Source organism: Onthophagus taurus, chromosome 8 (assembly GCF_036711975.1).
Source record: "Onthophagus taurus isolate NC chromosome 8, IU_Otau_3.0, whole genome shotgun sequence".
NCBI lineage: Eukaryota > Metazoa > Arthropoda > Insecta > Coleoptera > Scarabaeidae > Onthophagus > Onthophagus taurus.
The window spans coordinates 7,749,278-7,821,366 of record NC_091973.1 but is presented as its reverse complement, the minus strand read 5'-3'; the positions used below and the strand labels follow the sequence as shown (position 1 = coordinate 7,821,366).

General features: G+C 32.6%; 6 protein-coding genes and 1 long non-coding RNA gene across 11 annotated transcripts in view; 3 read left to right on the top strand and 4 right to left on the bottom strand.

The window, feature by feature from the left end:
* The window catches only part of LOC111419533 (vitellogenin-like), a 5,291-nt gene extending 3,006 nt beyond the window's left edge, over window positions 1–2,285 (bottom strand). Inside the window, 2 exon segments of the mRNA XM_071198594.1 lie at window positions 1,329–1,476; window positions 1,614–2,285. Of these exon segments, the coding sequence (XP_071054695.1) occupies window positions 1,329–1,476; window positions 1,614–2,270 (805 nt within the window). The 5' untranslated portion in view covers window positions 2,271–2,285.
* Window positions 2,286–3,198: 913 nt separating this feature from the next.
* On the top strand, window positions 3,199–8,756 carry LOC111419580 (vitellogenin-like). Its single transcript, XM_071198563.1, has 3 exons — window positions 3,199–3,290; window positions 3,346–7,641; window positions 7,704–8,756. The coding sequence occupies exons 1-3, from the start codon at window positions 3,260–3,262 to the stop codon at window positions 8,666–8,668; spliced, it is 5,292 nt and encodes a 1,763-aa protein (XP_071054664.1). The 5' UTR covers window positions 3,199–3,259; the 3' UTR covers window positions 8,669–8,756.
* Window positions 8,757–36,094: 27,338 nt separating this feature from the next.
* On the top strand, window positions 36,095–38,118 carry LOC111419510 (activin beta chain dawdle). The gene is made up of 4 exons (XM_023052330.2): window positions 36,095–36,595; window positions 36,742–36,975; window positions 37,133–37,527; window positions 37,656–38,118. Exons 1-4 carry the CDS (start codon window positions 36,187–36,189, stop codon window positions 37,821–37,823), a joined length of 1,206 nt encoding a protein of 401 aa, XP_022908098.2. The 5' UTR covers window positions 36,095–36,186; the 3' UTR covers window positions 37,824–38,118.
* On the bottom strand, window positions 38,113–51,568 carry LOC111419519 (Ring finger protein 11). Of its 2 annotated transcripts, none has more exons than XM_023052339.2 (3): window positions 51,514–51,568; window positions 51,168–51,454; window positions 38,113–40,181 (listed from the first exon to the last, which is right to left on the bottom strand). In XM_023052339.2, exons 2-3 carry the CDS (start codon window positions 51,273–51,275, stop codon window positions 39,843–39,845), a joined length of 447 nt encoding a protein of 148 aa, XP_022908107.1. In that variant the 5' UTR covers window positions 51,276–51,454; window positions 51,514–51,568; the 3' UTR covers window positions 38,113–39,842. The 2 variants fall into 2 exon arrangements, with proteins under 2 accessions (XP_022908107.1, XP_022908115.1); XM_023052347.2 differs by having other exon boundaries at window positions 51,519–51,549.
* On the bottom strand, window positions 41,100–51,161 carry LOC139430918 (uncharacterized). Its single transcript, XR_011641272.1, has 2 exons — window positions 49,671–51,161; window positions 41,100–49,613 (listed from the first exon to the last, which is right to left on the bottom strand). It is a non-coding gene; the product is annotated as an uncharacterized lncRNA (long non-coding RNA).
* Window positions 51,569–57,044: 5,476 nt separating the features above from the next.
* Window positions 57,045–67,086, bottom strand: LOC111419488 (Thymine DNA glycosylase). 3 transcript variants are annotated; one of them, XM_023052311.2, is made up of 6 exons: window positions 66,946–67,086; window positions 66,673–66,885; window positions 66,351–66,602; window positions 66,141–66,300; window positions 65,285–65,647; window positions 57,045–61,639 (listed from the first exon to the last, which is right to left on the bottom strand). In XM_023052311.2, the coding sequence occupies exons 2-6, from the start codon at window positions 66,849–66,851 to the stop codon at window positions 60,377–60,379; spliced, it is 2,217 nt and encodes a 738-aa protein (XP_022908079.1). In that variant the 5' UTR covers window positions 66,852–66,885; window positions 66,946–67,086; the 3' UTR covers window positions 57,045–60,376. The 3 variants fall into 3 exon arrangements, with proteins under 3 accessions (XP_022908079.1, XP_022908072.1, XP_022908087.1); XM_023052304.2 differs by having other exon boundaries at window positions 66,673–67,086; XM_023052319.2 differs by having other exon boundaries at window positions 66,141–66,285; window positions 66,673–67,086.
* A 4,454-nt stretch (window positions 67,087–71,540) lies between these two features.
* The window catches only part of LOC111419567 (Neuroglian), a 12,212-nt gene continuing 11,663 nt past the window's right edge, over window positions 71,541–72,089 (top strand). For both annotated transcript variants that reach the window (XM_023052397.2, XM_023052401.2), the window contains exon 1: window positions 71,541–71,937. The gene's annotated coding sequence lies outside the window, so the exon portion shown is untranslated. The remainder of the gene's footprint in view (window positions 71,938–72,089) is intronic.

The window sequence follows — 72,089 nt, the reverse complement described above, 5'->3', positions numbered from 1 at the left end:
CAGTTATTAATACAGATATCGCAAAAGGTCGATGGAATTCGATGGGGAATCGTTTGTACCCGTTTGTACCATTTTTGTTTTCGTTTGTACCTCAACCGATTGCAGAATACAGCGACTTTACAACTATTCGGACGAGTTCGTATAGCAAAAAAAGATGTGACTTTTACAAACACATGTTTGTTTGAGTCGCTTGCACAATCCGTGTTGGCAGGATACCGAGAATGGGTCTGTTATCATGAATATATTTCCGCTTCAAAAAATGAATTTTATGATTTCATAAAAAACATTTTCAATTTATGGCGAAACCTATAAAAATCGATCGGAGTTATTGAGCAATATATTTGGTTTGCACAGCAATCAAATTGATTGTCACTTCAATATCAGTGATTTGATTGCTCAAAAATTGCTAATTGACGAACCATTATACCAAATCAGTCAGCAATGTAATGACTGCAATAACTACATTGTTCATAATGTTCCCATTGTTGACATAAACACCGAACTTTTCAACCAGCAGGATATACAGGCTCTTGAAAGTGCCATCAATGAAAAGATATCTGATTCGCACCACAAAAGCTGCGTTCAATGTATATGTAACAACGTAACGTCACATGTCACGGGCGGCAATCATCTTTTCATTGACATTGAATGTTTACAGTTGGTACGGCTTGCAGAAAATATGGGTTATACTAACTGGCCAGGGGTATTCTGCATTTCAGATATTCCTTGTACATTAATGTTTGGCGAGTTAACTTATCATCTAAAATCCGTAATAGAATATGTTGGTAATTGATGCGGCGTATGTGGGACACTATATCGCGTACATTCACCGAATAAATGGGCGATGGGAGGTCCACAATGATTTATGTGCTGATAAAAAAAACCGTTTTAGCCACAGCAAGAAAATTACAACAGAAAAGAAAACTCGCATTATTAATTTACTTAAAAAAATATAAAATGTCATATTAATAAAAATAAAAGTTTCAATAACAACTCCTATTAATAACGGAGATACACACTTTCAGCGGTATTCTGAAAGATCAAAAAATCGCTGTATTTTGGAACCGGTTGAGGTACAAACGAAATCGAAAGTGGTACAAACGGGTACCAACGATTCTTTACCGAATGGTATTAATAAAATTAGAATATCAAAAAGTGGGGTTCCGGCAATTTTTCAAATTTTTTTTATATCTAGGTCCTGAGGTACAAACGAAATTAAAGGTGGTAGAAACGAGAAGAAACGATTCTCTATCGAATGGTACTAATAAAACCAAAATATCGTAAACTCGGGTTCCAGGTTCACAGAGCTGAGCTTTCCAGCTTTCAACTTTTTTGTCCGCTGTGTTCTTTGGTGTAGAGTTCTTCAGCAACCTTATTCATTTCTTCCCTGTTCATTTGTCTGCAAAGACGAACCAAGATGACGAATTTAGAGATGGTGACCCTCTTGGGGAGTTGGATTGGATTGGATTTGATAAACTAGGAAGGATGGATTTGGGCTTTGGAAACTTAGTCTTTATTGCCCAGTTACTGCGTATATTTATAAATATTTCAGGATATGATTCCCTTACAGAAAGGGGATGGACAACACAGAAGAAACAAAGGATAGACCATCACCACATAAACACAATTTGTATTCCGTAAACAGTGCCACGGCGGGAATCGAACCTGTGACCCCCAGACTGGCCAGTCGAGTGCTTAACACCACGGCTACCCAGCTGGGTCTTGGGGAGTTCATTGGGGTGTTGGAGATCTTGTCCAATTTCTTGTGCCAATTTCTTAGCTTCTTCGGCAATGTTGACTTTGTCGGAGTATTTGATGAATTTGCCGTGGTATCCGCTGGAGTAGAAAGACATGGCGGAAGATGGTTGATCTAATTCTTGTTTGCTTTGGTCGAGGTGGTATTGTCCATGAGATTTTCTGGAGCGGAGTTGGTTCAATCTTTGGTAACCTGGTCTGTTGTAGGTACTTTCTTCATCAGCAACATGGTATGGTTTGTGGGCGGATTCAACTTGGTTGTTTCCGTGGGAGTTGTCGTATCTGTACAAAAGGCCGGCTTCGACGGGTTCGGAGGGGCTATTGAAACATTTACCGGGTTGCATGTTCTTAAGAACCAAAGACACTCTGCTAGCAATAATTCCAGATTTGCCATTATTGAACAAGGGGCTGAAGGAGACAACGTTGGAGGTATTTGAGGTCTTGATGACGTAGTCTTTGAGATCACCATAGATGACAGCGTTGGAAACGGAGGTGCTGTTCATGAAATTGCCCATAGAATCGGTGTTACACAACTAAACTCGATCAAGATTATAAACCTTATTAAGTTCCAAGCTAACAACATTACAAAATCACGAATAGAATAAATTAAGCATTTCCTAATTCAACGTGTGAAATAGTAATTACCTACACATGAGTGACGTCACGAACGGACCGTCGAGTTGTGCACCTGTTCCCGGGATGTAATTTTTTAACCAAATTAAATGACATTTTACGCCATTACTAACGCCATCTATTAGGTAAAATTACAAATTTAAATGAATCAATTAAATAAGAGATGTCAGCACTTATTATTTTAAAATGGCATATGAAGTAATTTCTAAAAAAATCTTGTAAAGTATATTAAAAAAATAATTTTTGTTTGTGGCAAATACAATCAATAATGAGCCAATAAATTTTTGAGTTCATACCCCTCGGTAATACGAGCAAGATATGAGAACCAGAAAAGATAATAATAATCGTTTGTTGTTAAAGATGAATGTTATTCACATGATTGCAAGGTTTTTAAACTTTTAACAGTAAAACGCAATAAAACTTCTTCGAAATACATGAGATAAATCGGCATGAAATGTTTAATTAAAAACCATAACTCTATAACGAAACGATAAATATTGTGTATTATAAAAATAGTAAATTATCTAAATAAAAATTAAATTTAAATGTTACAAAAATATTTTTTGTTGTCAACGGCCCAAAACATATTCTGGAAAATTCCCAAAATATTAACATAAAATATTTAATATTAATTCGCGTCAATTTCAAACTAACCTGCTATAGTCAGCATTGGGCTATCTCGTTAGTAACAGAGTTGAGCCGATAACTAGATTTTTACAACAAAACGTAATAGTATGCGTTTTCAAATCATGAATGAACTCCGTTATCAATCAAAATTTGCACCTAAAAATTGCTGACATGAAGAATTAATTGTATAAAAGCCTGAATAATTTCATCAATCGGCACACTCAAACGAAGAGTTGTCTTGAAGATGTTGGCCAAGTTACTCCTAGTTTTTCTCGGTAAGACAAAATTTTCCTTAATTTTTCTTAAAATTAATTTTTTTGCTATTTATAGTCAGTTACGCTAGTGCTTCGCACTATGCCTGGAAACCAAACACCGAATACACCTACAGGGTTGCCGGTCGCACCCTCAGCGGTTTACCGGACCACGACCCCACGATGACTGGAATTCTCTTAAAATCCGAACTTAAAATCGTTCCTAAGACACCCGAAGTCCTCACCGCCAGACTCCAGCAATCCCAATACAGCAGAATCCAAATGAAATTCAGGGACAGCTGGGAAGAACCGGTTCCAGAATCCGAATGCCAATACAAACCTTTGGCAATCTCCGAAGAGCCGTTCGAAATCCACCTCCAAGATGGCATCATCAAGGACGTCGTTGTTTCCAAGTCGTTGAAGAACTGGGAAGCTAACATGATCAAATCATTTGTCTCCCAATTACAATTGAACGTTAACGCTAAACATCCGATCGACAGCGAAATCACCATCTTACCGCACAAAAAGAACCCAGTTGGAGCTTACAAAGTTATGGAAAAGACCGTTACTGGTGAATTCGAAACCATATACACCATGAAACCGGAACCAGACAACGTATGGCCCGTCCTTGCCCATGAATCTCAAGAAGACTCTAACGAAAACATCCTCATCTCAAAATCCAAAAACTTCACCAACCACGGTGCTTTCGTCGGCTACCACTTCGGTTTCGGCGAAATGGAAACTTCAGAACCCAACACCGATTCTATGGGCAATTTCATGAACAGGACCTCCGTTTCCCACGCTGTCATCTATGGTGATCTCGAAGACTACGTCATCAAAGCCTCAAACACCTCCAACGTTGTCTCCTTCAGCCCCTTGTTCAATAACGGCGAATCTGGAATTATTGCCAGCAGAGTATCTTTGGTTCTTAAGAACATGCAACCCGGTAAATGTTTCAATAGCCCCTCCGAACCCGTCGAAGCCGGCCTTTTGTACAGATACGACAACTCCCACGGAAACAACCAAGTTGAATCCGCCCACAAACCATACCATGTTGCCGATGAAGAAAGTACCTACAACAGACCAGGTTACCAAAGATTGAACCAACTCCGCTCCAGAAAATCTCATGGACAATACCATCTCGACCAAAGCAAACAAGAATTAGATCAACCATCTTCCGCCATGTCTTTCTACTCCAGCGGATACCACGGCAAATCCATCAAATACTCCGACAAAATCAACATTGCCGAAGAAGCTAAGAAATTGGCACAAGAAATTGGACAAGATCTCCAACACCCCAATGAACTCCCCAAGAGGGCCACCATCTCTAAATTCGTCATCTTGGTTCGTCTTTGCAGACAAATGAACAGGGAAGAAATGAATAAGGTTGCTGAAGAACTCTACACCAAAGAACACAGCGGACAAAAAGTTGAAAGCTGGAAAGCTCTCCGTGACGCCATCGCTCAATCTGGAAACGGACCCGCCCTTCTCACCATCCGTCAATGGATCAAGGATCAAAAAGTTGGAAATTACGAAGCTGCTCAACTTGTCTCAAGAATGGCCGTAGCTGCTCGCCACCCAACCGCCAAATACCTCAGAACCTTCCAAAAATTGGCCGAAGAATCCGTCGAACGTCAACAACACACTCTTAATAACACCTCTGTGGTCGCATACGCTGATTTGTTACACAAAGTTTGCGTCGACAAAGAAAGATCTTACCAACAATATCCTTTCCACGCTTACGGAAGCTTCTACACCAATGAATGCCAAAACATCGCCCAAGAATACATCAGGTATTTGGAACAACGCCTCCACAAAGCGGTCGCTCACTCCGAAAGCCAAGACATTCTCATCTTCTCCATCGCTCTCGGCCGTGTTGGACACAGAGACATCTACAGGGCTTTAGAAAAATACATTAGACAAACCCCGGAGAAACGCCATCAACTTCCAGAAGAACAACGTGTTACCGAATTCCAAAGATTCGTTATGGTTAGCGCTTTGAGAAGATTCGCCGAAATGTACCCTGAAGCCGCAAGAGATCTTTTGAAGAGCCTCTACTTCAGCTCCTCCGAACAACAAGAAGTTCGCGCATTAGCCGCTTACCTTATGGCTTACACCGAACCCGAAGTCTCCATCTTAGCTGCCATGGCTCAAAACACCCACATCGACAACGACGAATACGTCAACTCAGCCGTTCAATCCACCATCCGCAAACTTGTCGATATGGAGTACGAACCAGCCATCCAAGCCGAAAGGTTCTTAAACGACGAAGAATATGGCGCGGAATACCCACAAAACGGAATCCACAGATACGTTCGTGAACAAATGGATGCTGAATTGAGACACTCCTACAGAACCTATTCTTCCGGCGATCACATGCTCCCCAACGGAGCCCATGGCGAACTTCAAGTCATCCTTGGTGATGCCGAATTCACCTTAGGAGCTTACGATTTCTTGGTCTCCAGCTTAGAAGAAACCCTCGAACAAGTTGAACAACAAACTGAATTCCACCATGATCAAGTCCACAAGAAACAATCCCAAAGCAGAGATGAAGCTCACTCCACCAACAAGATCTACGAAGCTTTAGGAATTAACATCGAAGAACGTGAACAATTGGAAGGTTTAATTCATGTCAGACTTGCCGACGCTTTCCGTCACTTCCCAGTCAATAACTACACCGTTGACAGCATCACTGAAGTCGCCCGTCACTGGCAAGAAGAATTGAGGAAGGGTCAAAAATTCAGCTTCTCCAAATGGACCATCAACCACGAAGCCGTTTTATCTGCTCCAACCGAATTGGGTCTCCCATACTCTTTGACCGCCGCCACCCCAAGCCTTTTGAGTTTGGACGGAAAGATTCAAGCTGAAACTACACCAGAATTCTGCAACGGAGAAACCCTCCGCGCACCAGAACACATCAAGGCTAACGCTGAAGTACGTGCCCTCTACGGTAACGAAATGCAAGGCAGCATCCGTTTCTACACTCCATTCGAACACCACGACTACGTTAGTGGATACAACAAGAAAATGCAAGTTCATGTACCAGTTTCCGCTAAAGTTGAAGTTGATCTTAAGGACAACAAAATCTTCACCGACATCAAACCCTTGGAAGCTGAACAAGACATCAAAATCTTCCATCACAGCACCCACCCATACTGCGCTAACCATGATATCTTGTCTATTCAACCAGTTGAAACCCACCAAGGTTACACCGTCTTGCATGAACAAAAACCACAAGCGCAAGTCTTAGATTTCGGAAGAAAACACACTGGCATGCAATTCCAACTCCGTTATGAAACCGACCAAGAACGCTTCAACTTGAACAGATTCCTCCACCGTGTTCAACGCAGAGGAGCCGTCGAAAGCGCCATGCATCTCTTATTCAACGATGAAATCAAATACTCCAAAACCGAATTGTGGTACAGAGGCAGCGAATGTGCTAACCGCGAAGTAAAAATGCAAATTAGATACGGTCAAAGACACCATGATAAACAAGGATCCGCTCCATCAATCGAAGACATCTTGAACCTTCCATCCGAACAACAAAGCCGCCTCCAACAAGCTATGGAAAAAGCTGGCGCTGGCATCCACAGTGTCCACGTTATGGCTGGTGATATCCAAATCCAATTCGTTGGTCAACAAGAAGCTACCATCCACGCTGGTGTCGCTGACGCCAGAGGACCAGTAGACAAACACTCCCGTGTCATTGCCTACGTTCACGCCGAATCCAAGCATGCCGAAAGCAAACCATGGCACCTTGCTCTCCTTCACAACGGTGAATCACCAAACACCAACGGATTAGATTACGAATACGCTCTCAAGATGAACCCTAAGGTCAAAGCTCACACCAAGCTTTCTCTTGGACCTAAAGGTGAACAAAGCCGCTTTGAAATTGATGCTGAATTCCAAAAATCGCACGAACGTGTTGAACATTTGCAAAAGCAACCTGAACATCATAGATGTCTTGAAGAAATTAAAGAAGGCAATCGCATCATGCCATCTTGCGCTAACATGACCGCCCGAGCCAATCTTCTTGACGATATCTCCATCAGAATCAAACATGAAGGTCTTTCCCAACATTGCAGGCATATCATCCAACAAATCGCATCTCTCGTCCGTCCATGCAGAGCCATCGAATGCGATTTCGAGCAACATCGCGAACAAGAAGATAGAGAAATCAGAATCAACGTTCGTTTCACTCCAAACTTAGAGCACGCCAACTACACTCTCGATGGAACCTTAGCTAGCAGATTCAGACAATCCTGCGAACGCATCCCAGTTAACGGATGGCAAAGACAACTCTTCGTTCTTCACCCAGTTTTCCCAGTCACTACCAGATTATCTGCCGAAGCTTTCAGTATCGACACCTACAGACGTATGTTTTAAATCTAGAGTAAAATCGAATTCAATGTCTAATTTTTTTATTTTTTATTGCAGCAATTTGTGTTGTCGACAAAACCAGGGCTGCTACCTTTGACGGAAAAGAATACGACGCTGAATTATCCGAGAGCTGGGCAGTTATGCTTCATTACCTCCCACAATTCTCCAACCAAAGCCATCACTCCGATTTGAAATACCGCAAACAACACCAAATCCGCGAACACGCAGTGTTGGTCCGCCAAGAAAACCAAGGCAAAGCTGTTAAGATCACTCTTCGCTCCCCTAGCACCGAACAAAAATTAGTTGAAGTTGAAATGAGACCAACTGGTCAATCCAGCCCCAAGGTCAAGGTCCTCGTTGACAAAAAGGAAGTTCATTGCAGCGAACAACAATCTCAAGATTTCTACAACAGAGCAATCAGAGTTTACTCACTCCCCAACGATGAAGTTAAAGTTGAAGTCAGCGGAAGATATTACGTCATCGCCGATGGCAAACGCGTCAAACTTACTGCCACATCTTCCCTCTTCGCCAACTCCACCAGAGGTCTTTGCGGAAACTTCAACGGAATGGAATCAGATGATTTCCTCCTTCCCAACGGAGAAGTCAGTGTTGAAAAACCACAAAGCTTTGTAGCCGCTTACACCATTGGATCTCACCAAAACCAACAACAACATGTCCAAAGAGAAAATTGTTACGTCAGAATCCCAACCTTTGAAAGGATCCAAGAATTAAGCCAACAACAAGTTGATGAACACGAATCTTCCTCTTGCACCGGACACCGCACTCTTTATTTCAGAAAGAACAACAAAGATTGTTTCACCGTCCGTGCTTACCCAGCTTGCAAACCAGGATGCCACCCACAAGAAGAAGTCAGCAAGAAGGTCGATATCATCTGTTTAGATGAAAGCTCTGCCACCCAACAATGGAGACGCAAAGCTGAAGCCGGTGATTACTTAAACTTCCAACATCGTCAACCAAACGATCACATGGAAACCAAAATCCACAGTCATTGTCAACAATAAGAGGAGTTAAAAATGATATTAAGAGCTTTTATATGTATTTAATTTTTTGTAGATAGTTGAAGCATTCCAAAAATAATAAAAAAAATTTAAAAATATAAATAATTTGTTTTATTAAATAAATTTTATTAATTTAATTAAATAACACATTAACATTAGTAATTAAATTCTCAATTATTTTTTGAGATATGAGTTTTTTAAATTTAATATTTATAAATTTAGTCATATAAAGAAATTATATTTAACTCATTAAATATGAATTAAATTTGGTTTAAAATGGATTTTATTTCATGGCGATATCTCAATTCGTTCTTGAGATACAACATTTTAAATCGCAATTTTATCAAATTAACCTCAATAATTACAGGGTTGAATTAAAAATATCGTATCGGCGTGATTTATAGGAACAAAGAAAATATTTTTGGCGAGTTTAAACTAGATTAAATTTGCTATAAAATGGTTGCTAAATCATCGTGATATCTCAATTATTTTTTGAAATATGATTTTTTTTATTTAATATTTATTAATTTGTCATAGGGGGATGAATTAAAAAAATCATTAAGTGGAAAATTGTAGAAATAAAGAAATTATTTTTAACTCATTAAATATGAATTAAATTTGCTTTAAAATGGATTTTATTTCATGGCGATATCTCAATTCGTTCTTGAGATATAGTATTTTAAATCGCAATTTTATCAAATTAACCTCAATAATTGCAGGGTTGAATTAAAAAAATCGTATCGGCGGGATTTATAGTAACAAAGAAAATATTTTTGGTGAGTTTAAACTAGATTAAATTTGCTATAAAATGGTTGTTAAATCATCGTGTTATCTCAATTATTTTTTGAAATATGATTTTTTTTATTTAATATTTATTAATTTGTCATAGGTGGATGAATTAAAAAAATGATTAAATGGAAAATTGTAGAAATAAAGAAATTATTTTTGACTCAATAAATATGAATTAAATTTGCTTTAAAATGAATTTTATTTCATGGCGATATCTCAATTCGTTCTTGAGATACAACATTTTAAATCGCAATTTTATCAAATTAACCTCAATAATTGCAAGGTTGAATTAAAAAAATCGTATCGGCGGGATTTATAGGAACACAGAAAATATTTTTGGTGATTTTAAACTAGATTAAATTTGCTTTAAAATGGTTGTTAAATCATCGTGATATCTCAATTATTTTTTGAAATATGATTTTTTTTATTTAATATTTATTAATTTGTCATAGGTGGATGAATTAAAAAAATTATAAAGTCGAAAATTGTAGAAATAAAGAAATAATTTTTAACTCATTAAATATGAATTAAATTTGCTTTAAAATGGATTTTATTTCATGGCGATATCTCAATTCGTTCTTGAGATACAACATTTTAAATCGCAATTTTATCAAATTAACCTCAATAATTACAGGGTTGAATTAAAAAGATCGTATCGGCGAGATTTATAGGAACAAAGAAAATATTTTTGGTGAGTTTAAACTAGATTAAATTTGCTTTAAAATGGTTGTTAAATCATCGTGATATCTCAATTATTTTTTTTATTTAATATTTATTAATTTGTCATAGGTGGATGAATTAAAAAAATCATTAAGTGGAAAATTGTAGAAATAAAGAAATTATTTTTAACTCGTTAAATATGAATTAAATTTGCTTTAAAATGGATTTTATTTCATATCGATATCTCAATTCGTTCTTGAGATACAACATTTTAAATCGCAATTTTATTAAAATAACCTCAATAATTAAAGGGGTGAATTAAAAAAATCGTATCGGCGAGATTTATAGTAACAAATAAAATATTTTTGGTGAGTTTAAACTAGATTAAATTTGCTATAAAATGGTTGTTAAATCATCGTGATATCTCAATTATTTTTTGAAATATGATTTTTTTTATTTAATATTTATGAATTTGTCATAGATGGATGAATTAAAAAAATCATTAAGTGGAAAATTGTAAAAATAAAGAAATTATTTTTAACTCATTAAATATGAATTAAATTTGCTTTAAAATGGATTTTATTTCATGGCGATATCTCAATTCGTCCTTGAGATACAACATTTTAAATCGCAATTTTATCAAATTAACCCCAATAATTACAGGGTTGAATTAAAAAAACGTATCGGCGGGATTTATAGGAACAAAGAAAATATTTTTGGTGAGTTTAAACTAGATTAAATTTGCTACAAAATGGTTGTTAAATCATCGTGATATCTCAATTATTTTTTGAAATATGATTTTTTTATTTAATATTTATTAATTTGTCATAGGTGGATGAATTAAAAAAATCATTAATTGGAAAATTGTAGAAATAAAGAAATAATTTTTAACTCATTAAATATGAATTAAATTTGCTTTAAAATGGATTTTATTTCATGGCGATATCTCAATTCGTTCTTGAGATACAACATTTTAAATCGCAATTTTATCAAATTAACCTCAATAATTACAGGGTTGAATTAAAAAGATCGTATCGGCGAGATTTATAGGAACAAAGAAAATATTTTTGGTGAGTTTAAACTAGATTAAATTTGCTTTAAAATGGTTGTTAAATCATCGTGATATCTCAATTATTTTTTTTATTTAATATTTATTAATTTGTCATAGGTGGATGAATTAAAAAAATCATTAAGTGGAAAATTGTAGAAATAAAGAAATTATTTTTAACTCGTTAAATATGAATTAAATTTGCTTTAAAATGGATTTTATTTCATATCGATATCTCAATTCGTTCTTGAGATACAACATTTTAAATCGCAATTTTATTAAAATAACCTCAATAATTAAAGGGGTGAATTAAAAAAATCGTATCGGCGAGATTTATAGTAACAAATAAAATATTTTTGGTGAGTTTAAACTAGATTAAATTTGCTATAAAATGGTTGTTAAATCATCGTGATATCTCAATTATTTTTTGAAATATGATTTTTTTTATTTAATATTTATGAATTTGTCATAGATGGATGAATTAAAAAAATCATTAAGTGGAAAATTGTAGAAATAAAGAAATTATTTTTAACTCATTAAATATGAATTAAATTTGCTTTAAAATGGATTTTATTTCATGGCGATATCTCAATTCGTTCTTGAGATACAACATTTTAAATCGCAATTTTATCAAATTAACCTCAATAATTACAGGGTTGAATTAAAAAAATCGTATCGGCGGGATTTATAGGAACACAGAAAATATTTTTGGTGAGTTTAAACTAGATTAAATTTGCTATAAAATGGTTGTTAAATCATCGTGATATCTCAGTTATTTTTTTTATTTAATATTTATTAATTTGTCATAGGTGGATGAATTAAAAAAATCATTAAGTGGAAAATTGTAGAAATAAAGAAATTATTTTTAACTCATTAAATATGTATTAAATTTGCTTTAAAATGGATTTTATTTCATGGCGATATCTCAATTCGTTCTTGAGATACAATGTTTTAAATCGCAATTTTATCAAATTAACCTCAATAATTACAGGGTTGAATTAAAAAAATCGTATCGGCGAGATTTATAAGAACAAAGAAAATATTTTTGGTGAGTCTAAACTAGGTTTAATTTGCTATAAAATGGTTGTTAAATCATCGTGATATCTCAATTATTTTTTGAAATATGATTTTTTTATTTAATATTTATTAATTTGTCATAGGTGGATGAATTAAAAAAATGATTAAGTGGAAAATTGTAAAAATAAAGAAATTATTTTTAACTCATTAAATATGAATTAAATTTGCTTTAAAATGGATTTTATTTCATGGCGATATCTCAATTCGTCCTTGAGATACAACATTTTAAATCGCAATTTTATCAAATTAACCCCAATAATTACAGGGTTGAATTAAAAAAACGTATCGGCGGGATTTATAGGAACAAAGAAAATATTTTTGGTGAGTTTAAACTAGATTAAATTTGCTACAAAATGGTTGTTAAATCATCGTGATATCTCAATTATTTTTTGAAATATGATTTTTTTATTTAATATTTATTAATTTGTCATAGGTGGATGAATTAAAAAAATCATTAATTGGAAAATTGTAGAAATAAAGAAATTATTTTTAACTCGTTAAATATGAATTAAATTTGCTTTAAAATGGATTTTATTTCATAGCGATATCTCAATTGGTTCTTGAGATACAACATTTTAAATCGCAATTTTATTAAATTAACCTCAATAATTACAGGGTTGAATTAAAAAAATCGTATCGGCGAGATTTATAGTAATAAAGAAAATATTTTTGGTGAGTTTAAACTAGATCAAATTTGCTTTAAAATGGTTGTTAAATCATCGTGATATCTCAATTATTTTTTTTATTTAATATTTATTAATTTGTCATAGGTGGATGAATTAAAAAAATCATTAAGTGGAAAATTGTAGAAACAAAGAAATTATTTTTAACTCGTTAAATATGAATTAAATTTGCTTTAAAATGGATTTTATTTCATGGCGATATCTCAATGCGTTCTTGAGATACAATGTTTTAAATCGCAATTTTATCAAATTAACCTCAATAATTAGAGGGTTGAATTAAAAAAGTCGTATCGGTGAGATTTATAGGAACAAAGAAAATATTTTTGGTGAGTTTAAACTAGATTAAATTTGCTATAAAATGGTTGTTAAATCATCGTGATATCTCAATGATTTTTTGAAATATGATTTTTTTTATTTAATATTTATTAATTTGTCATAGGTGGATGAATTAAAAAAATCATTAACTGGAAAATTGTAGAAATAAAGAAATTATTTTTAACTCATTAAATATGAATTAAATTTGCTTTAAAATGGATTTTATTTCATGGCGATATCTCAATTCGTTCTTGAGATACAATATTTTAAATCGCAATTTTATTAAATTAGCCTCAATAATTGCAGGGTTGAATTAAAAAAGTCGTATCGGTGAGATTTATAGGAACAAAGAAAATACTTTTGGTGAGTTTAAACTAGATTAAATTTGCTATAAAATGGTTGTTAAATCATCGTGATATCTCAATGATTTTTTGAATTATGATTTTTTTTATTTAATATTTATTAATTTGTCATAGGTGGATGAATTAAAAAAATCATTAAGTGGAAAATTGTAGAAATAAAGATATTATTTTTAACTCATTAAATATGAATTAAATTTGCTTTAAAATGGATTTTATTTCATGGCGATATCTCAATTCGTTCTTGAGATACAACATTTTAAATCGCAATTTTATCAAATTAACCTCAATAATTACAGGGTTGAATTTAAAAAATCGTATCGGCGTGATTTATAGGAACAAAGAAAACATTTTTGGTGAGTTTAAACCAGATTAAATTTGCTTTAAAATGGTTGTTAAATCATCGTGATATCTCAATTATTTTTTTTATTTAATATTTATTAATTTGTCATAGGTGGATGAATTAAAAAAATCATTAAGTGGAAAATTGTAGAAATAAAGAAATTATTTTTAACTCGTTAAATATGAATTAAATTTGCTTTAAAATGGATTTTATTTCATGGCGATATCTCAATTCGTTCTTGAGATATAAGATTTTAAATCGCAATTTTATCAAATTAACCTCAATAATTGCAGGGTTGAATTAAAAAAATCGTGTCGGTGAGATTTATAAGAACAAAGAAAATATTTTTGGTGAGTTTAAACTAGATTAAATTTGCTATAAAATGGTTGTTAAATCATCGTGATATCTCAATTATTTTTTGAAATATGATTTTTTTTATTTAATATTTATTAATTTGTCATAGGTGGATGAATTAAAAAAATGATTAAGTGGAAATTTGTAGAAATGAAGAAATAATTTTTTACTCCTCAAATATGAATTAAATTTGCTTTAAAATGGATTTTATTTCATGGTGATATCTCAATTCGTTCTTGAGATACAACATTTTAAATCGCAATTTTATCAAATTAACCTCAATAATTACAGGGTTGAATTAAAAATATCGTATCGGCGTGATTTATAGGAACAAAGAAAATATTTTTGGTGAGTTTAAACTAGATTAAATTTGCTTTAAAATGGTTGCTAAATCATCGTGATATCTCAATTATTTTTTGAAATATGATTTTTTTTATTTAATATTTATTAATTTGTCATAGGTGGATGAATTAAAAAAATGATTAAGTGGAAATTTGTAGAAATAAAGAAATAATTTTTTACTCAGCAAATATGAATTAAATTTGCTTTAAAATGGATTTTATTTCATGGCGATATCTCAATTGGTTCTTGAGATACAACATTTTAAATCGCAATTTTATTAAATTAACCTCAATAATTACAGGGTTGAATTAAAAAAATCGTATCGGCGGGATTTATAGGAACAAAGAAAATATTTTTGGTGAGTTTAAACTAGATTAAATTTGCTTTAAAATGGTTGTTAAATCATCGTGATATCTCAATTATTTTTTTATTTAATGTTTATTAATTTGTCATAGGTGGATGAATTAAAAAATGATTAAGTGGAAATTTGTAGAAATAAAGAGATTATTTTTAACTCATTAAATATAAATTAAATTTGCTTTAAAATGGATTTTATTTCATGGCGATATCTCAATTCGTTCTTGAGATACAACATTTTAAATCGAAATTTTATTAAATTAGCCTCAATAATTGCAGGGTTGAATTAAAAAAATCGTATCGGCGAGATTTATAGTAATAAAGAAAATATTTTTGGTGAGTTTAAACTAGATTAAATTTGCTATAAAATTGTTGTTAAATCATCGTGATATCTCAATTATTTTTTGAAATATGATTTTTTTTATTTAATATTTATTATTTTGTCATAGGTGGATGAATTAAAAAAATGATTAAGTGGAAAATTGTAGAAATAAAGAAATTATTTTTAACTCGTTAAATATGAATTAAATTTGCTTTAAAATGGATTTTATTTCAGGGTGATATCTCAATTCGTTCTTGAGATATAACATTTTAAATCGCAATTTTATCAAATTAACCTCAATAATTACAGGGTTGAATTAAAAAAATCGTATCGGCGGGATTTATAGGAACAAAGAAAATATTTTTGGTGAGTTTAAACTAGATTAAATTTGCTTTAAAATGGTTGTTAAATCATCGTGATATCTCAATTATTTTTTGAAATATGATTTTTTTTATTTAATATTTATTAATTTGTCATAGGTGGATGAATTAAAAAAATGATTAAGTGGAAAATTGTAGAAATAAAGAAATTATTTGTAACTTATTAAATATGAATTAAATTTGCTTTAAAATGGATTTTATTTCATGGCGATATCTCAATTCGTTCTTGAGATACAACATTTTAAATCGTAATATTATCAAATTAACCTCAATAATTACAGGGTTGAATTAAAAAAATTGTATCGGCGAGATTTATAGGAACAAAGAAAATATTTTTGGTGAGTTTAAACTAGATTAAATTTGCTTTAAAATGGTTGTTAAATCATCGTGATATCTCAATTATTTTTTTTATTTAATATTTATTAATTTGTCACAGTTGGATGAATTAAAAAAATCATTAAGTGGAAAATTGTAGAAATAAAGAAATTATTTTTAACTCATTAAATATGAATTAAATTTGCTTTAAAATGGATTTTATTTCAAGGCGATATCTCAATTCGTTCTTGAGATACAATGTTTTAAATCGCAATTTTATCAAATTAACCCCAATAATTACAGGGTTGAATTAAAAAAATCGTATCGGCGAGATTTATAGGAACAAAGAAAATATTTTTGGTGAGTTTAAACTAGATTAAATTTGCTATGAAATGGTTGTTAAATCATCATGATATCTCAATTATTTTTTGAAATATGATTTTTTTTATTTAATATTTATTAATTTGTCATAGGTGGATGAATTAAAAAAATCATTAAGTGGAAAATTGTAGAAATAAAGAAATTATTTTTAACTCATTAAATATGAATTAAATTTGCTTTAAAATGGATTTTATTTCATGGCGATATCTCAATTCGTTCTTGAGATACAACATTTTAAATCGCAATTTTATCAAATTAACCTCAATAATTGCAGGGTTGAATTAAAAAAATCGTATCGGCGAGATTTATAGGAACAAAGAAAATATTTTTGGTGAGTTTAAACTAGATTAAATTTGCTATAAAATGGTTGTTAAATCATCGTGATATCTCAGTTATTTTTTTTATTTAATATTTATTAATTTGTCATAGGTGGATGAATTAAAAAAATCATTAAGTGGAAAATTGTAGAAATAAAGAAATTATTTTTAACTCATTAAATATGAAATAAATTTGCTTTAAAATGGATTTTATTTCATGGCGATATCTCAATTCGTTCTTGAGATACAATGTTTTAAATCGCAATTTTATCAAATTAACCTCAATAATTACAGGGTTGAATTAAAAAAATCGTATCGGCGAGATTTATAAGATCAAAGAAAATATTTTTGGTGAGTTTAAACTAGATTAAATTTGCTATAAAATGGTTGCTAAATCATTGTGATATCTCAATTATTTTTTGAAATATGATTTTTTTTATTTAATATTTATTAATTTGCCATAGGTGGATGAATTAAAAAAATCATTAAGTGGAAAATTGTAGAAATAAAGAAATTATTTTTAACTCGTTAAATATGAATTAAATTTGCTTTAAAATGGATTTTATTTCATGGCGATATCTCAATTCGTTCTTGAGATACAACATTTTAAATCGCAATTTTATCAAATTAACCCCAATAATTACAGGGTTGAATTAAAAAAATCGTATCGGCGAGATTTATAGGAACAAAGAAAATATTTTTGGTGAGTTTAAACTAGATTAAATTTGCTTTAAAATGGTTGTTAAATCATCGTGATATCTCAATTATTTTTTGAAATATGATTTTTTTATTTAATATTTATTAATTTGTCATAGGTGGATGAATTAAAAAAATCATTAAGTGGAAAAGTGTAGAAATAAAGAAATTATTTTTAACTCATTAAATATGAATTAAATTTGCTTTAAAATGGATTTTATTTCATGGCGATATCTCAATTCGTTCTTGAGATATAATATTTTAAATCGCAATTTTATTAAATTAACCTCAATAATTAGAGGGTTGAATTAAAAAAATCGTATCGGCGGGATTTATAGTAACAAAGAAAATATTTTTGATAAGTTTAAACTGGATTAAATTTGCTATAAAATGGTTGTTAAATCATCGTGATATCTCAATTATTTTTTGAAATATGATTTTTTTTATTTAATATTTATTAATTTGTCATAGGTGGATGAATTAAAAAAATGATTAAGTGGATATTTGTAGATATAAAGAAATATTTTTAATTAATTAAATTTGCTTTAAAATGGATTTTATTTCATGGCGATATCTCAATTCGTTCTTGAGATACAACATTTTAAATCGCAATTTTATCAAATTAACCTCAATAATTACAGGGTTGAATTAAAAAGATCGTATCGGCGAGATTTATAGGAACAAAGAAAATATTTTTGGTGAGTTTAAACTAGATTAAATTTGCTTTAAAATGGTTGTTAAATCATCGTGATATCTCAATTATTTTTTTTATTTAATATTTATTAATTTGTCATAGGTGGATGAATTAAAAAAATCATTAAGTGGAAAATTGTAGAAATAAAGAAATTATTTTTAACTCGTTAAATATGAATTAAATTTGCTTTAAAATGGATTTTATTTCATATCGATATCTCAATTCGTTCTTGAGATACAACATTTTAAATCGCAATTTTATTAAAATAACCTCAATAATTAAAGGGGTGAATTAAAAAAATCGTATCGGCGAGATTTATAGTAACAAATAAAATATTTTTGGTGAGTTTAAACTAGATTAAATTTGCTATAAAATGGTTGTTAAATCATCGTGATATCTCAATTATTTTTTGAAATATGATTTTTTTTATTTAATATTTATGAATTTGTCATAGATGGATGAATTAAAAAAATCATTAAGTGGAAAATTGTAGAAATAAAGAAATTATTTTTAACTCATTAAATATGAATTAAATTTGCTTTAAAATGGATTTTATTTCATGGCGATATCTCAATTCGTTCTTGAGATATAGTATTTTAAATCGCAATTTTATCAAATTAACCTCAATAATTGCAGGGTTGAATTAAAAAAATCGTATCGGCGGGATTTATAGTAACAAAGAAAATATTTTTGGCGAGTTTAAACTAGATTAAATTTGCTATAAAATGGTTGCTAAATCATCGTGATATCTCAATTATTTTTTGAAATATGATTTCTTTTATTTAATATTTATTAATTTGTCATAGGTGGATGAATTAAAAAAATGATTAAATGGAAAATTGTAGAAATAAAGAAATTATTTTTAACTCATTAAATATGAATTAAATTTGCTTTAAAATGGATTTTATTTCATGGCGATATCTCAATTCGTTCTTGAGTTACAACATTTTAAATCGCAATTTTATTAAATTAACCTCAATAATTGCAAGGTTGAATTAAAAAAATCGTATCGGCGGGATTTATAGGAACACAGAAAATATTTTTGGTGAGTTTAAACTAGATTAAATTTGCTTTAAAATGGTTGTTAAATCATCGTGATATCTCAATTATTTTTTTTATTTAATATTTATTAATTTGTCATAGGTGGATAAATTAAAAAAATCAGTAAGTGGAAAATTGTAGAAATAAAGAAATTATTTTTAACTCATTAAATATGAATTAAATTTGCTTTAAAATGGATTTTATTTCATGGCGATATCTCAATTCGTTCTTGAGATACAACATTTTAAATCGCAATTTTATCAAATTAACCCCAATAATTACAGGGTTGAATTAAAAAAATCGTATCGGCGAGATTTATAGGAACAAAGAAAATATTTTTGGTAAGTTTAAACTAGATTAAATTTGCTATGAAATGGTTGTTAAATCATCATGATATCTCAATTATTTTTTGAAATATGATTTTTTTTATTTAATATTTATTAATTTGTCATAGGTGGATGAATTAAAAAAATCATTAAGTGGAAAATTGTAGAAATAAAGAAATTATTTTTAACTCATTAAATATGTATTAAATTTGCTTTAAAATGGATTTTATTTCATGGCGATATCTCAATTCGTTCTTGAGATACAATGTTTTAAATCGCAATTTTATCAAATTAACCTCAATAATTACAGGGTTGAATTAAAAAAATCGTATCGGCGAGATTTATAAGAACAAAGAAAATATTTTTGGTGAGTCTAAACTAGGTTTAATTTGCTATAAAATGGTTGTTAAATCATCGTGATATCTCAATTATTTTTTGAAATATGATTTTTTTTATTTAATATTTATTAATTTGTCATAGGTGGATGAATTAAAAAATCATTAAATGGATATTTGTAGATATAAAGAAATATTTTTAATTAATTAAATTTGCTTTAAAATGGATTTTATTTCATGGTGATATCTCAATTCGTTCTTGAGATACAACATTTTAAATCGCAATTTTATTAAATTAACCTCAATAATTACAGGGTTGAATTAAAAAAAATCGTATCGGCGGGATTTATAGGAACAAAGAAAATATTTTTGGTGAGTTTAAACTAGATTAAATTTGCTATAAAATGGTTATTAAATCATCGTGATATCTCAATTATTTTTTGAAATATGATTTTTTTTATTTAATATTTATTAATTTGTCATAGGTGGATGAATTAAAAAAATCATTAAGTGGAAAATTGTAGAAATAAAGAAATTATTTTTAACTCATTAAATATGAATTAAATTTGCTTTAAAATGGATTTTATTTCATGGCGATATCTCAATTCGTTCTTGAGATACAACATTTTAAATCGCAATTTTATCAAATTAACCTCAATAATTACAGGGTTGAATTAAAAAAATCGTATCGGCGGGATTTATAGGAACACAGAAAATATTTTTGGTGAGTTTAAACTAGATTAAATTTGCTATAAAATGGTTGTTAAATCATCGTGATATCTCAGTTATTTTTTTTATTTAATATTTATTAATTTGTCATAGGTGGATGAATTAAAAAAATCATTAAGTGGAAAATTGTAGAAATAAAGAAATTATTTTTAACTCATTAAATATGTATTAAATTTGCTTTAAAATGGATTTTATTTCATGGCGATATCTCAATTCGTTCTTGAGATACAATGTTTTAAATCGCAATTTTATCAAATTAACCTCAATAATTACAGGGTTGAATTAAAAAAATCGTATCGGCGAGATTTATAAGAACAAAGAAAATATTTTTGGTGAGTCTAAACTAGGTTTAATTTGCTATAAAATGGTTGTTAAATCATCGTGATATCTCAATTATTTTTTGAAATATGATTTTTTTATTTAATATTTATTAATTTGTCATAGGTGGATGAATTAAAAAAATGATTAAGTGGAAAATTGTAAAAATAAAGAAATTATTTTTAACTCATTAAATTTGCTTTAAAATGGATTTTATTTCATGGCGATATCTCAATTCGTCCTTGAGATACAACATTTTAAATCGCAATTTTATCAAATTAACCCCAATAATTACAGGGTTGAATTAAAAAAACGTATCGGCGGGATTTATAGGAACAAAGAAAATATTTTTGGTGAGTTTAAACTAGATTAAATTTGCTATAAAATGGTTGTTAAATCATCGTGTTATCTCAATTATTTTTTGAAATATGATTTTTTTTATTTAACATTTATTAATTTGTCATAGGTGGATGAATTAAAAAAATGATTAAGTGGAAATTTGTAGAAATAGAGAAATCATTTTTAACTCGTTAAATATGAATTAAATTTGCTTTAAAACGGACTTTATTTCATGGCGATATCTCAATTCGTTCTTGAGATACAACATTTTAAACCGCAATTTTATCAAATTAACCTCAATAATTACAGGGTTGAATTAAAAAAATCGTATCGGCGAGATTTATAAGAACAAAGAAAATATTTTTGGTGAGTTTAAACTAGATTAAATTTGCTATAAAATGGTTGTCAAATCATCGTGATATCTCAATTATTTTTTGAAATATGATTTTTTTTATTTAATATTTATTAATTTGTCATAGGTGGATGAATTAAAAAAATCATTAATTGGAAAATTGTAGAAATAAAGAAATTATTTTTAACTCGTTAAATATGAATTAAATTTGCTTTAAAATGGATTTTATTTCATAGCGATATCTCAATTGGTTCTTGAGATACAACATTTTAAATCGCAATTTTATTAAATTAACCTCAATAATTACAGGGTTGAATTAAAAAAATGGTATCAGTGGGATTTATAGGAACAAAGAAAATATTTTTGGTGAGTTTAAACTAGATTAAATTTGCTTTAAAATGGTTGTTAAATCATCGTGATTTCTCAATTATTTTTTGAAATATGATTTTTTTTATTTAATATTTATTAATTTGTCATAGGTGGATGAATTAAAAAAATGATTAAGTGGAAATTTGTAGAAATGAAGAAATAATTTTTTACTCCTCAAATATGAATTAAATTTGCTTTAAAATGGATTTTATTTCATGGTGATATCTCAATTCGTTCTTGAGATACAACATTTTAAATCGCAGTTTTATCAAATTAACCTCAATAATTACAGGGTTGAATTAAAAATATCGTATCGGCGTGATTTATAGGAACAAAGAAAATATTTTTGGTGAGTTTAAACTAGATTAAATTTGCTATAAAATGGTTGTTAAATCATCGTGATATCTCAATTATTTTTTGAAATATGATTTCTTTTATTTAATATTTATTAATTTGTCATAGGTGGATGAATTAAAAAAATCATTAAGTGGAAAATTGTAGAAATAAAGAAATTATTTTTAACTCGTTAAATATGAATTAAATTTGGTTTAAAATGGATTTTATTTCATGGCGATATCTCAATTCGTTCTTGAGATACAACATTTTAAATCGCAATTTTATCAAATTAACGAGATTTATAGCGAGATTTATAGGAACAAAGAAAATATTTTTGGTGAGTTTAAACTAGATTAAATTTGCTATAAAATGGTTGTTAAATCATCGTGATATCTCAATTATTTTTTTTATTTAATATTTATTAATTTGTCATAGGTGGATGAATTAAAAAAATGATTAAGTGGATATTTGTAGATATAAAGAAATATTTTTAATTAATTAAATTTGCTTTAAAATGGATTTTATTTCATGACGATATCTCAATTCGTTGTTGAGATAGAACATTTTAAATCGCAATTTTATCAAATTAACCTCAATAATTGCAGGGTTGAATTAAAAAAATCGTATCGGCGGGATTTATAGGAACACAGAAAATATTTTTGGTGAGTTTAAACTAGATTAAATTTGCTATAAAATGGTTGTTAAATTATCGTGATATCTCAATGATTTTTTGAAATATGATTTTTTTATTTAATATTTATTAATTTGTCATAGGTGGATGAATTAAAAAAATCATTAAGTGGAAAATTGTAGAAATAAAGAAATAATTTTTAACTCATTAAATATGAATTAAATTTGCTTTAAAACGGATTTTATTTCATGGCGATATCTCAATTCGTTCTTGAGATACAACATTTTAAATCGCAATTTTATCAAATTAACCTCAATAATTACAGGGTTGAATTAAAAAAACCGTATCGGCGGGATTTATAGGAACACAGAAAATATTTTTGGTGAGTTTAAACTAGATTAAATTTGCTATAAAATGGTTTTTAAATCATCGTGATATCTCAATTATTTGTTTAAATACGATTTTTTTTATTTAATATTTATTAATTTGTCATAGGTGGATGAATTAAAAAAATGATTAAATGGAAAATTGTAGAAATAAAGAAATTATTTTTAACTCATTAAATATGAATTAAATTTGCTTCAAAATGAATTTTATTTCATGGGGATATCTCAATTCGTTCTTGAGATACAACATTTTAAATCGAGATTTTATTAAATTAGCCTCAATAATTGCAGGGTTGAATTAAAAAAATCGTATCGGCGAGATTTATAGTAATAAAGAAAATATTTTTGGTGATATTAAACTAGATTAAATTTGCTTTAAAATGGTTGTTAAATCATCGTGATATCTCAATTATTTTTTTTATTTAATATTTATTAATTTGTCATAGGTGGATGAATTAAAAAAATGATTAAGTGGAAATTTGTAGAAATAAAGAAATTATTTTTAACTCGTTAAATATGAATTAAATTTGCTTTAAAATGGATTTTATTTCATGGCGATATCTCAATTCGTTCTTGAGATACAACATTTTAAATCGCAATTTTATCAAATTAACCTCAATAATTACAGGGTTGAATTAAAAAAATCGTATCGGCGAGATTTATAAGAACAAAGAAAATATTTTTGGTGAGTTTAAACTAGATTAAATTTGCTATAAAATGGTTGTTAAATCATCGTGATATCTTAATTATTTTTTGAAATATGATTTTTTTTATTTAATATTTATTAATTTGTCATAGGTGGATGAATTAAAAAAATTATTAAGTCGAAAATTGTAGAAATAAAGAAATAATTTTTAACTCATTAAATATGAATTAAATTTGCTTTAAAATGGATTTTATTTCATGGCGATATCTCAATTCGTTCTTGAGATACAACATTTTAAATCGCAATTTTATCAAATCAACCTCAATAATTGCAGGGTTGAATTAAAAAAATCGTATCGGCGTGATTTATACGAACAAAGAAAATATTTTTGGTGAGTTTAAACTAGATTAAATTTGCTATAAAATGGTTGTTAAATCATCGTGATATCTCAATTATTTTTTGAAATATGATTTTTTTTATTTAATATTTATTAATTTGTCATAGGTGGATGAATTAAAAAAATCATTAAGTGGAAAATTGTAGAAATAAAGAAATTATTTTTAACTCGTTAAATATGAATTAAATTTGCTTTAAAATGGATTTTATTTCATGGCGATATCTCAATTCGTTCTTGAGATACAACATTTTAAATCGCAATTTTATCAAATTAACCTCAATAATTAGAGGATTGAATTAAAAAAATCGTATCGGCGAGATTTATAGGAACAAAGAAAATATTTTTGATGAGTTTAAACTAGATTAAATTTGCTTTAAAATGGTTGTTAAATCATCGTGATATCTCAATTATTTTTTTTATTTAATATTTATTAATTTGTCACAGTTGGATGAATTAAAAAAATCATTAAGTGGAAAATTGTAGAAATAGAGAAATTATTTTTAACTCGTTAAATATGAATTAAATTTGCTTTAAAATGGATTTTATTTCATGGTGATATCTCAATTCGTTCTTGAGATACAACATTTTAAATCGCAATTTTATCAAATTAACCTCAATAATTGCAGGGTTGAATTAAAAAAATCGTATCGGCGAGATTTATAATAACAAAGAAAATATTTTTGGTGAGTTTAAACTAGATTAAATTTGCTATAAAATGGTTGTTAAATCATCGTGATATCTCAATTATTTTTTGAAATATGATTTTTTTAATTTAATATTTATTAATTTGTCGTAGGTGGATGAATTAAAAAAATCATTAAGTGGAAAATTGTAGAAACAAAGAAATTATTTTTAACTCATTAAATACGAATTAAATTTGCTTTAAAATGGATTTTATTTCATGGCGATATCTCAATTCGTTCTTGAGATACAACATTTTAAATCGCAATTTTATCAAATTAACCTCAATAATTACAGGGTTGAATTAAAAAAATCGTATCGGCGAGATTTATAGGAACAAAGAAAATATTTTTGGTGAGTTTAAACTAGATTAAATTTGCTTTAAAATGGTTGTTAAATCATCGCGATATCTCAATTATTTTTTTAAATTTAATATTTATTAATGAGTAATAATTATAATTTATATTTCATTTTTGAAGTATTTTAGTGTTGAAATTAAGTAATGATGGATTATATTTTTAGAAGAAGAAAAATATAAAAGAATGAAGTAATCAAAACAGGGAAAAACACGAAATGGCAAATATTATCAAATCAATTATTGGATATTTTGAATGGAATTTTTGTGTGTTTTTAAAAACAAATTCTTTTTCAGCAAGCATTTTCATGGATGCCTTCGGAACTGAACGTGTGCGAAATTAAAAATTCTGTCGTGTGTAACGTGTCAAACGGCAGGCCGAAGTCAACAGGTCAAGGAAAACGTTGTATGTAACCTATCTGGAACTTTGGTATCTTTGCTTTTGGCATTTTTTTTGCTTAACAGATAAGGATAAAGTTATTTTAAACATCCGCATTATTCACGTGCCGGAATCAAAGTTTTTTGTGGATCCGACTTCCAGGTGCATCCAACTACACAAATCATTTGAAGCAGCATCGTTTCAAACCTAACCTGTATGAAGATAAAAAAAATTTAGCTTTGATAAAATTTCTAATAATCTTGCATCATTTTATTTACAAACGTTACATAACAATAATAATCTTTGACATTATTAGTTTGAGTTAAGTATGAGAATAACTTTATTTTCCAACATTTCTAATTGATTTCAATTTAAAGCAAGGGGCAAAATACGATGGTTAATGTTATTTGTTTTGTAAATAAGGCCCGCGTGAAAAAAAAATGGAATTCACGATATCTTGTTTACGCAAGAAATAACACTAATTATAGATATGTTATTAATTCGAAAACAGGAAACTTATAAATAAAATCGAATTCCCTTTTCACGGATATAAAACCCTAATTCATTTCTAAGTAGAATTGCCTTTGACATAACTAAGTAGATCCGGTTACGCTTATCTTTTCAACTCCCACACAATTTATCGCAAGAGATCGTTCCTCAAGTCCAAATTTCAAAACGATTACTAATAAACATGACAACTTCTCATCGGTTCGGTTTTGAAACACAACCATGTGATAAAAAAGTGTTAAAGAAATCACTCTTAATCAGAACAATTAAAAAAAAAAAACAACGAATATCACAATTTGCGCGATGTAAACGACCTTTACGGGTTCAAACAATCGCTAGATAACTAGAAAATCGAATTGTTTCCATCTTATATCGTTTAAAAAAAAAATGGCTCGCATCAAAATGACGCAAATTTTTTTGAGATAACGCAACGACATTGGACCCCAGAATCATCTTTCATGCAGGTGTCGAAAACGATGGAATTTTAATTCCGATAAGAATTTTTTGCAAAAAAAACGAGGTTGAGGTTACCACGAGCTTTTTTTATATTTTTTTTAACTTTATCAAAACTAACGAGGCGATTAATATTAAAAAAATAATAATAAATATCCATCCAAAGTTCACAAGAAACTATTTCGATTTTATTGCGGATGCTATCTTTGAATTATGAGTCATTAAATTTAATGGAAAAGATTCGAAATCCTTCCGCCATTTTTTATAAAACAATTCTGCGTATCGTTTTAAATTTGAAACATTTTTTATATTGCAAAACACATTTTATATCCCTATCTAACACGTGCCTAATGCCTGATATTTGATGTTTCTAATATAATATGCGTATAGTAAATAATCGGTTTGAAGAAATGATGCAATAGGGCAAAGAGACGAATAAATAAACGACCAACATTTTTGATCGTGGCAAAAACAGCATATTTTCTTAATTTATGATTGATTTTATACTTTTTCCATGTAAACAAAATTAATAAAAAATAGATAATGATTAAAAATATCATCTTTAGGACGATAAACTCAAAATATATTTATTCCTTCTACATTCTTTATGCATAACTCACATTTATAATTAATATCGGTAAATCAAAAACCCCAACATTTTTTCTTCATAATTTAAGATAGCTGGAATTTGCACCGCGTTATCACTTTTATAGATATTTTGGGTGCTCTTGTTTAGATATGGTGACATCTTGATTGATCATGAGTTTCAGGAAATGAGCAGATAAAATTTATCATAAAACTCTTTTCTTACTCAATCTTTTATAACATTTCCAACAGATTAATTAATGAATTAATTCATTAATTTGGTTATTGAATCTAATTCAATTTGTTATGCTATTTTATACTTAATCTCAAATCATACTTTTCAAGCTAATTCTAATTTCTTAAAATGCATAAATATTGAGAAAAATACGATAACATCAAAATTAGATGAATTCGCAATTTTATATGCTGTTATCAGCATAATAACAGATTCGGAAAACATTACAAAAAACTTTTGGAATAAAACTTGTGGCAAATTTTACTCCTTTCTTTCACATTTGCTGTCAAATGCATGAATATCGAAGCTCGAATATTACCAAAAAACTTTTTACAACGAAACTTGTAGCAAATTTCAATATTGCTTTCTTGTACTTTTGCTCTCAGGTGCGTCAATACCGAAAAAAATACGACTATATAAAAATTTCTCTTATATCATGAACAATACTCAAGAATCGGAGCATGTTATAAAAAAACTTTTGGAACGAAAGTTGTAGCAAATTTTATTCTTAACAATATTGCCCTCTTACATTTTTGCTCTCAGATGCATAGATATCAAGAAACGGCCGACGTCTTCGAAGACGGCCGAGATTATTTCTTATATCATGAACAATACTTTAGAATCGGAGCATGTTATAATAAAACTTTTGGAACGAAAGTTCTAGATAATTTTATTCTTAACAATATTGCTCTCTTGCATTTTTGCTCTCAGATGCATAGATATCAAGAGAACGACCGACGTCTTCGAAGTCGGCCGAGATTATTTCTTATATCATGAACAATACTTTGGAATCGGAGCATGTTATAAAAAAACTTTTGGAACGAAAGTTCTAGATAATTTTATTCTTAACAATATTGCTCTCTTGCATTTTTGCTCTCAGATGCATAGATATCAAGAAAACGGCCGACGTCTTCGAAGTCGGCCGAGATTATTTCTTACATCATGAACAATACTTTGGAATCAGAGCATGTTACAAAAAAACTTTTAGAACAAAAGTTGTAGCAAATTTTATTCTTAACAATATTACTCTCTTGCATTTTTGCTCTCAGATGCATAGATATCAAGAGAACGACCGACATCTTCGAAGTCGGCCGAGATTATTTCTTATATCATGAACAATACTTTGGAATCAGAGCATGTTACAAAAAAACTTTTAGAACAAAAGTTGTAGCAAATTTTATTCTTAACAATATTGCTCTCTTGCATTTTTGCTCTCAAATGCATAGATATGAAAAAAACGGCCGACTTCGAAGACATCGGCCGCCGAAAAGTATTGTTGATGATACTTGGGGATTATCTCTTATATCACGAACAATACTCAAGAATCGGAGAATGTTATAAAAAAACTTTTAGAACAAAAGTTGTAGCAAATTTTATTCTTAACAATATTGCTCTCTTGCATTTTTGCTCTCAGATGCATAGATATCAAGAGAACGACCGACATCTTCGAAGTCGGCCGAGATTATTTCTTATATCATGAACAATACTTTGGAATCAGAGCATGTTACAAAAAAACTTTTAGAACAAAAGTTGTAGCAAATTTTATTCTTAACAATATTGCTCTCTTGCATTTTTGCTCTCAAATGCATAGATATGAAAAAAACGGCCGACTTCGAAGACATCGGCCGCCGAAAAGTATTGTTGATGATACTTGGGGATTATCTCTTATATCACGAACAATACTCAAGAATCGGAGAATGTTATAAAAAAACTTTTAGAACAAAAGTTGTAGCAAATTTTATTCTTAACAATATTGCTCTCTTGCATTTTTGCTCTCAGATGCATAGATATCAAGAAAACGGCCGACGTCTTCGAAGTCGGCCGAGATTATTTCTCACATCATGAACAATACTTTGGAATCAGAGCATGTTACAAAAAAACTTTTAGAACAAAAGTTGTAGCAAATTTTATTCTTAACAATATTGCTCTCTTGCATTTTTGCTCTCAGATGCATAGATATGAAAAAAACGGCCGACTTCGAAGACATCGGCCGCCGAAAAGTATTGTTGATGATACTTGGGGATTATCTCTTATATCACGAACAATACTCAAGAATCGGAGAATGTTATAAAAAAACTTTTAGAACAAAAGTTGTAGCAAATTTTATTCTTAACAATATTGCTCTCTTGCATTTTTGCTCTCAGATGCATAGATATCAAGAAAACGGCCGACGTCTTCGAAGTCGGCCGAGATTATTTCTTATATTATGAACAATACTTTGGAATCGGAGCATGTTATAAAAAAACTTTTGGAACGAAAGTTGTAGATAATTTTATTCTTAACAATATTGCTCTCTTGCATTTTTACTCTCAGATGCATAGATATCAAGAAAACGGCCGACGTCTTCGAAGTCGGCCGAGATTATTTCTTATATCATGAACAATACTTTGGAATCGGAGCATGTTATAAAAAAACTTTTAGAACAAAAGTTGTAGCAAATTTTATTCTTAACAATATTGCTCTCTTGCATTTTTGCTCTCAGATGCATAGATATGAAAAAAACGGCCGACTTCGAAGACATCGGCCGCCGATAAGTATTGTTGATGATACTTGGGGATTATCTCTTATATCACGAACAATACTCAAGAATCGGAGCATGTTAAACTTTTGAAACGAAAGTGTAGCAAATTTTATTCTTAACAATATTGCTCTCTTGCAGTTTTTCTCTCAGATGCATAGATATCAAGAAAACGGCCGATTTCGAAGACATCGGCCACCAAAAAGTATTGTTGATGATACTTGGGGATTATCTCTTATATCACGAACAATACTCAAGAATCGGAGCATGTTATAAAAAAACTTTTAGAACACAAGTTGTAGCAAATTTTATTCTTAACAATATTGCTCTCTTGCATTTTTGCTAGATATCAAGAAAACGGCCGACGTCTTCGAAGTCGGCCGAGATTATTTCTTATATCATGAACAATACTTTGGAATCGGAGCATGTTATAAAAAAACTTTTGGAACGAAAGTTGTAGATAATTTTATTCTTAACAATATTGCTCTCTTGCATTCTTGCTCTCAGATGCATAGATATGAAAAAAACGGCCGACTTCGAAGACGTCGGCCGCCCATAAGTATTGTTCATGATACTTGGGGATTATCTCTTATATCATGAACAATACTCAAGAATCGGAGCATGTTATAAAAAAACTTTTAGAACAAAAGTTGTAGCAAATTTTATTCTTAACAATATTGCTCTCTTGCATTTTTGCTCTCAGATGCATAGATATGAAAAAAACGGCCGACTTCGAAGACATCATAATCCAAGTACAAACAGGACAAACTGTGAAAAGCAACTATAGGTGGATGAGCGGTCAACACTATCCAAAATGACATAGATATTATGTCATTATGCAAGGGCCCGGCCAATTGAACCAAAATCGGCGCAAAAGAAGTCGTCAAAACTATAAAAAGCGTTTGCGATCAGAAACTCTACAACTGTGTTCTTAAAGCGGTTAACTGGTAGTACTGTAACGTCAGAAAGAAGCGCGTTGAAAAATTTGATGCCGTAGTAATTTGATCCATCATGATCAAATCCATGATCCATTGATTATAAGTGTGAAGGTCACTGTATTTTGTGTAGTGAGGCAGATTACTCCTAACATGCATCACACAAGCCAGTATATATAAACAGGGCAATGTCAAAAACTTGTATTCAAAAAACTTCCGTCTACAGCACTCCATAAAACCAATACCAGCCATTACCCTGATGCATTGCCGTTGGATACCAAATACTTGTGCAGCATGCGCAGAGTGACCGCAACATAGGATGGCGTAAGATAAATGGGGATAGATGCAGCCATAATAAGCTTTTATCAGTATTTCAGGCGGTAGAATCTTGGTTTAGTTTCTAATTACGTATATACCCGTGTTTAGTTTATTTGTTACCTGGATTATGTGTTTTTCCCATGTTAACTTTTAGTCCAAATAAATACCTAGGTATTTGATGGGTTCCAGGTGATCTGTGTCCAGATGACGAAGAGAAAAGTGTAGGATTTGACTTTTGGAATTCACAATACTTTCATGCGATTGGATGGTCTGCTGTAAGTTTTTATTAGTCGGGGTTATAATTAGCAAAGATTGTATCCAAGCACGCACAACCTCGTGTGGCACTACGACTAGTCAGCATCAGACCACAAGACCCACACAATTGGCTCAATTCTTCAGCTTGATTCGTCTGGACATGAAAATGGACGTTGAATTCGCCAGTTATGATGATATTTTTAGTTAAAACTAATCTAGACGCCAAAATATTCAACCTGCTGAGGAACATTTCAGATAAATGGTTATAATTTGAATATTATTATTAAAATTTATCCCTGCAAATTCAAAATTAATCTCATTGTTGATGTTATTGGTAATAAAATCTTGCGACCTGAATACCTTGGAATCGGAGTATATTATAAAAAAACTTTTGGAACGAAAGTTGTAGATAATTTTATTCTTAACAATATTGCTCTCTTGCATTATTGCTGTCAGATGCATAGATATCCAAAAAAATACGAAAATATGAAAATTTGATGAATTGGTAGTTTTACAAGTTGTTAATGATATCACTCGGATTGAAATTTATGCAAGAAAACATCTCGGCCGCTCTCCTAAGTATTGTTCATGATCCTTGAGGCGACCGATAAACAATACTTATGGCCGAGATTATTACTTATATCACGAGATGGATTCAAAAGGATTCGCTGATGATTTTTTGTTTCTGTAAAATTTCTAAAAGTTTATTGCTCCCGGTGAAACATGCAAACGTGTTGTTTGCGATGTTTTAGGAAACAAGTCTCGGAACTACCCAGCGAAAGTTTCAGTGTTTGACCATGAGTTGGAAAACACGATATTAGAGACCTGCCTGGAAATGATCCGGGAATCTAACGCGTCTCTGCTGGGGTTCTGGATCTTTCCGCGTAGCTTCTGGGCGGTGTGGATCCTCCCGGTGTTGTTCCCCTCCGGACAGGATGTAGGCTGGTTTCAAGCGGTAGATTCCAACTTTCCTTTCTTCTCCAAGGCGAACGTCGTCGTTCCGAGTGGTAAATGGATGTAGCCCCTCGTATGGGACTTCCAACGAGGCGTGATATTTCCCACCCAGGCCAATCCAAACATGTGTACAGGTGGTTAGGTCTTTGAAGACGAAGATCTTTTTACGTCCGTGCCTGATTCCGTGGAACGGTTGAAGCTGTTGAAAGTACCTTTTGAACTCTTGGGTGAAGTTCGTCACACTTTCCTCGTTCCTGCACCATTAGGTGCCAAGAATTCGGGCGGGAGTCTAAGAGATTTGCCGTAGATTAATTCCGTTGTCGTTACCGAGAAATCGTCTCGTCAGGCTGCCCTGATGCCCAATAGGACCACGGACAAGATATCGACCCATTTTTCAGTGGCTTGGTATCGGATGGCGCATTTGAGCTGTCGGAATCTTTCCATGAGACCGTTGGCAGCGGAGTGGTAAGTTCTTAGCATCATGAAAAGCTGTGACTGGAGTTGCCTGCCATGATGCGCTGTTATTCGCAACGGCGTTCCAAATCGAGAGACCCATCCGGTCACGAAAGCTTTTGCGATGATAAATGCCTCTATATTTTCGACGGGGATCAGCGTGAAAATGGTCCATATATGTTAAAGCGTGCTTGTATCCTAGATGTCGCAGTACACACTTTCGCTGGTTCCTGGGATTGTTATCTTCTTTAGGTTGAAGACAGAATCTGATTCCAGGAATTGAAACAGCTCGTCGTCATTTGTTTGAGCCCGTGCTAATGCTTCGAAATCCAACGCGGATGACAACTCTTTCACTCGCGATAGTGCATCGGTCAGCACATTGCCTTTTCCCGCCACGTGACGTATATCAGTTGCAAATTGTTCAATAAAGCGGTGCTCAACTTTTTAGAGAAGAAACCCAGTGGTTGCCAAATTCCATCGACTAGTTGCTCCAAGGCTGCACCGACGGCAAAATCAGCAGCGTCGCACGAGATGGCAAGCGGAACGTCCGGTGTTGATTATACTAGCAGGGTGGCTTGTGCCAGCGATTCCAGGGGTTTGGTGCCTTCCTTTTTAGGTTCCCCTTTAACAAGTCGTTCAGGGGCGATTGTAGTTCGGTCACTCTCAGTACGGCCAACCTCATCAAGTTGAATGCTCCGCAGTTCCTTTGCCGTCTTAGGTCTTGGGTAATCCTTGATGGACTGGATCCTTTCAGGTAAAGGTTTTTCCCCTTCGCAGGCGAAGCTGAATCCCAGGAAATTTACTTACGGTTTCATGAAGCAGAACTTCGTCCATTAACCTTTGACAGATTTGTGCCGTGTTACGAAGGCCAAAGGACATGTACCTCCTGGGCGACAGGAATTTGATTGTAGGCTCGCACCAGGTCAATGGTCGAGAAGATTTGGATTGCGAGAAGTCTTGCATCGGATATTTGTGCGGTACAGGACTCGCTACTTTTGGATGGGCGGATTATCTTCATTTGCAACATTATCTCGAACTCCTTGTTTGCAGCCCTTTGGGAGTTTAGACATCGAAATCGGCTCGCGAGCGGTTGTCCAGAAGCAGTGGAGATGGTGTTTCACTCCAAGTTTTTGATTAACCCCCTGCGGAACTCTGGAAGGTCTTGTTATTTCGGGGTATTCGGCGACAATTTCGCACGTCGACCAGCAATCCGTAGTAGTCCAGAAAGTCAACTCCGATGATGGGTTTCGAGACGTCGGCGACTAACAGAAAAGCCACGTGAAATCGCGGCGAAGTTCTAGATTGAGAGTAAGGGTCTCGTATCTGTAGGTCGCGTCCACCGAGTCGTTGGCTGCGTAGAGGTTAAAGGATGACCTCGGGCGTCCTTTAACTCGAAAAACACTCAAATCAGGATGGATGTCTATCTTGGTTTTCTGATCAGACGCGAAGAGACGTCGTGACAATGTTTGGGCGAAATCTCCGACCTCTGGCAGTGAGGGCCCATCCCGTTTCCAGAGTTACGTGAACATGGCGGTCATTCTGGTCATTATTCGCCATTAGATGCCATCTAATGACGTTCGTCCAACGTCTTCCGTTTCTGGGACGCCAAGATCTAATGTGTAACCACAAGTGTCTTAGCACATCGTCGAGGATGACCATACCTACCAATACTCGGAGATGTCACAAGAATTGTGATGGTTTCCTGTCTCCGATTTTCTCGTGTTCTAGTAACCGCCTCGTTTCCTGGTACTGCGTCACACTTAACCAGCGGATTAATTCACTTTTTAATTTTTCGTATTTGCCCGTTGGCGGAAGGTTGCACAGAATGTTCTAATGAACTCACCACGTAGTTGTACTTTGTATCATCGGTGGCGATCTGTCCCAAGACAAACTGCGTTTCTACATTGATGAACCACAATTGCAGATCCGCGACCCAGAATGGTGGAATCTTCACTGCAACGTGATTAATATGTGGTACTTGCACACTTGGTTTGGTGTCGGGAACGTCATCTTGACTTCTGCTTTATTCTTCTTCCGTCGTCGGTGGTTTTCTTCACTCATCGATAACTAATTTTGCCACGATCAAAAATATTGATCATTTAGCACGCTGGAAACCAATGAAGGAAGGAGGTATGATGGTTCGGACATGTTCAACGGATAACAAATCTGGATACTGCCAATCCAGAAACGATGAAGGCCAAGAATCCTAAAAACCTTAAACAATCTCGGCCGACTTCGAAGACGTCGGCCGTCCCAAGTGTCGTGATATAAGAAATAAACTCGGCCGACTGATTTTTCGTATTTTCCTCGATATTTATGCATGACGATGCATTACCTACTTACAACATCAAGCGTGCAGACATTGTTGCATCTGAGGTTGATGGACAATATTGCATAATAGATTTTGCAAGCCAACCCAACGCATGTAGTTGGGTAGTCCATATTAATAAGTATATAAGTGGATGCAGTGTATTTATCAACGATATTACCTATAAAACGAAGATTTGATGATTATTAATGATGAACGAATTGAAATTTTATAATCGAATTGTTCAACGATGTTGGTAAAATGATGATGAATCTTGTTATTTTGAATAAGATAAAGTTATATAAAGTTATGGTAAACATGGGGGAGTGTTATCTTATTCGAAGATGTTGTAATAATAAATAATGATTTAGTAATGTTTATAATCATCATAAATCCATCGGGGAAATATTTTAAGGTAAATACTAAGTAAGTATAAGTTGAGAGTAATAAGAAAACCCCACTAGTTTTTTTATGATAACAGTACATTGAGATGGCTGGAATTTGCACCTCGTTATCTGCTGGAAGATATTTTGGATGTTGTTGTTTGAGAAGTCCGAAAGAGTGTTGAATAATATTGCGTTTCTTCCGTATGCGCTGTATATTTGTGTTGATGTTTGGACAAGATAAGTGGACGTACGCCAAAAATAATATAAACTATAGTATCTGTGTTTACATAGTATAATTATGTGTAACACCGGGCTGTAGAGGGCTGGGTCGGGACGAGAGGAACGAATCGGAAGGAGGAGCCTGCGGGATTCGGGATCGCCACTCTTCCGAACATCATAACGAACGGATCCGATATGCAGCGCTTGGGAGAGTGGCACAGGTTCAAGGTTCATATCACTCGTATCACTGAACGAAGAAATAGAGTGGGGTTTGAAAAAGTTGTGTTTAAAGAAATCATGTCGATCGAGACATTCTTCTACAAGCAGTTCTCACGAAGACACTATGCGCCAAACGGTTCTCGTACTTATCCTGTTCGCGTGCGTGACACGTGCACCGGGTGAAAATTTCTTCGATTTTATCATGTCCGCATGGAAAAATCCAGCAGAATCAGCCTGTACAGGATGTTCCGCCAAAGTTCTCGTCACCGACGAGGATGACAAAACTAATAACATTGAAGATGTCAGTGACAGTGTTGATGAGAGTGCTCTCACAGCCCTTAGAGTGGAGTACATCAAAAACCAAATACTGAAAAAGCTCCGATTGAAAGAAAAACCTTCCGTTTCTGCGGATAGTCTTCCAAAGGTTATTCGAGAGAATGCCTATATTATACCGAAACTTTACGATGAAGATGACAACTACACCGAAGAGTACTACGCAAAAACTACAAGGGCTGTCATCTTTCCTTACGAAGGTAAATTATTCAAAATCAATTAAAAAGAATTCCATTAAAACTAGCACAAGGAACATCCTAATCAAAACAGTTGTCCTCCTTTTCATCGTAAACTTTGATCCTACGCTGACAACAACAACAACAGTCAACAATCTCTTTCGTTACAGATGCCGCTCGATGTATCAGAAAAATCAGGTATCCTTCCGCTTGCATTCCTTTCCAAATGTCTTCTGGGCTTCAAGCTTCAGATGTTAGTTCCGCCGAGCTATGGTTTTACAAACTACCAGATCGTCTCGATGACCACAATCAAACTTTCGTAATCAATGAAGTTGCTCATTGGGATAGCAATAAAAGTTTTCAAAAAAATCAACCATTAGCTATTAAAGAAACAAGCATAACAGGTAAGAAAAAACGTATATCAAAAACATTTTTTTTTTGTTTTTAAAAAGCGTCCTAATCAATTTATTTTTGCTGATTTAACACTATCATCAGTTATTTTCGTTTAAATCGCGTAAATAAGGATTAAACATATTTATTATTTAATCATCTTATTTTTAGCTGCTTGGTTAAACGTGGATGTATCTTACGTTGTGAAAAATTGGCTTCAATATCAAGATTCCCCAACGCACGCCATAAACGTCGTTTGTAAAACGTGCGGAAATGATAAAAATCAATCGCCGATAGCTCACGATGGGGATAGAAAACCGTTTATAGTTATTTATACGCATAATCAAGAGAGGGTTAAACAACACAATAGAAATAAAAGGCAAACTGATTGTGGGCCAAATAGTAACGAGTGTTGTCGCGAACATCTTTATATTTCTTTTGCGGATATTGGTTGGAACGATTGGATTTTACATCCGCCTGGGTATAACGCTTATTATTGTAAAGGTTCTTGCGAAACAGCTGCTTCTTTAACTTTGGCTGGATCAGACCATAATCATATATTAAACGTAAGTTTATTCAAATTTTAATTTACACAAAGAGGTTGCTTATAAAATATATAGTAGGGCATAAGAACCTCTCACTTCCTAAAAATGTTTTTCTTATTTTTGTATACATATTTTTATTTTTTTTATAGAGAATTATGTTGGGGAAGCAACATAAAAAGACGACAAAGTTAGAATTAAAGCCATGTTGTGCACCGACTCATTATAAACCGCTACAATTGCTGTACATGAACGACAACAAAACGATAACAACGAAAATTTTACCGAAGATGATTGTAGATTCTTGTGGATGTATGTAAAATAAACGAAAAAAATTGATCGTACTCACAATACCGATGCAGTATTGAAAAGCAAAAAAGTCGTCAAAGTTGTTGTTTATTAATAATAAAAATGGTCACTTTTATAGTATTACTAATTTGTGCGTGTCCTAACTTAATTTTATATTTGTAGATTATTTATTTTAATTTTTTTTATCTATTACCATTATTATATCGTACGTGAGCTAATTAATGTAAATTAATGCAAATTAATTAATGTAATTATGGTGCTATTTTGAATGCGGAAAAATAAAAAATAAAAATTCGTTCGTCGTTATCACGGGTTTTATTTCCTCATAAAATATCATAAAAAGGATATTCCAATTATAATCGATTTTCTCCTCGCTTTTAACAAATAATATATAAACCACTCTAAACGATAATCATAATAATCATACTGCGTTATACTTTTTTATCTGATTACCACAAAAAAAAATAAAATAAAACAAATTAGCATATACATTTATAAGTGACGAAGTTACTATACACAATATACAATAATAATCCTTGCCGTAGAAAATAAAACAGCACAGCTTGCAGGCTCACTGTAACTAAAAAATAATAATAATAAAATGACTATTAAAATATACACATATATATGAAGATAAGTAGCTGTCGTTTATATACACCGAATATACTTATGGCAAGTTTTATTTTAATTTTCGTAAAAAAGCGTCATTGTCGGAAATGTGAATGAAAAATTCAAAACGATCACAGATTTTAGAACGTTCCGGTTTAATTCAGTTTTAAAAAAATAATTAAATATTAATTTGAGAGTAATCTCGGCGTAGATAAAACAAAGTATGCGATTTAAAATAACTAAAATCATAAACAAGAATTTATCTGAAAGGCCAAAAGTACTCGTTTTCTGCAGCGCATAAATTTCTCTTATTAATTGCTGTATCATACCGAAAAGATAACGAATGCAGTGTTGGTAAAAATGTTACAATCGAATTATCCACCCACATTTCCTCAAATCGAGATAAAAAATTTAAGTTCGCTTCTGCCAAAAAGTTGATTTATTATTTTTTTACGTATAAAAGGTGGAAATAAAATTTACCTGGATTGGACGTACCTGTACCTAATATATACGTATATATCCTTATATATACATACAGGGTGTCTCAGCGAGACCGTTCATTAAACGTTTATATTTTTTGCTCAAAACATCAAAAAACACTCGATTTTTGGGATATTAATTTAGGATTCAAAATATGAAAACGATGAAGACGACTAAGTAATAAAATATGGGGGTGCCATTTAAAAATGTGAAGTTATGCTAGATCCAAATTTCGACCCATTCTCGGCACCAAAACACAGATTTTTGTTTTAGCCAGAATCCCATAAACGTGTAATGAAGGGTCTCGCTGAGACACTCTGTATACCTAAGTTATGACGACAATTAGCAAAACGGTGCGGAACGAAAATTGAGAACCATTTTTGTTTTAACTATAATATGGACGCATTTCTAAAAAGTCACCCCCCCCCCACAAGGTGCGCCATAAGTAAATTAAAAGAAGAGATCTTAAAGATGACGTTTTATTACTATGTTTATTTGAACCATTTTAAACCGAAATATATCGGAATAGAATTGTTGACATAAACACAGTATTTGTGTTTGAAAAACCAATTAACAGGAATGTTAACAAAATAACAAATTAAATTAAACGGTAAATTGACGCATAACTTATAGCATATATTCTGAAACCCTATATATTTTTTGCCCCTACAGACTAACGAACAGACGTGTCAGTCAAAACAAAAAGAATTAATAAATCGATTAGGTTTTTCTTTCTATAACTGAAAACATACAATACGGTTTCACAGCCGCACATCATTCACGCCCCCTTTAACGAACTTCAACTCGTAGAGAAATAGCCGATGATAGGACAAACAAACAAACGCCAACAAACAAAATAAAGTGTAAAAAAAAGATTTCAATCGCAAGATTTAAACAGTTCAGATCACAGAGTTTCACTATCAGTTGCAAGGCACTAGCCGTCAATTGGTCTCGTAGCTTGTGAGCAGTGCCGCATCCACCGGTTCCATGCAGCTGGGACAGGTCAAGCTTCTCATCAACCAATCATCGATGCACTTCATATGGTAGGTATGCATACATGGTAAATAACGCACCGCGTCTCCAACCAAAAATTCTACCATACATATTACACATTCCCTCGCCTTTTTGCACCCATCGTAACTTCCTGTCGGCAAATGCTGGATTAATCCGATACGTTTCGCTATTTTCACCTGCTCCTCTTCCGTTAATTGCGCCACGGACCTCGTCACACTTGGGGACGGGTGGTAGATTGGAGAAGTTGCTTGGATTGGTAGGGTTTCCTAAAATATTTTATTACATCCCAATGAAATCATAATTATATCAAAATTATTGGCAAATTAACAACTTTATTTGTTTATTATTGTAGGAATCCACGAATTATTTTATATAAAACTCGTATTTTAATGTTTATTAATACCGGTTTCGACTTTTAAGTCATCATCAGCCAAAATCTATGGAAGTGGAAACAAAGAATCATCATATCAATTAAATTAGATTAACTAATGATTCAAAATGGAAATATAGAAGTAACACAAATGGTTCAATAAATGAATAAAACAAAATTTAAAACGGTCAAAATAAATATGTCACAAATTAAAATAGACGACGGGACGAATACAATGAAAATACACCAACTCAACAAACCGGTTACACATTATACAAATTAAGATTAAAACATATTGTATGTATATACACTACTCTCCAAAATTATCGCACCACCAAAATTATGCATTAAGTTTAAAGGTATTTTTTTTTTGAATCAACGGATGAATTTTGATGATTGTTTCTTCACGATATAGGTTGATTTTTAAGGAAGAAATGTGTTGATGGTTTCTGACAATTATCAACGTTTTACCCATATACGGGGTGTAAAAAGAAATTTGTTTTTCTTCTTATTTTGCAACACCCTGTGGAATTTATCAGAAATAACCGCTACATTCCATTTACATTACGTTAGAATGGCAACCCTTCTCTACATTTTTGTTCAAGAATCATCTCGATATCTCTTTTATCAAGGAAGATACACAAGTTTAAATGTAACGAATTTTTATTAACATTTTAAACAAGTAGGTGAAAACTAAAAAACACTATATAATCCTTAATCAATTCTCTCAAAGTCACCTAATAACGTGTATTTCCGCCTTTCTTACGTATCACTTCTTCACAGCGACGAGGCATACTTAAAATCAAGCGTCGAATTTGATCTTGATCAATTGCATCCCAAACCTCTCTTAGCATCCTCTCAACGTCGTCCAAAACGATAGGTGGTGGATGTCGGCCCCTTAACTGACGATCAATATTATCCCATAAATTCTCTATTGGATTGACATAAGGGCTACAGGGTGGCCAGTCCATGGTTTGTATACTAACTTCATCCAAATAGTCACGGACCGTATAGGCAACATGAGGTCTTGCATTATCATGCATTAATAAAAAATTATTTCCTATGTAAGGAGCAAAGGGTACCACGTGTTCCGATAAAATACCTTTCACCTGTTAATGAACCTCTTCGCAAAGAAACAAGGTCTGTTCGTGCTGTAAGCGAAATTCCACCCCAAACCATTACAGATCCTCCATTAAATAAAGTTGTCGGTCGTACGTTGCACTGTGCATAGCGTTCATTGGGCCGTCGAATTACTCTTAAACGTCTATCTGAGCTGTATAAACAAAACCTTGATTCATCTGTGAACAGTACTTGTTCCCAGTCATCAGCATTCCAGTCAAGATGGTCTCTGGCAAATTGCAATCTCCTTCTACGATGATTTGCGTTTAAATTTGGTGCTCTGGCAGGAATCCTTGCATGCAAATCACCTTCGGCGAGACGCCTTTGTACAATGTTAGTACTAATTCGAATATTATGAACATCTGCTACTTGCGAAGTCTAATAAAACGATTTTGGCGTAGTGTTGTGACTCTCCTTCTTCCTTGTCCAGGTCGTCTTGTATGATCATTTGTCTCTTGAAATCGTTGAACGGCACGTGATATTGTTGTATGAGAAACTCCTAATCTCAAGCCTATTTCACGATAACTTAGTCCTTCATTGGCTAAAGTAACTGCCTCAACACACTCATCGCGGTTTAAATGTCTTGAAATACGGTCCATGTCAAATAAACACTTAATAACCCAAAGCAGCAACTTGCTAAATGCGTAAATAAAATTGACAAGCATTTCTGTCAAACTGTTTGATATTTCATAGCCTACTTGTTTCATTAGTAAGGACTATATTTCAACAAAATTAAGTCAAACTTAAAAAATGTGTATCTTCCTTGATAAAAGAGATATCGAGATGATTCTTGAACGAAAATGTAGAGATGGGTTGCCATTCTAACATAATGTAAATGGAATGTAGCGGTTCTTTCTGATAAATTCCAGGGTGTTGCAAAATTAGAAGAAAAAACATAAATTTCTTCTTACACCCCGTATATGGGTAAAACGTTGGCAATTGTCAGAAACCATCAACACATTTCTTCCTTAAAAATCAACCTATACCGTGAAGAAAGAATCATCAAAATCTATCCGTTGATTCAAAAAAAAAAATACCTTTAAACTCAATGCATAATTTAGCTGGTGCGATAATTTTGGAGAGTAGTGTATATAGTAATAATCGGAAGACTGTTAAATTATTTATTTGTTATTTTTGATAGGAAAGAGTACAATGGGGTATAAAAAATATCAATTTAATAATAATAATAATAACAAATTACTTTATTTTTTTTCACTAGTAATACAAAAAAAAATGCTTGTATACTTAGAAAAAGAAAAAGAAGCAAAAATACATAACTGAAAAAAAAATGGCGAAGTTCCGTCTTAAATCGCTTTTCAACTCGACCATGAGAGAGAAGAAAAAAAAAAGAAACTTATTGGAAATAAAAGTAAATTAATAAACGACTTTACAAACTAGAATTGGGACACAGATTCACTACTCACTATCTGTGTCTGGTCTATTCAGTGTTATTTCATGGGAAGCCCTTATTTTGGTTGTATGCCATGGTTGCGCATAGCTACTGCTATTTTTCTATCTCAAATGAATGGAAAAGCATGAAACTTTAAGATAACTTTTCTTGAAAATTTTCTTATGTATCCAATATTAATATTGACTGTAATAGATGCAAAACAAAGTTCTCTTTCATATTCCGTAATAGATGGGGCATTGCTATTTGAGAAAAATATCGATGACGTCATTACTCGTTTAAAAATGGCGGCAAAAATTTTAAATCTATACCAAACGCTTGCAAATATTTTTTTTTGCGATTTTTCCATAACTTTTCCATTTATCCGTTACTTTTGGGAAACCTTTATAAAATGCTACTCCTCCCCCTCTACCATCACGATCCACTCTCTCCAGTACAAAACTTGCAACACCTACCTTCGTCGAATCAATTGTATTACTCAACCAGGTTTCACTGAATAAACGAATCAAATCTATAAAATGAAGATAATAATGATCGTACATTCAGATGTGCAAGCTTCATAACAAAAACAAAAAAAAACAACTAGAAGAAACAAATTTGCAAAAAAAAATATACAAACAAGGGCAGCTAATGCCTTGACTGGGCTATTCGATTAAAATTAGCATTTGTGATAAAAGGTTTGGATTTGCCCGAATCATATTTAAAAGTCAATGATAATAGTTCATTCTGTTATTAAAATCGGTATCTGTTAAGCATCTCCCAAGCATCTTGGGCGGAATGCGGGGGAAAAATTAAAAATTCATTTTAATTTAAAAAAATAAAAAAAATGCATTTTAATTAAAAAAAAATATATAATCAAAGAAATATAAATAAACTTAAAAAAGACTGGAATAATCATAATCCATACTTCAGCAAAAATTTAAGAATTATACTGGTGAAAAACCAAACTTAAGGGAATAGTCGGGAATACTCTGGTCAGAAGGTTAATTTGCAAGAAAAAGTCTGAATTTGCAATAGTTATAAACTAGACTTCAGCAAAAAACAGGAATTACATTGTTCAAAGTCCACATGAAGTCTGAAATTACTGTTCAGAGAAAACAAAAAATTGATTATAAACCAAACATGATTTTTCATGGCAATACTTATGTGTTCAATAAAAGAATGCGACTTGTCTTGTTATTGCACAGGACAGGAAATCACCAATACGGAAACTTTGCCAATGCAGGATAAGCACAAAAGCAAAGTAACATCTGCAGAAATGAGGTACCGAGTGGTACAAGATCCGTATAGATAATAAGAGGCTCCCAAAAAGATGATGGTCTATACCCCCAGAAAGAAGTAGCTGTCAGTATCAAGAACAAAACATACATAACGTTGGCAGAAGACTAGATACTGCTTCTAAAAAACTAAATACTGCTTCTAAAAAACTAAATACTACTTTCTGAAGACTAAATACTGCTCTGGAAAAGTAAATACTGCTTTCTGAAGACTAGATACTGCCGACAGGTCTAAATACAGCGTCTGGAACACTAAATACTGGTTTCTAAAGACTAAAATTGCTTTGTGGAGACTAAATACTGCTTTCTGAAGAGTAGATACAGCTGACAGGTCTAAATACTGCAAAAGAAAGATAAGATATTGTTGGAGAAAACATACATAACTTTGGCAGAAGACTAGATACTGCTTCTAGAAGACTAAATACTGCTTTCTGAAGACTAGATACTACCGACAGGTCTAAATACAGCGTCCAGAACACTAAAAACTGCTTTCTAAAAACTAAAATTGCTTTGTGGAGACTAAATACTGCTTTCTGAAGACTAGCTACTGCTGACAGGTCTAAATAGTGCAAAAGAAAGAAATAAGATATTGTTGGAGAAAACATTAAAAAGGCGCCGGCGCCCCCTCCGGAACCGTTTATAGTACAGAAAATAGCGTTTGTAAGCATTTTCTACTCATAATAAGCTAAGTTTTGTGCGAGAAAAAAATTTTTTAAAGTCATAATTGGTGAAGATTTTGAAGGGGTAGCGGTTGTTTTTCTCCCCAACTTTTACGCCACTGGAAAAAGTATGGTTTTGAAACGCCCATTTGAACCGTTAATGTTTTCTACACAAAAAGTTACTGTAGGTCATGAGCTCTAAAGTTGACCGTTTTCGAGAAAAATCAACTTTTATGTTGAATAACATGGTCAATTTTTTGAAATAAAAATTTTATTTTACTAAAACGTTAGAACAAGTAACAAAAGCAAGCGTTAACTTCATAATTGCACAGTTAAATTAAATGTTGGAAATGTCCGCCGTTAGCTTCAATGCACGCAGCAATTCTTCGACGCATTAATATTTCTTTATTTATGCAAAAAAAGTGCATACACTCTTACACCTGTCAAAATACATATTACATATTATATATAGTAATTAAAGCTACAGAAATACTCAAAATTTACATATTGTCAAAATTAGAATTTAAAAATTGTTGTGTGAAATAAAATGCATTTTTAACAGAAATACTTTTAACCGTGCATTAATTCCAGCGGAAGGTAACTCACGTAACCGTCGAGGTATTCTATTAAACAGTTCTTGGCCCATATACAAGGAACCGCACTGGGTTCTTGACAGTTTGAAAAAGTCTGGGCAAAGATTTTCTCTCCCTCGAGTATTGTGGGAATGAATATTAGAATGTTCTCTGACCAAATTACGGTTCTCCATAACGTACATAATACAACGCAATATATATAGCGATGGCACAGTGAGAATAGACAGTCGGACAAAAGCAGGGGGCCAATCATCCCTGTAAGCTATACCTGCCAGACCACGCACGTTGTATTTTAAACATTTGTTCACTCCCGGGATCAGCACCCCATGCAAGAATTGAATAGCTAAGTAATGAGTGAACAAATGCATAGTAAGCGTTTTTCGCATAGTCTACGCAGTAAATAAATGTTTTTACTTATTTTAGACTCCATACAATTAAAATGATTGGCAAAGCGCAATGAAGGGGCGGTGATATATGTTCCTAAAAATTTTACCACGTTAGGATTGCGAATCACAAGCCTACGCAAACCCAAGGAAAGTTGGACAGTTTTATCGTCATTCAGACACAGCTCATTGGCTACACACCAATCACGCGCCCTCGACTGCACCTTTGTTGAAAGTTTCAATGTGTCATCCGCATAAAGCAGGCACTTTAAGCCAGTTATGTCTTTACTTACGTAATAGGGAAAATCGTTACAATAAATAAGGAATAAAAGCGGGCCAAGTATCGAACCCTGTCGCACTCCCCTGGTTACACTCACAGAGCTAGATGTTAGTTCACCTGTTTTTACAATTTGGGATCTACGCAACAAATATGAGTGTAGGAAATTTATAATTATATGATCCATATTATATTTAGTTTCTAATTTCTGCAAGAGAATACGATGAGAGACACAGTTGAAAGCGCGCGACAGGTCCAGAAACAATGACACACAATAATCGCCACCCTCAAAAGCATTATGGCAGACGTTAACAAACTCAACCACCGCATTCTCAGTACAACGCCCCCTACGAAATCCGAATTGGCCCCCAAAAAACATATTTTGACCCTCCAGGTATTCTGCAATCCTATTATAAATAATCTTTTCATACACTTTCGAGAACACCGGCAGGATGCTTATGGGGCGGCAGTTTTTGATATCCTCTTTATTACCATTTTTGAAAACTGGAACTACCAATGCACTCTTCAGCAAGTCCGGAAATGTGCCTTCCTTCGAAGAACAATTTATAAGGTTGGTTAATGGAGAGACATATAGGTTGATAGTTCTCTTTATAAAGCTGATAGAGAATCCAAAATAATCCCTTGCAGGGCCATTCCTTAATGAATTTATTGCACGAACCTCAACTTGTGTGAAAGCATTCAGTCATTCTAACGTTAGGCATAACCGGAATGTCACAGATGAGTATAGGGTCATGTTTAGCAGTTGGTAAATTCTCATCTGCGTTCAGAAATACGTCATCAGTTCTGTTCTTGCGATAAGTCACAGTCCACATTCCACGTGATTTATTGTTTGAGTTTTCAATGTATGAGGTAGTAGCCTCGACTTTTGCTTTCCGTATCGATTGTCGATATGTGGACCTAATTCACAAATTAAAACATAAGATGACCTCAATTTAGATAGAGAATGATTGAATCACTTCACGCCACAGTAACATTTTTCACTTTTTGTTCTCGATAAGGAAATGCCAAACAAACGCAGTTGATATATTATCTGCTACCGATCATACTAAAATAGGAGAACAATCCGCGTTGTGTTATACATCTTACCATTTTCTTTTCTGTTCGAACGTTGTTCCTAACGACAGGCACAGTCAGATACTGTCCGAAATGATCAGAGAGGTTACAATCGACTTTCTTTTTCGGCTTATGTCTTCTAGATGGTATTTGGGTATAATTCTTACTATTATCCATATCACTATTGCCGACTCCCATTAATATATTTTCATTGTTTATTTGTTGTTGGTGTTGTTTGTTGACTGTCTAACACGCAGGAAAATTCCCGGAGTGTTCCGAATTATGTCGCAAGATACAACAATGCGCTCTCTTAATTTGTCAACATTTTCAACTGGAGTAGTGTAGACTAGGGTTTGCAGATGGCTAGAAAAGAAAAAATCTAAACAATTACGTTCGGGGGATCGCGGATTCGTCGTCCAAGTATTGGCGAGCAACCAAACTAAAGTGGGCCGGAGCTCCATCATGCATAAAGTGCATGTTTTGTCTTACTTGAAGCGGTACATCTTCCAGCAGCTCCGGCAGTACTTCTAAATTGTCGATAATCTGCACCGTTTAATCTGTTCGGTAAAAAATGTGGGCCTATCAAATGATCACCGACGGTGGCAACCCAAACATTTACGGAAAATTGTTGCTAATTGTTTTCTGCCCATATGTGGTTATTGTGAAAATTGAAAATACCATCCTTCGAGAAAGATGCTTCATTAGTAAGCAGAACTTCGGCTCCAAACAGGATTTTGAGCTATTTTGTTTTGCATCCATGTACAAAAAGCCAATTTTGGCGCGAAATCTCTTGGCAATAAGCATCTCGAAGCGTAATTAAGTTTCAAAACTGTAAAGCAGCATTGTTGTCTTCTTCATTTGTTGCAATTACGCCCTGATCCATGGGTCGCATTTGGCTGACAACGCTTCAACTGGCGGATGAGATGGAGCTTTATCAAGAAGCAATATTGCATTTTGAGGGAGACTTTTGCAGTCCATATATTTTTATATGTGTTTAACAAATTTGTTTTTAAGCCACATTTCAAAAATGTCTCGTGACCTCTAATCCTCTCTATTTAATAAAAAAAATTATAGCACCAACATTGTCAGCACTAAGCTGTTCTCCTTGAATTTGCAATTCTCTCATTCCATGCCTTTCTTTAAAACGTCGCAATTTACCGGTTGAAAGTGTAAGTCTTTCGGTGATTTGTAACTTTTCTGTAAAGTATGGTGCTTTCAGCTCTTTGCTGAAAAAATTGTAATGGCCAAATTTTGGTAAATAATGGCATAACGTTTTGTAATGGAATAACTTATACTAACCGGAAGCAATGGAAACATCATACTATTCTCAAAAAGAGACAGTTTTATACTGTATCGTTTTGCCAAGTATCAAATCGGTAGTAGTTATAGTTTGAAAGAAAAAACGTAGAGTCCCAAAAAATTTGAACATTCTGTATCTCGAAAACGGTTGATTTTCGGACCCATGTTGATTAACACTTTTCGACTTGTTTTCGACTGTAGTACTACCCCTATAAATATTTAAACGTTGTTTTAGAACACCCTGTATTTGGTAGCCAGCAAACTGACATTTTCACCATGTTCACGTCTTTTAATAATTTTTAATTTTTTTCCACTGTTAAAAGTACCCGTTTTCGCTTAGGAGCCATTACTACAGTACAACAACACGACCAACTTAACTATCTTTACGGATTACGTTTCCAAAGCATTGGATGCTAGAGCTCAAGTGGATGTTATCTACACGGATTTTGCACTCTTAGTTTTTTTGTTTCATATTTGTCCAACAGATTTTATTACGTCTCTTATAAAAACGCAGTATCAGATATGTTGGGGATTGATTCAGGGGTTCCGCAGAGTAATAATCTGGGACCTTTGTTATTCTTGTTATTTATAAATGATTTGCCCCTGGTAATTAATTTAACTATATGCTTACTATGCTTACTCTTCGCGGACGATCCAGATGACTTAACTGACTGAAGGTCCTTACAGTCTGATTTAGATAACGTATTTAATAGGTGTCGGCTCAACAAGCTCCATTTTAGTGTGTCTAAATGTGAGTCAATGACGTATAGGAAGAGACATATAGAATTTGTATATAAAATAAATAGTGTGAATTTGAGGTGTGTTGTTTTCGCCTGGTATATGCTTTGCTGAACATATTAAAGCTACAGCAACCACAGCTTTGCGTCTCTTAGGATTTGTCATTAGAAATGGGTACAGTTTCTCAAACTTACAAACGCTGCAATTATTTTTCAATTCTTTAGTGCGATCTAAGCTGGAATATGCGGTAATAGTATGAAATCCCGGGTCAATTCTTTATTCTAATTTAATAGAAACTATTCAAAATAAATTCATTAGGTATCTCTACTACAAAAAAATCCGTTTTTGCACGCAAATTATTTAAGATCACCAGGTTGTCTCTCAGAAGAAAAATTATATCGCTCTGTTTTCTACATAAAATGTTGAATAATAGTATAAATTCTCCATTAATATTAGAAAATATTGGATCTATGCGCCTACATTCCTCGTTTTTCAACTGAACTGAAACGAAATTCTCCTCTTATTAGAATCCTTTCATTGTACAACACACTGTCATACCTCTATTTAGCATTGGTATTAGATCGTTTAAACAATATTTGACACCTTTGATAAGTGCTGCAGCCATCCAGTAGCCAAACTTGATTTTTAGCATTCGCGCGTTCTGTGATGCGTTAATTAACATTTATGCTTGATATTGGTTGTTTTGTTTGTTTTTATTGGTTATATTATGTACTAGTAGACTTAAGTTCTGAAATTTGTAATTAGGGGCAATCCTGTAATTTCGGAAGTAAAATAAATAAATAAATAAGCTACAAAAAATTAGGCGTGGCGGAGTACTTAAAGAATTTGTTGTTAAAATTAAAAAATATATAAATCACAAGGCATTTTACTTATCTCGAAAATGGGGCATTTTTGAGAGTAAGTTAATAGAAACTTTTTTTCAAATTTTTGGACAAGCTATCACATCCTGAAGTCCTTAATTTATCTTAATATTCACATTAGTAAGTTTTAGGTCTAAGAAATTTAATTCTTTATTTTCTATTTCTAATGTGAAATTTAAATTTGTGTGGACATTGTTAAGGTATTTATAAAAAAGTTCCAAATTTGCATTTTTGCCTTCCCATATTATAAAAATATCATCAACATATTTTCAATATGATTCATTTCATTATTCTCAATATGATCAAGGTATATTTCTGCCAATATTCCAGATAAGGGCATCATTAATTTTATAAAAAGTATCATTAAAAGTACATTAATTTTGTGTAACTATATGTTTTAGAATAGTATTAAGTAATAAGAAATCCATAGAATTTGAAATGAAAAATTTAGCATGAAAATTTATCAAATGAAATATGTTGAGCATAAACTTGGCCAATTTAGATGTGGATGAATTATTGAAGGCGGTAATAGGACGATGTTTGTCTTATACATTTTTGGTAAAGAATAACGTTTTTCTAATGTCAACATATGCAGGTCTAAAATCTATGGATATTAAAGGAAGGTTAGTTTTTGGCTTTAAAACAAATTTGGACCTTAGTTTAGGAGTTTTTCTTCATCTGCTGTAAATGAAATTATTATAAAGTTCTTAAATATGTATCAGATGGATTTTACTCTTTTTTTTCTCCTTTTCTTTCTTTGTTTATTCTCAAGTTATTAATAATTTTCTTATTATTTGTTGAATCATGTGTTACTTCTATATTCAAATGCCTGATGATGAGTTAAAAGTCGAAACCAGTACCAATAAACATTAAAATACAAGCATGTAAGAAGTTTTATATAAAATAATTTCCTTTATATAGCTTTATTTGATCCAGGAAAATAACTCTTATTAAAGTGATTTATGAACTTATTGTTAACTAGCTATTAACATTGAATGTATAATGTTGTTACCTTATTTGAATCGGACCTAAACTAAAAAAGAAATGAAATTTCCTAAGTAATTAACAAACAATACCAATGTATATATTTGCCAATAACTTTTGTTATGTTCCACAATGACAACAATAACAATATTAAAAATAAACACGATAAGAATAATGAGAATATGAATACCTGGTATGGTGATGATCCAAGTTGATCTGAGGTGGTTTCGCGAACGCTGTCATTGCCCCTCAAGAGGGAAATGTCGTCGGTGGTAGTTCGTTTCAAGCAGTTGCCCATGGTACTAACTCTGGTCACGCATCTATGGCGAAATTAGTAAACCTACCGCCGATCGTAGAGCTGAAACGGGGCGACGTGGTATACATCTAGTTTTCGTACGTTTCGGTTATTAGCGTTCGTCGGTCTGCCTCGGTGATGGCCGTTATTGCCTCGACTCAAACGCCATTCGCACCGATGCCCTTATAAAAACAGATAACAATATTGACATGGAAAAATAACAATGGAGTCGAGTGAATACAATACAATATCTTTCTAAATTTGGCAACCTTTCAAAACTAATACCATGAGACATCTGTTCTATTTTACTCACACTTTCTTATATATATATAATGTAACTACTCACCGATAGATGGACACAACTGCGCTGTATATCAAATATACAGAGTGGTTTTTGAAATTAATCTTTTAATATATTGATAAATTTTAATATTAAATTTTTAATAACTAAATATAACAAGCGATATCTCTTATTCCTTGCGTTAACGTTGATCTCTAACCCATCCTTTTCCATTTAGAAGTATCGACGTGGAATACATGCGTGTGGAATGACAAATAACACAGGTCTGCGATGAAAAAATTGTTTCAAAAATTTTGATCATCCATCTTGAATGATTTTCATCACCCTTTGTTTACCCACAACTCACACATAAAATTTTTACTTTTAAGGTTTTTATATAATACGTAAAAACTGTATTCTTTGTGAAGTAAATCTATATAAAATTTCATATATATAATATTTTTAGCTAAATAAGTTATTTTACGAAAGCAACCAGCCTAAATTTAGGTTTCGCTAGGGTTTGCTCCAGGTACATCGTTTAAAAATTGTAATCGAAATAAAAGGCTTAATTGGCCCAAAACGATGATTTATTCATTTAAATAAGTGCTACACGTGTTTCGCCCCTTCTAGAGGCTCGACAGGCAGGACGTCAATAGTTTTACGACAATCTTGAGGGAGTTCGTTTTGTTTTCAACATGTTCTCGTTTGAATTTGGCATTTGATAAATGGTATTGTGGAAAGAGAATAAAATCTAACTGAAACTTTGATTGGGTAATTTTTCTCGGTGCTTTTGCGGAACAGATAGACTTATACATAATATCAACTCTGCCTCATACATTGAAATTTCGATAACATACAATCATAATAATCAAACGAGAACATGTTGAAAACAAAACGAACTCCCTCAAGATTGTCGTAAAACTATTGACGTCGTGCCTGTCGAAGCCTCTAGAAGGGGCGAAACACGTGTAGCACTTATTTAAATGAATAAATCATCGTTTTGGGCCAATTAAGCCTTTTATTTCGATTATAAATTTAGGTTGGCAACATGAGACAGCCATTCTTTTCTTAAAAAAAACTGTACAGTAAAACTGGTAGAATCCGGTTTATACTAGATTTGCTCCGTCTGCTCACCAGTCTCCACTGCAAGGTCAAGTTACTGTCTGTAGCACAGAATAACCGGAAGTGACACTGGTGCCAAATCTGATTATAGCGAGTTGCCAAGGTATGTTGCTATTGGTGGTAAAGATTTTTCGGGTGTCACTTCTGGTTATTCTGTACCTTTGGTAACTCGCAACCACCTTTGATGTAACCTCTCTGCTGAACACTCTTTCACTGTTTCTTGGTCAGTTTTAGTTTTGTGCTGTGAAATGGCTCCTACAGGTTCTGTGAACTCTCATAATTGTTTCTGCTAAATTTGTGGAACTCTCTGTTAAAAAGGATTACTTTGCCTACTTTGGTATGAAACTTAGACATCAAGACAAACAATAGGCTTCTCATAAAGTGTGTGTTGAAGAAATGAGACAATGATTTCAAGGTAAAAAGAAATCATTTCATTTTGCTGTACCTATGGTTTGGAGAATCACACTGATGACTGTTACTTTTGCTCTTGCGGTGTTCAACAATTTAATTTGAAAAATAAAAAGAAGATTTCGTATCCAAAAATTCTTTCAGCTCTGCGTCCTGTTCCTCATGGACCTGATTTACCTATACCTTGTTCTCCAGCTACATTTGAAAACATGTTAGACTATGTCGATCAATTGTTTCAAGGCAGACTCATTCACGCAATCGGAACTAAACGATTTGGTTAGCGACTTAGGCCTTCCATTATTCAGCCGAGGTTGAAAGAAAAACATGTGTTGGAACATCCTTCTCTTGGTACAGAAGTAGAGAAAAAAAGTTTGCGCCTTTTTTCTCTCTCGAAAGTGACCTTGTTGGGTTGATGGAGACATTCAATATAAAATACGACCCCGGTGAATGGAGACTTTTCATTGATTCTTCTAAAAGATGTCTGAAAGCTGTTCTTCTCCACAATGCCAACCAATATGCATCTGTATCAGTAGGACATTCAGTTCATTTGAAAGAATGTTACGAGAATCTCAAATTGGTACTTAACTACTCTGATTATAAGTGGACTGTTTGTGGGGATTTGAAAGTGATCTCTATGTTACTAGGCCAACAGAGTGGCTACACAAAGTTCCCCTGCTTCAAACTTTGGTTCCTGGAGTCAAGAACGTTGAGAAAAAGAGTCTAGTAGATCCTAAAAAGATTCTACTTCCGCCAATTCACATCAAGTTGGGTCTGATGATGCAATTCGTCAAAACACTGCATAAAGAAGGGGAGTGTTTCAGATCTCTGTGAGCAGTTTCCCAGCCTCTCTGAGGCAAAACTTAAAGATTAAAGGTGAAAACTTCGAGTTGAAAACGGAAGACCAGGAAAGGAAAGCATGAAAGTCTTTTAAACAAGTGGTAACTTTATTACTCGTAGGTAATAAAAAAGACCAAAACTACAAGAATATTGTTGCCAACCTATTAAATAACTATAAACTGTAGTGCTGCAAAATGAGTGTTAAAGTTCATTTCCTTAATTCTCATCTGGACTATTTTCCAGAAAATCTTGGAGCAGTAAGTGAGGAACAAGGAGAATGGTTCCACCAAGATATAAAAGGAATGGAACGCAGATATCAAGGGAACGTTAACATGATGGCAGACTACTGCTGGATGTTAAAAAGGGAAAACCCTAAACCCCACAGCAGGAAAAGTACCAAACAAAGTTTTGAAGGAACATGAAAATGTTACTACAAAGACTTGTAAAGGTGTTGTAGTAAAGCCTTATTAACTTTTCTTCCTCTATTTTTGCAAGCCTGTGTAATTAATAAAATTAATAACATTAAATGACCGCCACCCCACCCAATTGTAGCAGAATTGCAACAATCAGCAACAGATATAAACTCAGAAAATGTAGGATTTTGTTCGATTAAGCCAATCGTCTTACAACAACTTCGTCTTAGGAAGCTGTGGTACTGCAATTTACACCATATTCACCCAAATATGACGATATCCATATAATAATTTAAGAAATTAAAATTTGTGAATTGACAAAGAAGATTAATCTATCGGAATCAACAGTCAGAACTATTCTAGTTCTCGAATCTGCAAAAAATGCTCAATCTTTGAATTCAAGCATCATTCGTAAACATTATGGTATTATCGCTCAGATGGAAACAATGTCAAAAATATGGTGTGCTAATTTAGTCAGAGTGAAAAATTATCCTTTTGATCAGAACACGGTGTGCTTTCAAGCTAAGCTAATTTTTGAAAGATTAAAAAAAGAAGCTGGGTAGGAGGCCAAAGATGAAAATGTTTAAAGCCAGTTGGTTTAGCCGTTTTAGACTGCGTCTCTTTATCCAGAGATAGTCAAGGCAATGATAGAAGAAGGTGGCTATTCAAGCCAAAGCATATTCAACGTAGATGAAACTGGTCTATTCTGGGAAAAAATGTCTAAAGAGCTGTTATCGACTGACAATGATGACACAAAATCCAAGAGCTTTAAAAAATAAATCTAAAACTGGGTTGCCCGTGATTTGGAAGTGGAATGCTAAAGCTTGGGTGACAGCTTCTCTTTTTGAATTAGGTTTGGTCATCACTTCATACCGGAAGTCGAATGTTATTGCCTATTAAAACAAATCCCATTTAAAGTGATGTTATTAATCGAGAACGCACCAGGTCATCCTCCTGCAACCCTAATTAATTTCAACCCACGTGTGAAAGTTGTATTTTTGCCATCGAATACAACCTGCTTGCTTCAACACGAGACGAATGAAATACGGAATGAAATTCCAGCCATATAAACTCATCTTCCATCCATTCGATATCTCAAGAACGAATGGAGATATCATCATAAAATAAACATCATTTTAAAGCAGATTTCATGAAGATTTAATGCGCCATAAATAATTTCTGAATTCCCATAAACATCGTAGTTCTGATTTTTTAAATCCAACTAATCCATTTTTTAAATCATATCTCTAGAACAAATTGAGATATCATCATGAAATACAAAGTATTTTAAAGCAAATTTAATGAAGATTCTTAATTCTATCGGACGATAGATGTCCGACGTCTTCGAAGTCGGCCGAGATTATTAAACTTCAAGCAGGGTACACTTGGTTCCATGGTCCAGGATTCGGCGTGATGCTATTAACAACTTGTAAAATTACGAATTCAACGCGAATATACAAAAAACTGCTCCTTGAGCAACACTTGGGGCGGCTGAGGTCTTCGAAGTCATGGAATAGATGCATGTAGGATGACAAACGCAGATATAGGTTGATAACCAGACTTGAGCAGACATTAAGATAACTGCCCACCCTACCCAATTGCAGCAAGATTACTTAATACATAATACACCCTAGGATTTTACTTTAAATAGTAGTGCATCAAACTTAGGACTGAGAATTGCGCCTGAAACTTCGTCTAAGGAAGTCGTAATACTGCAAATAACACCATATTCACCGAATTGCGATACTAGTCCATAATCCATCGCATAACATGGAAGAAAAAGAATCATCTGTAAGTTCTAAACTTCATTTGAAAAAAAACAATAATAAAATCTTTATGCTGCAAGGAATGAGCTAGCTGCAGAAGCTGCCAGTATTAACAGTATTGACGTAGAATAGATTACTTCTACTCTTCATAAATGGCAATGTCATTATTTGGGTTAATGCGATATTAATTGCAATATTGTTTCTGTATAAAAGAAGACGACGAAATGGGGAACCTGGTACTAAAGATAACTGGAATCTATATTTCCACGGGCCAGACATGTTTGAAGTGTTACAACAGCTTGTACTCCAACTCTGCATTTTTGATTATTATAGATATAAAATAAGATTTAAAAAATCGTATCGGGAGAACGAATTGAGATATCATTATGAAATAAAAAGCATTTTAAAGCAAATTTGATGATTTTACTTATATTAATTAAAACTCCCTGTATAATTGAATCAAAGAACAGAATGCGCCATCTATTAACGAAAATATTAAGTAGCCAGAATATTCAATATATATTTTTTCATAATCAATGTTTGGAGAAGGTTATTGGGTTTTGAATGCGACATAAAAGCTGTTTTGAGAGAATAAAAAAATTGCCACGACCTTGCGTCGACTTTGAATAATACAAGAGAAAAAAAATAAAAAATGTTTTAATTAATTAAATTTTTATAAAATAATCATATCACATTAAATACAAAGTTGATGAAAAAATTAATGTTATCATCGCATAAAAAAATGGAATTTTTAAATTAAAAAATAAAATATAATTTTTTTTTAAACAAGAAATTCTTTTATTTGGATAAATGTTATACAATGTGTGATTCCATAAAAAAAATAATAAAGTAGACCAATCGAAAAACACATCAACTATATAAATGAAAAATGTTTTTAACACGAGTTGTCTTAAATATTTACGGGTAAGTGACAAATAGACGAATGTAAGATATATTGCGATTTATTTACATTTTACAAAAAAATTACGTATTAAGTTTTTTTTTACTAGGGTAAAAATGGCAGGAGATTTGAATAAGTTAATTAATAAACGTGTTTATTTGATGACAAAAATGTTCGAAATGTTAAAAAAAAAAAATAAACCCTAAAATTGGAAGATATACACATATTTATATCCCTAAAAACGTTTTTTTTCATTTTATTTCTTTTCAATGAAAATAGAATTTTGTTTTTTTTTGTATTTTGTAAAACTGAGTTATTTCTTTAGCAAAATCGGCGGTTAAAAAAAACAATTTCTAATGTGGAAATCGTTTTTTTCGTTTTCGTCGACGGTAAATATTTTGATAAAAGGCCCGTGATATAAAAACCGTTAATAATAAACAATTCGCTATTGACGTCTAATACTGATTTAAAAGTATAAAAATGTAAGACAACTATAAAACTAACAGAGTAAGTGTTGTACTTATTTTTCCATTTTACTTATTTTCCGCTTAATTTTCTCACATTTTTTTTCATTTTTTTTAGTTTTTGTTACATAGTTTTCTTAACACTTTAGACTAGTTAGAAACACATTTCTAATAAAAATCTAATGCAACCGACACTTTTTTTTAACCCAACAGAAAAAATTTTAAATTAATATTAACACTCTCGCGTAATCGTAATGTGTATTTGCCACGTTCAAACAAAGAAAAAATATGAAAATACAAAGTCTTTTTTTCTAAATAAAATCGCTTTTCGTTCTTCTCGACTAGACTTTGAGTTTGAATAGGAATACTTTCAAGATATGCTGTACGCTTTTTTTCTTTATTCGTTTTGGGTTGGGGGCCAAGAAAAAAAACAATATATTAACAATATATTATATATAAATTATAAATAAAAAAGACGTTATTCATTAAAAGTGAAATGAAATGCGAAATAAAAACTTAAAATAAACTCTTCAATATTCAATAACTATCAATACTTACACGTAAAAACGTAGCATATTTTCTTATTATTTTTTAATTTTATTAAGTGATAAACAAATACTAAAAATATTAAAAATATTTAAAACATACCATTTTCTTATCACATACATAGTTTTAATTTGAAATTGGCCGAAAATCTTTCTCTCTGTTCATTTATAATTAATTATATTATTGGTGGATTGGTGTTAGCCGGTAAGACAGGACACTAACAATCCTGCTAACAGGCGGATTTTCGCAAACCCTTGGAACTACACACCACTACTCTCCGTATCAAAAGTCAAGACCCCTCGCTTTAGAGATCGATATTTTCGCAACCAAAAAAATTTTAGTAAAGTTTGTTGTAATCAATGAACATTTCTACATAATATATATAATTATAGTGAATTTCAAAATTTTCTGCTCCGCGATTTTTGGAATAGATTTTTGAGGGTGTCGGAAAATATGATTTTTTTTCTCAAAAATTTCTTCTTAATAAGATATAAAATTTGTTCTTAACGAGGAGCATAATTTATTTTTTTGAAATTCGTTTAGTTTACGCGGACGTCGCACCTTTATTTACCTATACAAAGAAATAAAGGCGCGACGTCCCGTCTAAAACACACCGCGATTTAAACTAAAAATTAAAAAAAAAACTGATAGCGGTATCCTACAAACACAATAATTTGACATATGCCCCTCCTTAAAAACATATCAGACTACCACCTGTGCAAAATTGAAACTTTTACGTCAGATAGTTTTTGAGAAAAAAATTTTCGTAGATTACAAGAAACTTGACCGCAATTACAAAGGCCTTGATGCGGAATAATCATCAGTTAACAGCAATCGACCAATATATTTTAGTTAGCCGTAGAAAATCGGAAATCTTTAAGAAGAAAAAGACCACATATCCACTGTTTTATACAATAATTGTTATCAATAGAAATAGAAAAAAGTAAGCACAAATATTTTATTTTATTTTTTTTTAATTTAAACCGACTTTTATACTAAAGCGCCCTTAAGTATTTACGTATATCATTTTACGGCAGTTTAAAATTCCTACCGATTTTGAAAAATTCACTAACAACATTCAATGATCGCTCCAACATATTCGCCTATTAATATTTAAAAAGATTTGTAACTAAAAATGTCGATATTATTTATATCGATTAGTATAATTTGTTGCTGTTCAAATTGAAACTATGCGGCGAAACAACCTCTTCCTGCTTAATTAATATATAAGGAAAAAATATTACAAAAAAACATTTAATTTTAAATTTAATTAATTAATTAATTAAGAAATTATGTGGTAATCAATTGTGGTAATGCAAACAATGGTACTTCTTCTTCACTTCACTAATTGATTTCGAAATAGATTTTGCAATTAATTTTTTGCAAAGACCCGGGACTAGAATATCTTTTTTAATTACTTTTTTATAGGACGTGTTTGTATCCAAAATAATTTTATTATTTAATGTGATGTAAATAAAATAAAAATAAAATAATTTCACTACAATTTATTTAATTAATTAATATATAAATTTTGCATTAGCAAAATCGAGCGCAATCCAAATCGTAAATACGACAATAAACTTTTTAGATATAATTTATCTAAATAAAATAAATCATCGAATTGGATTGTTCTAAATTTTCTACAGTGTTAAACTATCTAGTGCCAGTTAAAAATCAAACATATTTTTGGAATAAAGTAATTTTGCACCTTATTCAAGGTAATAATAAAATTATTTTGAAAGATGGTAAAATTAGAAAACGTCCTGGAACCAAAGGTTGATTATAAAAATAAATACTCTGTTAGTTTGCTGTATTACCGGGGAAGTCCCTGGAAGAAGGTCCCCATCTCGATGTTAATGATATGTAGAAATAGTGGGATGGTATGATAGGATTGATGCGGAGAACTTCGAACCGATAAGAAGGGAATGATGGGCGAGCGATCGAGATCGATTCGGGGTTGGGTTAGGAGTGGTGGGGGATAAAGGGGCGTAGGAAGAGCTATAACAAACGTACCTTGTTTACATCGTCAAGAAATAAAGAAGACACCGGCTACAGCTATTATAACGACGAACCATTATTTAACCATTCACACGGTCAGTTTGCAACGGGGCACGCACACTCACGCACGCACGCAACTGTCGTCAACTGAGATCTGAATGTATAGAATAATGCACGAAACCCTTGGCCTACCTAACATTCAAAGTTTAGAGAAAATACTTATGACAAAAAAATATCACCATTTACCCTGTGCAAGTCTCTGTTGTCGAAATGCAAGTGACCAACTGTACTCAAGCGGACAGACTTGCTAGGTACTAGCTGAACATATGGTACAGGTACACAACATGAATACACAGTTACGGAAACCAATCAGAAGCCCCCTAAGTAGGGCGGGTAGCCTGGCGGATGCGTCGGAGCCGACTGAGGATAGGTATAGTATGGGTAGTTTGGGCTGGGCATGTGTAACCCGGGTGCGTAACTCTGGGGATAAGCTGGTATTTGTGGGTAGCCTAATGGAACCGGTTCGTAATGACTACTCCAAGTTGGTGTTGGGTAAATCGGATAACCAGACCCCCCTCCATAATTGTAATGGTTAGGACTCGTCCTGCCTGGAACGTTATAGTTACTAAACTGTCCTGAATATTGCTCTGGAGTGTCGCTCAACGGCGCATCTCCATCCGTGATACTCGGAATCTGGTCCACTAATGATTCCAGTCCGGATAAACTTTTCGATGCTATATCTTGTGGTTGTCTTGGCGACGAGTAATGTTGGGGTTCTTGTGGCGGTTCCATACCGTAATTGTGATGGTACGGATAGTGGGGTTGTTCGCTGGGTGTGGATGGGGCCGGACTGCTCAGTCTGCACTCGCCTTCTTCGGCCATGCTCGTTGGCGGTTCAAAGTCCGGCGGCCCTAGACTTGGCGAAGCTGGCGATCCTAGTTGATCTGAGCTGATCGCTGCGCTTATTTCCGAACTTAAGTCCGAATGAGTAAATGGTTGAGAATGAGGTCTGGGAGATTGGCTGAACGGTGGTCTCGGCGATTGACTGTACGGTGGCCTCGGAGACTGACAGTATTGGGGAGGTTGCGGGGCGTAGAGATTACTTCCGCTATTCGGAGGAGTCAACGCTGACGGCATTGGATAATAATTATTCGGGGAAGTATTCGAGTAGCATTTTGACATATTGGTCGATGTATCGTTCACGGGATTCATATCTTGATCCTCCACTTTAATTTTTTTAGGCCGCCCTCGTTTCTTCTTAGGAAAATCACAATTGTTCGTTTGCACTGGCGGCTTTCGCACCACCGGCTTTGGGGGTTCCTCCCCCTCCACCTTTATCTTTTTAGGCCTTCCGCGTTTTTTCTTACAAGGAACGATCGTGCCGTCTTCGTTTTTGATTACTGCCGGGTTACTCAAGTCGGTGATCTCCGAATAAGGGTCCGGTTTCGGTTCCGCTTCGTAACACGATTTCACTTTCGGCTCACTGAAAATCATCTCCGACTCCTCGATGTCCGGTATTAGACCGTTTAGGTAATCTCGAAATTTCTTTAATGCCGCGTAAAATGGAACTTTATCCGCCGCCCGAGGAAGTTGGGCGCATCTCGCACTCGATGACGGCATTACCCACATATACTAGAAAATAAAACGTATTGAATTTATTAATTTTATTACATTTAGAGCCGGTTCTACAGTCGCTAGACAAACTCCGATTAAATAAATCTCGAAAACGATGCGTCTAAACAAAAATGTCTTTTAATGACTTTTAAAAATGACTTTTAGAATCAGTTGTCAAATTTTAGGGGTTTATGACATAACAAGCTGACCCAGCATTTATCCCGTGGTTGCATATTTTCAAAACGATTTTTCATGATAAAATTGCACTATTCACCAAATTTTATCTTTCTAAGACCAACCATATTGAAAATATTTAAGAAAATGTTTAAACATTTCTTAACTTTGAAAGCCCATATTTTAGCCATTTATGGGTTTAGACCAAAAATTTTTACTCGAATCATCATCATTTTAACTCTAGTATTTGTGATAAAAATTATGCCACGATTTACAGGAACCCTGTAGTAATGGAATTTAAGATTATCATTTTTTTAATTTCCCTCTGAATAGTATAGAAATTAAATTCAAGGTTATCTTCTTAATTATTGTTTGTATCAAAATATTTTTCAAATAAAACTTGTTAAGAATTAAACAAGGAACAACGTTTGTAGGCACCATTTTTTAAAATTATCATTTTTTGCATTTCTCTGTGAACAGTGCAGAAATAAAATTCAAGGTTATCTTCCTAATTATTGTTTGTATCAAAATATTTTTCAAATAAAACTTGTTAAGAATTAAACAAGGAACAACGTTTGTAGGCACCATTTTTTTGAATTATCAATTTTTGCATTTCCCTGTGAACAGTATAAAAATGAAATTTGAGATTATCTTCCTAATTATTGTTTGTATCAAAATATTTTTCAAATAAAACTTGTTAAGAATTAAACAAGGAACAACGTTTGTAGGCACAATTTTTGAAAATTATCAATTTTTTAATTTCCCTGTGAATAGTATAGAAATTAAATTCTAGGTCATCCTCCTAATTATTGTTTGTATCAAAATATTTTTCAAATAAAACTTGTTAAGAATTAAAAAAGGAACAACTTTTCTTGGCACCATTTTTGAAAATTATCAATTTTTAATTTCCCTGTGAATAGTATAGAAATTAATTTCAAGGTTATCTTCTTAATTATTGTTTGTATCAAAATATTTTTCAAACAAAACTTGTTAAGAATTAAACAAGGAACAACGTTTGCAGGCACCATTTTTTTAAATTATCAATTTTTGCATTTCCCTGTGAACAGTATAAAAATGAAATTTGAGATTATCTTCCTAATTATTGTTTGTATCAAAATATTTTTCAAATAAAACTTGTTAAGAATTAAACAAGGAACAACGTTTGTAGGCACCATTTTTTAAAATTATCAATTTTTTTAATTTCCCTGTGAATAGTATAGAAATTAAATTCTAGGTCATCCTCCTAATTATTGTTTGTATCAAAATATTTTTCAAATAAAACTTGTTAAGAATTAAACAAGGAACAACTTTTATAGGCACTATTTTTTAAAATTATCAATTTTTAATTTCCCTGTGAATAGTATAGAAATTAATTTCAAAGTTATCTTCCTAATTATTGTTTGTAGCAAAATATTTTTCAAATAAAACTTGTTAAGAATTAAACAAGGAACAACGTTTGTAGGCACAATTTTTTAAAATTATCAATTTTTGCATTTCCCTGTGAACAGTATAAAAATGAAATTTAAGATTATTTTCCTAATTATTGTTTGTATCAAAATATTTTCAAATAAAACTGGTTAAGAATTAAACAAGGAACAACGTTTGTAGGCACCATTTTTTAAAATTATCAAATTTTTAATTTCCCTGTGAATAGTACAGAAATTAATTTCAAGGTTATCTTCTTAATTATTGTTTGTATCAAAATATTTTTCAAATAAAACTTGTTAAGAATTAAACAAGGAACAACGTTTGTAGGCACCATTTTTTAAAATTATCAATTTTCTAATTTCTCTATGAACAGTACAGAAACTTAATTCAAAATTATCTTCCTAATTATTGTTTGTATCAAAATATTTTTCAAATAAAACTTGTTAAGAATTAAACAAGGAACAACGTTTGTAGGCACAATTTTTGAAAATTATCAATTTTTTAATTTCCCTGTGAATAGTATAGAAATTAAATTCAAAGTTATCTTCCTAATTATTGTTTGTATCAAAATATTTTTCAAATAAAACTTGTTAAGAATTAAACAAGGAACAACGTTTATAGGCACCATTTTTTAAAATTATCAATTTTCTAATTTCTCTATGAACAGTATAGAAACTTAATTCAAAATTATCTTCCTAATTATTGTTTGTATCAAAATATTTTTCAAATAAAACTTGTTAAGAATTAAACAAGGAACAACGTTTGTAGGCACCATTTTTTAAAATTATCAATTTTTTAATTTCCTTGTGAATAGTATAGAAATTAAATTGTAGGTCATCCTCCTAATTATTGTTTGTATCAAAATATTTTTCAAATAAAACTTGTTAAGAATTAAAAAAGGAACAACTTTTCTTGGCACCATTTTTGAAAATTATTAATTTTTTAATTTCCCTCTGAATAGTATAGAAATTAAATTCAAAGTTATCTTCCTAATTATTGTTTGTATCAAAATATTTTTCAAATAAAACTTGTTAAGAATTAAACAAGGAACAACGTTTATAGGCACCATTTTTTAAAATTATCAATTTTCTAATTTCTCTATGAACAGTATAGAAACTTAATTCAAAATTATCTTCCTAATTATTGTTTGTATCAAAATATTTTTCAAATAAAACTTGTTAAGAATTAAACAAGGAACAACGTTTATAGGCACCATTTTTTAAAATTATCAATTTTCTAATTTCTCTATGAACAGTATAGAAACTTAATTCAAAATTATCTTCCTAATTATTGTTTGTATCAAAATATTTTTCAAATAAAACTTGTTAAGAATTAAACAAGGAACAACTTCTCTTGGCACCATTTTTGAAAATTATTAGTTTTTTAATTTCCCTCTGAATAGTATAGAAATTAAATTTAAAGTTATCTTCCTAATTATTATTTGTATCAAAATATTTTTCAAATAAAACTTGTTAAGAATTAAACAAGGAACAACGTTTATAGGCACCATTTTTTAAAATTATCAACTTTCTAATTTCTCTATGAACAGTATAGAAACTTAATTCAAAATTATCTTCCTAATTATTGTTTGTATCAAAATATTTTTTAAATAAAACTTGTTAAGAATTAAACAAGGAACAACGTTTGTCATCATTTTTTAAAATTAGCGATTTTTGCATTTCCCTGTGAACAGTATAAAAATGAAATTTAAGATTATCTTCTTAATTATTGTTTGTATCAAAATATTTTTGAAATAAAGTTTGTTAAGAATTAAAAAAGGAACAACTTTTCTTAGCTCCATTTTTTAAAATTATTATATAATAAGTAATAATAAGTTATATAATTAGTATATATGAAAGGTCTACCGGAATCCCTTCAGACTAGACTTCAGTACACCGCGGCAAATCCAGTCTGGAACACAAACACCAGCACAATCTTTTCTGACATGGCTTATTTCTGTTTCTTTCTAATTTATAATTCGATCTTTAAACTGACGAGAATTGACTTTTCAAGTTACCTAGCGACTTTAGAACCGGCCCTTAATTAAATTTATTTATTTACAGTGTTTGTGCCTTCAACAAGATCAGGTTGTCGTCCAAAATTGAAGTCTTTCTTCCCGGAAAACACCTCGTAAATTAACTTTCCGTTAAAAACGGCGATTTTCGGTCGAAACTTCTTCAGTTTCTCCAAAAGTATTTGGCTACCCTCTTTGATTTCTTTGCGGGTTAGGTCGGCACTTCCCTTCGTTGCCCTTTGGACCATGTTGGTGAATCCTATGCCAACCTGGAGAAGCTTGTAGTCTTCATCGGCAGACATTTGTTGTTGTGTCAGTCCCGATAGGTATAAACATTTCCAAAAATGATTCCCCGGACCCGCGTAGTGATGCCCTTTATAGGCTGCAAATAACCCTGGATTTATCCCAATCTATTTAAAAAAAAAAAAAAGTAGAATTAATTTTTTTTCAATACAACACGTTGAAGCGACCTTGAATACAATTTTACATCACAATAGAATGCAATGAAAATGTAAATAATAAATTAAGTACCTAATGTCATTAAGTTAGCATAAATTTATTTAAAAAAAAATTGTTCTGGATAATTTCGGGGGTAAAAGAAACTTAATTGAGGATAACAAGAAGTCACTCAATCCATTTGGAGTTGTAAATAAGTCGGTTTGTTGTTTATGTTTTATTTTTTTTTCTTTGGGAATAGTTTATTGTTTTAGTGTCAGCGTAAATAAAAATAGAGCGGGCTGGCATCTTGCCAAGAGAGTAAGTACAACTAAAAATTGACGCCCACGCGCTCACTGGCGAGCTGGGTTTAAAATAAAATATACCATCCCACTAGATTTTGCAGGCCAAAATTTCGAATATCCGCAAAAAGAAGCCGAATATTTCAAATAATTTGGATCTACTTACAATAATTATATCTAAATTTGAAGCTAAGTGGTCAGGCAGAGTTCTCTTGGAGACCTCCTCCTCGGGCATACCGTTGAACCGGTCGTGTTTCTTTCTCTCCTTGATAGGTCTAGGCATGCCATTCATTTCTTGTACAAATTCCGGTCTATATTCAAAAAATCTTTTGAATATTTTTAAAGTTTTCTTAATAAAGTATAATTAAAAACTTACTGGTCTGGTTTAATCTTCTTTTTTCTACCACGCTTCTTGGGCATTGGTACTAATTGGTTGTTTATTGGTTGTGGTGGGTTCACACAGGGGCCCTGTGGGGCGGGCAACATAGGCATGGGATCATCATCAATGAAACTATAGGGATCCTCCAATTTTTCACATTTCACTTCATGTCCCATAGTGTTGGTGTTAGACAAGAGCATATCAGCACTTGTTTCATAACCATCATCTTGTGGTTCCAGCTTCATATTGCTAATGATAATGATGATGACGACGGGTTTTATTTACATTTTGGGTTGGGTTAGATTTTGATGTGACTTACAGTTTGTACTTGTTGTTGTACGGATGTCCGTAGGAGTCGTAGGGTAGAGTTCCTGGGCCCAACGTGGATAAACCGGAATCGGGCCCCGAGACTCCGCCCGTGTCCATAGTAGCGCCCAGCAACGTGCTGGACTCGCGAAATAAAGTAGCCACCTGCATCGGAGGAGAATCGGTGTGCATGCACCGAGCTCCTATTGGCCCGGAAAATCGACACCTGCACCAACTTTACATGTAGCACCGCACTGGCCTCGCAAAAACCCAACAACAACCTCACCCTTCAAAAATAGTCCTAACTCTGTGATTGGTTCAACGAACGTTTCAGAAAAATCAATAGAATGTTATCGGCCTGTATTTTTGTGTAAGCTCCTGCTCCGGAGCTCATTGTGGATGTCTCCGTCGGCGTCGCTTCAAAGCGACGTCCGTCCCTACATTTTCACCCTGGCGCATTCTATTCAAAAATTCGAACAACTAAAAAACTTGCCTCCGCCTTCTTTTAGTTCACCTACCAACCCATAGAGCACGCAACTCCTAACCTAACTCGTTTAAAAAAAATAAAAGAAAACATCATTCTTTTTACAACAAATTATATTAAACTATCAATCATCGATGATCACTTCATTTATTATAACAATTAATGACAAACTTTCAATCAAAAATTGCGCTTTTATTAAAATTTCGATGTTTATTTTTTTTTAAACAACATTCAAGTGAAAGAGAGAGCTATATATTGCTCTCTCCACTTATGAAAGTATCCCGAACTATACAGCTGTCCCATTAATACTTTATCAATCTTATTTCGTAAATTTTTTTAAATACATTAAAATTGATTTTTATGAACAAATTTAGTCACAAATTTTCTTATTTTTAATAAAAACAAAAAATATGTTTTAATAACTACACTGCTCAAAAAAATTAGGGGAACACTTTTTTCGAAATCTCTACCATTTCGAAGTCTCTTCCATTTTTATAACCTTCTCGAGTCAGCTAATTTTATTTATTGACTTGATTGTAGATTCTTTTCATCTCTGCTTCAGGGAGAGAAAATAAATAGTTCGAAAATATCCTGGTTCAACAATGAAATTAAGTCTGCTAGGAATGCACTTCACTTGCTGTTCGATATCAACAGACACCGGCCAACGGTAGTGTCGAGAGTTCAAGTCAGATACTATTTACCGCAAACTTATTACTGACTCTAAGAAAAGAGCCAACAGTCAACATATTGAAAACTCAGGAAACAAGCAGCGTGCTATTTGGGAAGTTATTCGGAACACCAATCCTTCAACTTGTAACCGTTCGTCCGACAAACTCATGGCCTCTGACCTAAACGCATACTTTGCTAATGTGGCCGAAAGTGTTCTCAATGATATTAACATTCCTACACTCAATGATCATAATAATAAACTCAAAATTAAAAAATTCGATGTCCAGAGATGTGCATCAATTAAACAGTAGCTTAATTAAAACAGTCTCGAATATAATTGTTATGCATAATGTACCCATTATGCAAAATAATAAACCAGTGCTTATTAAACTCGATTTTTCCGGAATGCCTAAAAGTGGCAAAGGTTATTCCTATTCATATCCTATCCATATGCCAATTTTCGGGAAAATCTTTAAAATAGTTTTAAACAAACAAATGGCAACTCACCTCAATCTGGACCTTAGTACAATTTGTTCAGAATGGTTTCTAGGCCAATATTTATTCGTTGTGCGGCTTGATGGCGAATATGTCCAACCCAAGGCGGTCCACTGTCCTCTCCATGCGAAGTATTGGGGAATTTCTATACGAATTTGTCTGGGCAGTCGGCGCATAAAACAGAAAGTCATAGGCGCAGCCGACGAGGGGGAACATGCAGATCAATGCGTGAAAGAAGATAGGAAGAATCACAGTTGCCTCTGACCAACCTAAACAGAAAGCAGGCATCATTGCAAGTTCTGCGCTGCTGAAGTGTGGGCATATAATAATTTATACGAGAGATACTTCAGAAACCTTATCTGAATCCTCTCTATTCTGTTAATGTACGTGTCGTACTGAGGGTTCCAAACTGTACTGCCGAACGATAAAATACTATTAACGAAAGCATTGTATAAAGAGCGCATTACAAATCCCAGCATCCTATTAGCTCTGGCCACCACTGCATCAACGTGTTGATCAAACAGTAATTTGTCTTTAATAGAGTCAACACGATCCAGTAAGCATGTTCCGCACCGGTAATCAAATTTAATGAACTCCTTTTTTCTCGTAAAAGTAACAGTCCGATATGTTAAGTGACAAATTATTAATCTTACAAAAATCATAAAATCTGTTCAGGTCATTCTAAAGGTTAACGCAGTCTGAAACACCAGCAACAGGAGAAAATAATTTAATGTCGTCAGCATACATAAGACATCTTGAGGTAAGAAAAGACTTGGTGATGTCACCTATGTACACCGTAAACAAGAGCGGGCCCAGATGACTACCCTGAGGCACTCCGGAAGACATGATAGCAGGAACTTCATCTATTCCTGACCCAAGAGTTGCACATCATCATTTGGATCCGTTTAGAAGTCCTAACGCTTTCGCGTAGCGAAACCAATAAAGCTCTAAAACCAAAAAACTCCAAAAAAAAACGAGGGCTCTCCGGGAATCCACCGATAAATCGAAGCATCCACCTATCCACATCCAGAAAATAGTCCATAATCTTTCAGAATATAATCTCTCCGATGCCGAAAAAACCGTCTTAAGCAAAGGTTTCAACTACGTCCTAACCCCTAGGACTATTCCAGTCAAAGAAATCATTGCCAACGTCGAATCCAGCTTAACCACAATGGACAAACAAAAAAAATGGACAAATTTATTCCATCCCCTGCGGCTCATGCGACAAGAACTACATGGGACAGACCAACAGAAGAATAGCCGCCAGAGTGGAGGAACATAAACCTGAGCATCCGCCACAAACTTGCGCTACCATCTTGACACAGGACACACCATCAACTTTGAGGGTTGCAAAGAAATAGCCAACGTTCCACAATGGAGGACCGTTCCACGTGTAAAACAGTCCTACACCGTCCCCGATCCAGAACAGCCTTCCCAAGATATGAACCATCAAACTCCGAACAGCAGGTCAGTGAACTCCCCGCACCACCCACGACATCCGGTGGAAAAACCCCAAGACCATGAATCGCCGGACGGCAGGCCAATGTCCTCTTCCTACCACCCACAGTTTTACGTGCATCTTCAATTTTCTAAATAGGGCAGGTGTTTAATGATAATAATCTTCTTGAAAGTGAAGCTTATCCAGAGTTGGTAAGCGACTTGAATATGAAGAGCCACTAGCTTCGATATTAATCTTCTGGCAATATTTTCTTTATTTCATTTCTTCTTCCTAACACTTATATTTTGTATCAAAAAAACAATAAATGCCATTTGGAGAATTAATTTGAATTTAGGTATAACTAGAATAATTTTTTTTAAAGTAATTAAATTCAACTCATCTTAATACCAAAAATTCTTCCGCCAACCTCAGTTTTTAAGGATTTTCGGTATTATGCTGATTGTTGTATCTCATCTTCTGGCTTTCTCCATATCATCATTGCCACCACAACCTCTGATGGGTCTTGGCCTGTTCTAGGATCAGCTTCCACTCTCTTCTATCTCGTGCCTTGGCCTTCTAGTTTCTAACTTCCAGTATTTTTAGACTTTCTTGCACCTGGTCCTTATATCTGCTTCTAGGACTGCCTTTTTTACGGGTTCCAAAAACTGTTTGGCGGTATATCTCAAAATTGTAACGCTTTCTCCATATTCCGTTTTCTTCATCTACGGGAATTAATTGTGGCGAAAATGCTTTTTTATGGTTTGCGATGACATCAAGGTCATGAACCATTTTTTGTCCACAAAGAAGGAAAATTTACCATAATTTTTTTCTGTTAGACTACAAAAATTAATTAAAAATATACTTCATATATGCGATAAAGTAAAAATTGTGATACGTGATAAAATTTAAGAAATGATTTATGGTTAAATAGTCTTAAATTATAAATTATTATAAGTATGTCAACTTATTTCGGGACAGCTGTATATAAGTAGTAACCATTTTCTTTTTTTTTTAATTCATTCATTTATTTTATAAATGTTTTTATAAATATTTTATTTATGAGGGCAATTTTTCATTATAATTCGATTAAAAAAAGCAATTAAAATAACTTAATCCAAAAAAAGCATTAGTCAATGTCACGGTTAAAATTAGTCGATAAAAAAAAACGTTTAAAACTACCGTTTCATTCATTTTTATAACCTACGTTCTTACAACCAAAGTTTTTTTGTTGTTGTTTTATGATGTTTCGAGAAACAAGCTAATACAAGGTTGACCTACTTTTTTATCTATCTTTTTTTATCTAACAGTTGAAAACGTAATCTTTAAATTTTTTCTGCTTATAGTTTATCTACCGAGCAATAGAGTGCGCGTTAAAACTAAAAAAAAAAGAAATGTGATAGAATTTAACATGTCCTTGTTAGATATAAGAATGACGCAAACATTAGCAATTAGGTGATGTAATTTTTTCCATAATGGTCGAAATAGGTAATCAATTATCAATTACGGACAATTGGGACAACACCAGTTTAACAACAAACTGAATATTAATTTCGTTTAATTAAAAATATTGTATATAATATATTATTGTTGGGGAGGACGTTCAATAACGTTTTGTTAAAAATCAAGATGAATGAGATCTTGAAGAAAAAAATAAATAAATAAACGTTGAATTAATCCCAATTGAAAAATCACTGCGAATTAACTTCTTCAATTCATACTCTCAAACAAAATTCACCGTATTCGTTTATGGACAGATGGCGCCAGTCGTACCAACCGCTTGCCGCAGAACCGTTTTGTAACCCCAAACCAACCAAACGTTAAGCAAAACAAGAACAAGAGAGAAGAGTCCGCGACCAGCGTTTTTGCGAACGTCAAAACGTGCAGCTGTTCTCTTACAAAGAGATCATTCTGAAAGAAACTTTAAGAGAAAACACGTTAATATATAACTGAATATATCACTTTAAAACAGTCTTATTTTCGATGTTGCGATTATCGATCGGCTTTAAACGGATAAGTTAGAGTTCTCTCTTTCGATAGAGTGTCAAGTGCATGTAGAAAACAAGGAGTGAGGCGGAGTGAAGTGACACAAACGTCCCGACCGCGCCTATCGTCGTTTTCCACCGGATTTCTTAGTAGTTTTTTAGTGTTACACTTTAGAATGGATTATCACCCTGTCACCTTTTCATAATCAGGTAAAACGCTTTTTTTATCTTATCTGATTAAGCTTATCTGAACATATAAAAACAATCCGTTATACAAGTTAAAGGGCTTCAGTAGCCATTTATATACTATATTTTGTTTCAAAACAATCGCATAAAAAAAAAGAATGTTTTTTTTGTTTTTT

Bases quoted from the DNA above. Each gene is read 5' to 3' on its own strand.
- LOC111419488 (XM_023052304.2), bottom strand. From the start codon at position 66,851: ATGCACACCGATTCTCCTCCGATGCAGGTGGCTACTTTATTTCGCGAG. The intron at 66,301-66,350 runs GTAAGTTTTTAA...AATATTCAAAAG, and splicing joins AAGAAGATTAAACCAGACCA to ATTTTTTGAATATAGACCGG. The intron at 65,648-66,140 runs GTAAGTAGATCC...TTTTTTAAATAG, and splicing joins CAAATTTAGATATAATTATT to ATTGGGATAAATCCAGGGTT.
- LOC111419580 (XM_071198563.1), top strand. From the start codon at position 3,260: ATGTTGGCCAAGTTACTCCTAGTTTTTCTCG. The intron at 3,291-3,345 runs GTAAGACAAAAT...TGCTATTTATAG, and splicing joins GTTACTCCTAGTTTTTCTCG to TCAGTTACGCTAGTGCTTCG. The intron at 7,642-7,703 runs GTATGTTTTAAA...TTTTTATTGCAG, and splicing joins CAGTATCGACACCTACAGAC to CAATTTGTGTTGTCGACAAA.
- LOC111419519 (XM_023052339.2), bottom strand. From the start codon at position 51,275: ATGGGCAACTGCTTGAAACGAACTACCACCGACGACATTTCCCTCTTG. The intron at 40,182-51,167 runs GTATTCATATTC...AAAATATTTTAG, and splicing joins TTGGATCATCACCATACCAG to GAAACCCTACCAATCCAAGC.
- LOC111419510 (XM_023052330.2), top strand. From the start codon at position 36,187: ATGCGCCAAACGGTTCTCGTACTTATCCTGTTCGCGTGCGTGACACGT. The intron at 36,976-37,132 runs GTAAGAAAAAAC...TCTTATTTTTAG, and splicing joins TAAAGAAACAAGCATAACAG to CTGCTTGGTTAAACGTGGAT. The intron at 37,528-37,655 runs GTAAGTTTATTC...TTTTTTTTATAG, and splicing joins ACCATAATCATATATTAAAC to AGAATTATGTTGGGGAAGCA.